Here is a 60,948-nt window from a genome sequence, read left to right as displayed (position 1 = left end):
AAATAAATAACACTGGTTTACAGCCAAAAATGCTTTGGAAATAAATATAGACAAATGTTATTAATTCTGGGTCACTGAGAATGAAAATGATGCCTAAAACTGTGGATTGGCTCTAGTTTTAAAGTTATGCTATTCAATAGCACAGCAAATGCTTAAGTCATCGGTCATTGTCAGGTGTGGAACAAATTTGGTTTTAGGCCCTGAAGTCAAGGATGATGCAATCATAATGAAGCTTATATCACTCTGCTGAACAAATGACCCTATATCAGCTCTAGAAAGCATAAAGCAGGGGTGGAAAACTCCTGGAGGACCGCAGCCGGCAGAGTTTAGTTTCAACCCGTACCTGTAGTTTTCAGAGAAGCCTGAAGGACTTGATGAGCTGGATCAGGTGTGTTTAATTAAAGGATTAGTTCACTTCCTTATAATTTACTCACCCCATGTCAACCAAGATGTTCGTGTCTTTCTTTCTTCAGTCGAAAAGAAATTCCAGGATTTTTCTCCATATATTGGACTTCAATGGGGTCCAACGGGTTGAAGATCCAAATTGTACTTTCATTGCAGCTACACGATCCCAGCCGAGGAATAAGGCTCTTATCTAGCCATTAAAAAAAACACAAATGCTCATCTTGCACTAGCTGTGATGCGCCACACATTAGATAATCACGTTGACGTAGGCGGAAATACAGACCTAGTGTTTATAAAGCGAATGTGCAAAGACTATAAGTCAAACGCCATTTACAAAAAGTAAAAATAAATACAAGATAAATCAAGAATGTCGGATGATTTTGAAGTTGGAGGAGAAAATGAGATGGCGTTTTTCGCCTACGCCAGGTTACCGCCTGGCCTTTCCAACGTGATTACATAATGCGTGAAGCTGTGGATGTCCAAGACCGACATTTGTGGTTAAAGGGATACTCCACCAGTTTTTCTTATTAAACTATGTTATTCCCTTAACTTAGCGGTATTAGCGGAATACCATAACAAGTGCTTTTGAGCACTTCGACTTGGCGCAATAATATCTTCACTCGTGAAAAGTCCTCTTACCGGCTCCCGCTTCCTCTCCCTCTGACATTTCCGTCAATTCAACGAGAGGAAGCGGGAGCCGGTAAGAGGACTTTTCACGAGTGAAGATATTATTGCGCCAAGTCGAAGTGCTCAAAAGCACTTGTTATGGTATTCCGCCATACAATATAGTCATCAATTTTAAACGCTTAGAAAAGCGCAACGGTTTATTTTGTGTCACCAGCCCAGGTCAAGTTACACTACTCGAGTAACTGTGTTTACATAGGGAAAACGTGGAAGTGTTTGGTCGCTTCTCTGCTTGGCCCATATTTAATGCATGGGCTAAGCTAAGTGCTAACATAGTTTTGCGGCAATACAGAGCGATATAGTGCACGAAATGAGACGAGAGAGGTATGTATCAACTCGTCTTAGTTAAGGGAATAACATAGTTTAATAAGAAAAACTGGTGGAGTATCCCTTTAAAAACTATATATATATATATTTTTTTTTTTTTTTAGAAAATGATCGATGGTTTGGCTCAATAAGACTCTTTTTCCTCGGCTGGGATCGTGTCAAGACTTTGAAGCTGTGCTGAAACTACACTTTGGATCTTCAAACTGTCGGACCCCATTGAAGTCACTATATGGAGAAAGTTCCTGGAATGTTTTCCTCAAAAACCCTAATTTCTTTTCGACTGAAGAAAGAAAGACATGAATATCTTGGATGAAGTCGGGGAGAGTAAATTTTCAGTAAATTTTAATTCTGAAGTGAACAAATCCTTTAAGGTTGAAGCTAAAGACTGCAGGGCTGTGACCCTCCAGGAACTGAGTTTTGCACCCCTGTCATACAGCGTTGAGCTCATTTCTGTTTAGCCAAAGTGAGCAGAGATGCCTCGTACTTGTGTGAGCAGTGCAGATAACTTCAAATGGAGCAATCAATGCTTGCAGACTATTGCTGGACAGTGACAAGAGATGCTCCATTTAATGAGACAAGCCGAGACACGCTGAGTACACTGACTGGGACTAAACTATGTACATAATAGTTTTTTGCCTTATGTTTCATAATACATTTGATTTATATAACCCTTTTCTGATTTTTGAAGTGTTGCATAAACAGGACAGGTGACAGGTACTATCTACACAATTTACACAGACATCAAATATTTGCAGCGCTCTTTCAGAAACCCTCCACCTTCCCCAGCTCCACAAGTATACAGTAGATCTGCTACGGGTAATTCATGTACGCTGTATTGTAGAGCAGCAGCACGTGTTACTTTCTCACAGCAGCGTGTCGTGTGTGTGTGTGTATTGGCATAACAGGTTCAGTACTTGCTCTGCAGCAGATATCAACATTGTCATATCCATTACCATAGATATACAGTGTGTGTGTGTGTGTGTGTGTGTGTGTGTGTGTGTGTGTGTGTCTGTGTCTGTGTGTGTGTGTGTGTGTGTGTGTGTGTGTGTGTGTGTGTGTGTGTGTGTGTGTGTGTGTGTGTGTGTGTGTTTTATTTTAAATTAACATAAAAATAGAGATAATATAAATATATTGTTATTACTTTTATTTCTAATTTTAAAAAAATATGTCACTGTATATAATATTATGATTACAATCAATTCACCTTTTTCTACAGGTTAGATAGTTGCTACTCCTGTGGGCATAAAATCCACTCCACATTTCAAGCAGTTAAAATGAAGATCCACTTGAAACTGCAAAACTTGGATGAGCAAACACAATGAGGGATTGATACACATCTGGGAAACACAAAGCTGATATTCAGCTGCGGTCTGAATGAGTTTTTGGTCAGATGAGCTGTATGTTTTCTCATCTCTAAGTAGGCTATCTCTGTCCAATAAACAAATTACCAATTATTGCATACGTAAAAATATGAGTATGTACTATTGATATATATTGTCACAGTTGTGTTCTTTTTAGTTTAGTTTCATTGGACTTAATTGGTCTGCTATCTTCATGTCACGTGTCATCATCATTATCAGTTCATCTGTATCACCTGTGTTTAGTTAATCACCATCATCATCATCATCTGTTTCACCTGTGTTCTGTCAATCAATGTTCATCTGTGTTTGTATTTAGTTCAGTCAGTTTTTCATTGTACTTCTGCCCGTCTTCTATGTACCTGTTTGAGTTATTATTGTAAGTAAAACTCCTCATCTCTTTCTGCCTGCACCACACCGTGACAAATATGTATATATGACAAGTGACATTATTTTTAAAACCCAAAACAGGTTAAAAATGTGGGGGATTTCGGTGCATTTTTGTACAGCAATACATCATTAGATGTGGGCCTTACACGTGTGCAGTGTTGTGGTGCTTGGAGACTGGTGTTGTTATGCCTGTACATCTGGAAATGGAAATGATTATCTGAACAGCAAAACGGTCCAAGTCTAGAACAACGCCCTACAGAAGAAAGAAATTAAATAAAACCAGTTTAGCACAAGAAAGATCAACCCTTCCCCACAACCCATCGCGCTTTGGACGGGGATTCTACAATAAACACAAGTGAAAAGTGTAAAAAACTAAAGACATTGAGGATGCGCGGAAGTTTAGATAAAGGGGTTTGAGTGATTAATTATCAGTATCTAACCTGACGAAAATGTATTTATTCAACGTTATATTGCATCTGCAGCAGCATTGTGAACTTTTGTGAAGATATGTTTAGCCCATTACCTTTAAATGCATCATTATATTCAAATTGCAAACACATGAGTCTCCGCATGAAAGACCCACGACTGGCAGATGAACGTGCTCTCCGAAACGGTAGGAAATCAAATTAGATTTTTAGCGGCCCCCAAGTTAATAAGATCGTTGTGACGGAAGTAAATCAAGTTTTGAAGTCAATTAAAACTAACCTTAGTTGGACAATAACTTTATTCTAGAGCTGCTGTAAAGAAACCAATCTGTTACTCTAATTTCCTAATAAGCTGCTTTGAAACAATCCATATTGTTAAAAGTGCTAAATAAATGAAGTTGACTTGACTTGACTAGATTGAATGGAGGATTTTAACTGTGACAAGATGATTGACAGGGCATGTTTACGGTGACAGGATACACGCAACAGATCTGTCCGTTAAAAATGACGCACTTAATGACTATCTGAAACATTCTAAAACTGAAGTGACTATAGACCTTATGCACCAGAGAAACGTGGGCGCCGTCATCTTTAGAATATTGTCTTTGAACTTCCGTTTTTGTGGTCGCTCTGTATATTTCTATGGCATCGCTGTCCAGGAGTAATTAGCTGCTGAAGTGGATTTACTTATTGTAGAGTTAACAAAAGTTATCATGAGCATTGTAATGTTTATCATAAGCATTGTAAAGCAGATGGCTTGACAAATGTCGACCGGGAATTTTTTTACGAGCAGTTCATTCAATGCAGAATGAGCGCAGCGCTGAAAAGGGGCGGGGCTACATAAGATTCTAAGACGCTTACAAACTGTTTCCAACGACTGCAGCAGATTTTAAACTCATGACTGAGGCCAAAACGCGTTAGAGTCAGAGACAGTTGCGTTCAGTCAAAGTAGGACTATCAAATTGCATTCATAATCGGCATTACAGTCGCTAAGTGTTTCCCGGGCTTAAGTGTGAACGTGAAAGTAGGCAGGCTGTACTGTACCAACTAACTCAGGGGGTACTAAATTGTGCTATTGAAAGAAACTGTAATTTGCACTACTGTCTGTTAATAATAAATTAAACAACCTAGAATTGGGGATTTGTTGCTTTTTCCTGTATCGTATCGAACAGTGACCCCGAAACCGGGGTAGGCTACGTGCTGAACCGCGAACTTCTGTGTACCGACAGTTAAACCCCTGATATGCAGGGTATTGAATTTTTCTTTGAATGCATGCTTGATTTTCACTAACGTTTTTACATTTTGCACGAGAAAAAAAAATACCAGTCACATTTTTATTAGAATATGTAAAAATCTAGTTCTTGAAATGTTGTAGGGCAAAATGAACAGCTTAACAATTCAGACCTTATCCTTGAAATCAAATAATCCTCTCATTTAACAGCTCAGCTATAAGGAGGGAAAGAATTTCACTGGCGTCACTTACAGTAAAGGAGATCTGGGTTTGTATAACCCTCCGCGAGGAGGTACCCACTAATATAAGGGTGAATCCTTGTCGGAGAGAGCAGAATCTGGTGCAAAGGAAATTACTTCAGTAATATGAGTACAGATGATTTTCATGGAAAACACAGGCAAGGTAATTCAAATTGTATCCCTGTTATCTCAGGCATTCCTCAAGCAGAGCTGCTATAACATGCCCTGTGACTAAAACCCAATTATTTCTCAACGCCTTAGAGACCTAGTGTTTCTTGTTGGACAGCCGGAAAGAATCACGTATTCCCAGTATAATGAATAAACCAGTCGAGTGTGTTTATTTGCATGTGAGATTTATAATGTGATCAAGGGGTGGCTTAAGTACAGGATAAAAAGGGGAAGTTTCATTCTGGGGTCCTGTCCTAACTTTCTCTCTCACTTATACACACTAACAGCTCTGAGAGATACTTTTACATGTTCTGAAGGCATTCTGGACAGCGAATGACGGGGTAAGATAGCGGAGAACAACTCAGAACAAGAGAAGAGGTTTTTGTCCAGCTGATCTAGTGTCCTCGCAGTCAGACAGGGAGCATGTATTTGGACGTGGCCCTCTGGTGCGCCGGGATCTGGTCGATTCTGAGTTTAGCCAATGGACAACTGACCAAGCAGGAGGAATCAACCATCGTGGACATGCACAACAAGCTTCGCTCTCAGGTTCAGCCCAGCGCCGCCTTCATGCAGAAAGTGGTAAGAGATGCACCTGACTGGAGAAACACATGTACACAACATATTTCGCTTTGGTTCTAGTGGTGAAAACCTGATTGGTCCAAGAGTGACTGAACAAAAAGTCCATGCAAAAATGTCTTTACCATTTAAAAGTTTCGGGTAAGTAAGATTTTTTTTTTTTTTTTAAAGTAGTGTACATGATGTATAGAAAATAACTTTCCCAACCACATGTGTGTGAAGTCTGAGTTTGATCTCAGACTGTTGATGTTTTGGTCTCTGGATGCTCTTATGAGGTCAAAGCATCTAATCCTTAACCATCAGTCACTGGAATCATATATTTAATGGTCTAATTACTGCTGTAAACAATAATTATCACATTAATATCCATTAATTGTGTCATGATGCTTATTCATTAGACTCCCTAGTGTTTTGAAGTTAATTGTGCTAAGGAATGCAGTAATCATGATTGTGGTTTACCAAATGAAAACTGATCCTAAAAGTATTAAATCACTCAGCATAAAGTCATTTAGTATCAATGTTAGTATTTAAAATGTCCCTTTAAGAAGCATTGTTGCTGTGTAAAACACACCTCAACTTGTGTCGTGTGAATTCATGACAACTTCCTTTCATATAAAGTCCCTCTTATAAAAAAGGGACTTTTCGCATAGAAACCATGAGTCCGGTTGATTTTGACTGAATGGAGTGTGTGTGGATGCATGAAATACCATTGCGCAACGTGTGTGTGTGACATGCTGAGGAATGTGAATGTTATACGAGACCGCAGGAACACTATGCTGAGTGTGAGTGTTTTAATAAAGCCCCATGTGGATGAAATCTCACTTATGTTTTAGTTAAGATCATCATAAGTTTTAGCCGAAATCATGCTTGCGGCACTCCTGTAAACCCACCCTAAACACGCGCCACACAATACAAAGGTACACCAGCAAGAGGGAGATACATTTTGACAAGAACAAATCAATTTTGGGCTAAACGTGTATTGTAACGCAAGCGTTACTGAACATGTACCGAGTAAAATATTACTGAAAATTGATTAGTAATGCCTTACACTACTGCATTACAGCAAAAAGTAATGCGTTACTGTATACGGATTATTGTAATGCGTTACTCCCAACAATGATCCTAATACTATAGACCTATACCTGAGAAGCACTGTTTATCTAATTTGTATCTTCGTTCTATTGTATTTATTTGTGCTATTGCGTGTAATTTGATAATTTGTTCTTATTTTATTACTGACTGTTTACTTATCTTTAATAATGGTTTACATATTATTAGTTAGACTAGTAGTTTTAGCTGTGGTTCCAAAACTGGAATAGACAATTGTGAATTCTGTCATTACTGCCTGTTTTTAAGAACTTTTTTTTTGCAAAGTCACCGGCCATTGGCAGGTGTGGCAAAAAGTTAGTTTCAGGCCCTGTATATGTATGTATATATTCCCCTTTCATTTTAGCATGAAATATGACCAGGCTTTGTGAGATGTTAATTGCATAAATTATAATATAACATAACTCTTAAATAAACTAATGCCGTTTACATGATTATAATTAAGTAAATTGTTCTTTTGTCACAACTAAAAAACGTCAAAGTCAAATAACATCAAACTTGTTTCTGTCGTTTAAGGTGTGGGACGAGACACTGCGTGTGGTGGCTGAAGCTTACGCAGCAAAATGCATCTGGAAACACAACCCTGACCTTGAGAAACTCATTTTGGGTGAAAATCTCTTTGTCAGCACTGGACCTTTTAATGCAACCAAAGCAATGGTTAGCTGGTAAGAAAAATATCTTAACTAAAACATAAATGAGAATGAATGACTGATGCCCAAAAGAATAAATGCCAATGATCTGTGATATCCGGAAATATTACCTATAAGCATTAAAGCAACTCATTTCTTTGCACCGCAGGTTTGAGGAAAATGTGGATTATAACTATGAAAACAAGTCCTGTCCTAAAGACAAAATGTGTGGCCATTACACTCAGGTAAGCACAGTTTCCATTCAATGTGTTTGATATTCACAGTATGACTATGCAGATGTGACAATGCGTTTCTGTTGTTTTTACAGATGGTGTGGGCAGACAGCAATAGAATCGGCTGTGCTACTCAACTCTGTGACACTCTTGAGGGTCTAGATTTCAAGAAGGCCACTCTTCTAGTCTGTGATTACTCTCCTGCGTAAGCGTTTCATTAATCCAAACTGAACATCAGCTCAGTCTCAGTGTTCTAGAAAGTGTGTTCATTCTAGAACATGGCCAGTTTTACAATATTTATAGTGGTATAATTTGCAACTTAACATCATATGAGTTCCTATACAAATATTTCTATCTAGAAGTCTATACCACCAGCTAATACTGAAACCGTTTTAAAACTATATCTTAAGTAGTGGTTCTCAAACTTTTCGAATGACTCGAGGACCATTTGTAAGTCGCTTGGATAAAAGCATCTGCTAAATGATTAAATGTAAATGTATATTTTCAAAGGCAACCAAAGATATTTCTGCTGTACTATCAAAGCAGCTTGTTTTCAAACCTTTTTGACAATAGTCATTTTATATATATGACCGTTGTTGAAGTAATGAATTAAAAAATGAAGAGAAATACATTTTTAGTGGTTTAAGCTTATATAAAGATATTTAAGCCATCTAGTAGAGAACCGCTGATATAAAATACCCTTCACATAATAAATTTTAAATATCTATTAAATCCATCCTTCCTCTTTTCCTTCATTTCAGAGGAAATTTTGAGGGATTAAATCCATACGTGTCTGGAAAGCCGTGTTCAAAGTGTCCAGAAAACCTGCCAGTGTGCGAGGAGAAAATCTGCGGTAATTTGAAAACTTTATCAGTGCAAATCAACTTAAAGCTAACATGAACTAAATCGTTATGGAAATTGCCATAACTAAACTGTCTACTTTTGTTGTACACCCTCTCAATCTCTATTTCCTCAGTGAGTGAGAATCTCTTCCAGCCATCTGAGGAGCCGGATGTCACTGAAGATCCGACTGTCTTACCTGAGCTTTCCCAGAGTACCATGGAAACGGACTTCACTGAAGATCCGACTGTCTTAACCGAGCTTTCCCAGAGTACCATGGAAACGGACTTCACTGAAGATCCGACTGTCTTAACCGAGCTTTCCCAGAGTACCATGGAAACTGACTTCACTGAAGATCCGACTGTCTTAACCGAGCTTTCCCAGAGTACCACGAAGCAGGGAGTCACTAAAGATCCGATTGTCTTACCTAAGCTTTCCCACAGTACCACGAAACCTGTCGATGTTCCCCGAGAGCCCACACAAGTGTCTGTTAAAGCAGATGAGACCGGCATGGAAAAAACAACCAAGAGTCATGGATCAAAGATGGAAAGAGTCTCAACTCATCTACTGATGCTCATTGGGATAGTGCTTGTTTTGTGAGTCTGGAGTGGATGAGATCCTTCATAACCTGATGAGAAATACACATAAAATGTGTGCACTGCAAAAAATATATTTTCTTGTTATCCAGTTCAAATATCTAAACGTTCTTAAATCAAGATACATTAATTTGAAGCAAAATGACTGAAGATATTGAGTCTTGTTTTATGAAAAATGCATCAATTTGTTTAGCTTAAAACAAGAAACAATATCTCTCATTGAAACTCCTGACTCATAATCACCAAAGGCTTTGATTAGGACAGCAGTAGCATATATATGTATGGTAGAAAACTAAGACATTAAGAGTAAATTAAGTTATTTGAGAAACAAACCAAAATCTTTGAATTTAACCTCTTTTTTCAAATCTTTTAAGATGATCTCGTGCAAGCCTGTTTTTATGGAAGCTTGTTTCCGCCATGGAATTACAAATAAGGTATTGCGACTTTTTGTCTCACAATTCGGGCTTTCCCCCTACAGAATTGTGATTTTATATAAACTCTCAACTGCAAGAAAAAGTCAGAATATTTTTAATTTCATGGCAGAAACAAGATTCTATAAGATTTAGATCATCAGCTCTTCTCAGTGTCTTTAAGGTTACTGTAAGATGTGTCAATTTAGCTGGAAAATATTATGTTTTGAATTTGGTCTTTTTATAGATTGATAGTATAGTATTAGTTTTAAAGAATGTGAGAATTATTACAATGCACAAGTACATGCATGTATTGTATGTAGAGTATATATTTTTTATATGTAGGCTAAATGTCATTTATTGTGTTAATTTAAAAGCTGGTGAAAACTGGAATGGAAAAACCTAAATGAACTTGAATAAATATTTTGTTACTCCCCATTTTTTTCTTCTAATGATTTCTCCTATTTAAAATTACCTACGGTGGTCATTTTCTTTATGTAGTCAAATGTACACTTATCCCTATTTTGGCAGTGACAACTTTTATGCAGTCACATAATAGATCATCTCCATCAATCATAATTCACTGTTGATGCTGTTCAATGTTGGACCCAACAGACATCACTACATGGCAGTATAACTCGGTGTTGACATTTTCTATTTTAAAGGATTTTAAGCAAATATTTTCTTTTGCTTCATAATACATTTGATTTATAACCCTTTAGCTGATTTTTAAAGTGTTGCATAAACAGGACAGGTACTATCAACACAATACACAGGCGTAAAATGTTTGCAGCGCTCTTTCAGAAACCCTCCACCTGTATAGATCTGCTATGGGTAATTCATGTATGCTATATTGTACAGCAACAGCAGAAATAACCAATAGCAGATCTATTCTACCAAGGCCAAACATATCAACTCCACACATTTCAAGCAAATAAAATGTAGATCCACTTGGAACTGTTAATCTTGGAAAATGGATGAGCAAACACAATGAGGGATTGATACACATCTGGGAAACACAAAGCAGATATTCAGCTGTGGTCTGAATGAGTTTTTGGTCAGATGAGCTGTGTGTTTTCTCATCTCTAAGTATCTCTGTCCAATAAACAAATTACCAATTATTGCATACACAAACATATGAGTATGTACTATTTAATCAATATATATGATGTATATATGACAAGTGACATTATTTTTAAAACACAAAACAGGTTCAAAATATGGGGGATTTTGGTGCATTTTTGTACAATGTTGCAATACATCATTAGATGTGGGCCTTACACGTGTGCAGTGTTGTGGTGCTTGGAGACTGGTGTTGTTATGCCTGTACATCTGGAAATGAAAATGAGTATCTGAACAGCAAAACGGTCCAAGTCTAGAACAACGCCCTACAGAAGAGAGAAAATAAACCAGTTTAGCACAAGAAAGATCAACTGTTCCCTTTCAAAACCATTAGTAAAAACTTTATAGTCTCTTCTCTACAACTCTTCACTGGATAGACACATGCAAGTGAATTACGATCAAATGTACTAACTGATAAACAAAGGCATCTGTTCAGTTTAGACAATCCATCAGGTCATTAACACGGGACACATCATGTAATCCTACAGCAGAGTCCGACAAGTGTTTGAAAATAAGTTCCCTAACATGCGGATGAAAATCACTCAAACAGGCACATTAACCCCCCTTATACCCTTAAAGGGATAAGAAAATTCTGGAAAATTAAATTCTGTCATCAATTACTCAACCTCATGTTGTCCAAAACTTGTATGAGTATCTTTCTTCTGTTGAACACAAAAGAAGATACACTATATTGCCAAAAGTATTGGGACACCCCTCCAAATCATTGAATTCAGGTCTTCCAATCACTTTCATGGCCACGGTTGTATAAAAATCAAGCACCTAGGGATGAAGACTGCTTTTACAAACATTGTGAAAGAGTGGGTCGCTCACAGGAGCTCAGTGAATTCAATCATGGTATCTTGATAGGTTACAAGTGCAATAAGTCCATTAATGAAATTTCCTCACTACTCAATATTCCACGGTCAACTGTTAGTGGTAACAAAGTGGAAGCAATTGGGAACAACAGCAACTCAGCTACGAAGTGGTAGGCCACGTAAAATCACAGAGCGGGGTCAGTGCATGCTAAGGCTCACAGTGCTCAGAGGTCACCAACTTTCTACAGATTCAAGACCAGACCTCCAAACTTCGTGTGGCCTTCAGATTAGCTCAAGAACAGTGCGTAGAGAGCTTCATGGAATGGGTTTCCACGGCCGAGCAGCTGCATCCAAGCCTTACATCACCAAGTGCAATGCAAAGCGTTGGATGCAGGGGTGTAAAGCAAGACGCCACTGGACTCTAGAGCAGTGAAGATGTGTTCCCTGGAGTGACGAATCACGCTTCTCTGTCTGGCGATCTGATGGACGAGTCTGGGTTTGGCGGTTGCCAGGAGAACGGTACTTGCCTGACTGCATTGTGCCAAGTGTAATGTTTGGTGCAGGGGGGATTATGGTGTGGGGTAGTTTTTCAGGGGTTGGGCATGGCCCCTTAGTTCCACTGAAAGGAACTCTTAAAGGGTTAGTTCACCCAAAAATGAAAATGATGACATTAATATCTCACCCTCATGTCGCTCCAAGCCCATAAGACCTCCGTTCATCTTCAGAACACAGTTTAAGATATTTTAGATTTAGTCCGAAAGCTTTCTGTCCCTCCATTGAAAATGTATGAACGATATACTGTCCTTGTCCAGAAGGAAATAAAGACATCATCAAAGTAGTCCATGTGACGATCAGTGGGTTAGTTATAATGTTTTGAAGCATCGGAAATACATTTTGGTCCAAAAATAACAAAAACTACGACTTTATTTAGCATTGTATTGTCTTCCGGTTCTGTTGGGGATCCGCGTTCAGTGACGCTGCTGACGTAAGACGCTGCTGTGTGTGGCTGGTGCTGAGGGAGACGCATGCTGGAAACAAAACAATCTTCACAAACATGTCTAAGGATTTCCACACAGAGGAAGACTTGCATTTTTTTGCCCAGCCATATTTATTTGAACCCGAATACACAGACGCACCAGATACCCGTCAGCAGCGTCTTACGTCATCAGCGTCATTGCGAACTCGTGAACGCGGATCCCCAACAGAACCGGAAGACAATACAATGCTGAATAAAGTCGTAGTTTTTGATATTTTTGGACCAAAATGTATTTCCGATGCTTCAAAACATTATAACTAACCCACTGATGTCACATGGACTACTTTGATGATGTCTTTATTTCCTTTCTGGACAAGGACAGTATACCGTTCATACATTTTAAATGGAGGGACAGAAAGCTCTCGGACTAAATCTAAAATATCTTAAACTGTGTTCTGAAGATGAACGGAGGTCTTACGGGCTTGGAGCAACATGAGGGTGAGTCATTAATGACATCATTTTCATTTTTGGGTGAACTAACCCTTTAATGCTTCAGCATGCCAAGACATTTTGGACAATTTCATGCTCCCAACTTTGTGGGGACAGTTTCAGGATGGCCCCTTCCTGTTCCAACATGACTGCACACCAGTGCACAATGCAAGGTTCCGATAAAACACCTTTGGGATGAATTAGAGCGGAGACTGTGAACCAGGCCTTCTCATCCAACATCAGTGCCTGACCTCACAAATGTGTAAAAATCATCATAAACACACTCTAAACCTTGGGTGCCGTCTACTTTTTTTTTTGAGTATTTTAAGTTGTTTCCGCTGTTATATTGATATAAAATAATTTGGCATTGTGCCAATTTGTTTCCAGGGTATCGAAATCTCTTTTGAATGCACTCTGACTTTTCACTTTGACTTTTTGCATTTTGTACAAGAAATTAAAAAACACTCACATTTTCATCAGAATATGTAAAAACCTAACAATTTTCATTTGCACTATATTAACCCTATTTTATTGCTCTGTGGCTATTATTGATTGCAATGTATTGTTAACTCTGACTTCCAAAGTACATACTTTATTATCCAGTGTTGGTTTGTGTATGTAGTTTTCATGTAATATGAGCCCCGGTGTTTGTTTGTTTGTATTTTTGCTTTGTTTTTGTACATTATGTTTGTTGTTATAAACATGTAATTTACATTTCTGTGTAAGTGTTCATGAAAATGCAATAAAAAACAGCATTTTTTAAAAAAAAACTCTAGAATATGAAAAAATAGGGTTCTTGAAATGTTGTTACTTGAAAGGAACAGCTCAACTGTGTTGTCAATTTTGACAATTCAGACCTTATCCATGAAATCAAATAATCCTCTCAGTTAACAGCTTAGCTATAAGGAGGGAAAGAATTTCACTGGCATCAGTTACAGTAAAGGAGATCTGGGTTTGTATAACCCTCCGCGAGGAGGTACCCACTAATATAAGGGTGAATCCTCGTCGGAGAGAGCAGAACCTGGTACAAAGGAAATTACTTCAGTAATATGAGTACAGAAGTTTTTCATGGAAAACACAGGCAAGATAAATCAGATCATATCCCTGTTATCTCAGGCATTCCTCAAGTAGAGCTGCTATAACATGCCCTGTGACTAAAACCCAATTATTTCTCAACACCTTGGAGACATAGTGCCTCTTGTTGGACAGCCGGACAGAGTCACGTATTCCCAGTATAATGAGTAAACCGGTGGAGTGTGTTTATGTGCATGTGAGATGTGTAATATGACCAAGGGGCGGCTCGAGTACAGGATAAGAAGGAAGGGAGTTTCATTCTGGGGTCCTGTCCTAACTTTCTCTCTCACTTACACACACTAACAGCTCTGAGAGAGATACTTTTACATGTTCTGAAGGCATTCTGGACAGCGAATGACGGGGTAAGACAGCGAAGAACAACTCAGAACAAGAGAAGAGGTTTTTGTTCAGCTGATCTAGTGTCCTCGGAGTCAGACAGGGAGCATGTATTGGGACGTGGCCCTCTGGTGCGCCGGGATCTGGGCGATTCTGAGTTTAGCCAATGGACAACTAACCGAGCAGGAGGAATCAACCATCGTGGACATGCACAACAAGCTTCGCTCTCAGGTTCAGCCCAGCGCCGCCTTCATGCAGAAAGTGGTAAGGGATGCACCTGACTGGAGAAACACATGTACACAACATATTTCGCTTTGGTTCTAGTGGTGAAAACCTGATTGGTCCAAGAGTGACTGAACAAAAAGTCCATGCAAAAATGTCTTTACTTTAAAAAAAAATCTTACTTACCCCAAACTTTTAAATGGTAGTGTACATGATCTATAGAAAATAACTTTCCCAACCACATGTGTGTGAAGTCTGAGTTTGATCTCAGACTGTTGATGTTTTGGTCTCTGGATGCTCTTATGAGGTCAAAGCATCTAATCCTTAGCCATCAGTCACTTGAATCATATATTTAATGGTCTAATTACTGCTGTAAACAATTATCACATTAATATCCATTAATTGTGTCATGATGCTTATTCATTAACACAATTAACTTCAAAACACTAGGGAGTCTAAGGAATGCAGTAATCATGATTGTGGTTTACCAAATGAAAACGGATCCTAAAAGTATTAAATAAATCACTCAGCATAAAGTCATTTAGTATCAATGTTAGTATTTAAAATGTCCCTTTAAGAAGCATTGTTGCTGTGTAAAAAACACCTCAACTTGTGTGTCATGTGAATGCATGAGACCATCCTTGATTTATAAAGAGGGACTTTTTGCAAAGAAACCATGATTCCGGTTTATTTAGACTGAATGGAGTGTGTGTGGGTATGTGGATGCATGAAATACCGTTGCACAACATGCGCGTGTGTGTGACACATGCTGAGGAATGTGAATGTTATACGAGACCGCAGGAACACTATGCTGAGTGTAAGTGTTTTATTAAAGCCCCATGTGGTCATCCTGTCTTACTCTCTTGTATTTGTATTATGGGTGAAATTCAGAGCAGGAATATGGGGAGATTCAGTGGAAAAGGCTCTGGGTGTCGTGTGAAACATGTTATGTTCACTTAAATTTACACAACAATAGAGTGGATTGTACCAACAACAACATGCTGGGTCATATTTCACTGCAAAATGAAATGGAAAAAATTAGGAAAGAAAATAAAGCTTATTTTGCATTACAGGTTTGAGAATTTGAAGGTGCTCAATTCTCATATAAATCAATGATACAAATTAATTGAAAATAAATGGAATGAATTGAGTTCCCCTTCACCTCTTCTTGTGCCTGAATTGCCTATTTAAATATTCAAGCGCAAAAATATGCGAAAGGGAATTCAATTCATTACTCGCACGCTGTGTGGGAAGTTTAAGCATCAGAAGCACGTCCAGAAAGACCTCAGACAGTGGAACAAATTGTGTTTTTTTCCCCTTCAATGTAGGAACCCGTCTATAGGTCTGGCGTTGGGTTTGGTAGTAAGTGCGCTCTTAAGAGCTCTTATGGTAATAGGCCTCCATTTGTGAATGTAGTTTAGGCCATCGCTCTATGGCAGTGCTTCTCAATTATTTTCTGTTACGCCCCCACTAGGAAGAAGTAAACATTTCGTGCCCCCCAACTCTCCGCCACGACTGTAAATAATATAATTTGTCTATAAAATTGTTATAAGTACACCTCTGCATAACATTGTATCCTTATTAACATGAAAAAGAAATATAGATCAACTTACAACAAAGAATAACTTTATTAACATTTTTTTTAGTCTGTAACAGAAAAGACTTAAAGTGCATCAATTTGCCTGAAAAAAAAAAATTCAATCCTTATTTAAACTGTAAACATTTTTTAACCATTTGATACTAAATTTGTTTTTTATATAATCAATAAATAATAATAAATTCAAATTGATCAGCAACATTAACTCAGGAGCACAATATATAAAACACTTTGACCTATAAAAAAAATGAATAAAACAATTTGTGCTGTTTTTTTCTTTTTATCAAAATGAGGAAGCCAGGATTAATGGCTACTATGAGCACGTTTTGCAATGCACAGCTTTTCGAAGCGGGGTTTGAGGCATGATACTGCAACTCTCAGCTCCTGCTCAATGTTTAGCTGGGACCTGTACTTGGTCTTCAGTGCAGCAACAGCAGAGAAGCCAATCTCACAAAGATAAGATGTTGCAAAAGGAAGAAGAATGTCCATGGCCCTCTGCCCTAAGAGTGGATACTGCCTCTCTACAGTCAGCCAGAATTCACTCAGTGTCTGTGATGTGAACCTCAGTCTCAATGTGGAGTCAGACGTCATATCAATGAACTGGTCCTCCTCTGCAGAGCTGAAACCAGTTGGAGCTGGTGCATTGAAAGGATCTCTCACCCAGTCATATTGGGAACTGTTTTCAGGAAAGTACTTTTTAAAGAATTTCATCAGTGATGAAATATGCTCCTTAATATATGGAATCACTGAGGTGGCATCATAGTCAGTAGTGTCAACAAATCCATGCAGGTTCTCAAATGAATCAGTATTTCCTTCATCGAGTCGCCTGCCCCACATTGCAAGCTTTCGAGTGAAAGAGCTGATCTTGTCTGTGACCTGAGGGAGGTGTTTATCTTTCCCTTCAAGCTGTAAATTTAGTTCATTTAGCTTTACAAATATGTCACTCAGGTAGGCCAGTTTTGCCAGGAAGTTCTCAGCACTACATTTTTCTGCGAGGTCACACTTGTTCTCCTGCTCCAAAAATATTCGTATCTGCTCTCTGAGCTCAAAAACTCGGGACAAGACTTTTCCTCGTGACAGCCACCTTGCTTCACTGTGAAACAGCAGAGCTTGATGTTCAGCTCCAATCTCCTCACAGATAGCAGAGAAGACTCTTGTTTTTAGTGGTCTGGTCTTCATAAATTCACTACACCTACAATGTCAGTCATGACCTCACTTAATTCAGAGGAAAGGTGCCTTGATGCTAGTGCTTCTCTGTGTATAACACAGTGTGTCCACTCAGCATTAGGTGATTCCTTCTTGATAAGTGCTCGAAGTCCTTTTCTGACCCCTGCCATGGTCTGTGCACCATCACTGCAAACACCAATGCAGTTCCCTTTCGAAGGGAACTCAACAATACGTCAACGACGTTATGGGGAACGCCTCAGGCGTGACAGGTGTCTGAAATCACTATCAAATCACGTCAATCACATTGACCGGCGACAGCCCGTGAATCATTAGAGTAAAGATTAACGTGCGACCTGGAAGTATATAAGGGCGCCTTGCAACATGACAAATCATCTCATCGTCTTCAGGGACTGTTTGTTTGAAACGCTATTCAAGTATACGGGAAGGTAAGAGAAAGATGAAACGCACAGCTAAGGCAGATTGTTTTCGTAAGTGTGCCGACCCGTGTCCGAGGTTTCTGACACCGGCCGACACACACGAGCTGTTCGTTTTTTGCTTGGGTGAAGAGCACGCATGGGAGGTTCTCGAGGGAGCCCTCTGTGCGAACTGCGAGCGTTTTTCTCTTAAAACGCTCCGCTCTCGTCTGGCCCTCTTCTCGAGTGAAGGGGGTTCAGTGTCTGGACCTCATGGTGCGGGTCCCGCTCGTGCCGAGGCCGAGCGGCGACTTACATCATGGGGCTCCCAGATGGAGCTCGTCGATCGCCTCGAGAGGGTTGTTAACCTCTCAGATGATTCGACGGCTGACGAGGGCGAACTGCAGGTCGATGGGGAAGATTACTCACCGACTGTACCTGCAGGTGATGCTCTTCAGGACGCGCAGGAGATGGCTGAGGAGGTTAATGATCAGGTAGATCCTGAACCTCCTCAGCCATCCTGCCCCGTGTATGCAGAGCTGGTGGATGTGATGGAGCGCGCTGCCAACAGGCTGCAGCTGCCTTGGCAGCGCGCTAGAGGAGAGATCGCTCGCGGTAGGCTCGACGATCGGTTTCTCCCCGGCCATACACCACCAGCTCAGGTGAGCCTTCCATTCCTTCCTGATCTTCACACGGAGATCGAGAGGGCATGGAAGAGCCCATACTCTGCCCGTATTCACCGACATCAGTGGGCCAGTTTCGCTGATGTCGAGGGGATCGGAGAGCATGGGTACGTGTCAATGCCCCCCATTGACGAGACGTTCGCGAACTATCTCGTGTCTGGGCGGGCAGCGACACTGAAAGCTCCAACCCTGCCATCCAAACCGCTGAGAACAACGGCTCGTTTGAATGGCAGAGCATACACGGCAGCAGGTCAGGCCGGTGCTGCACTGCACACCATGGCAGTATTACAGGCGTACCAGGCCGACCTGCTGGGGGATCTCGACCAGGGGGCAGGGATGTCCCCTGAGGCGGTGGCTGAGCTGCGCCGCACCACAGATCTGGCACTCCGGGCTACCAAGCAAACCGCTGCCGCGATCGGACGGTCGATGGCGGCGATGGTGGCCACGGAGAGGCATCTGTGGTTAAATCTAGCCGACATCGGGGAGAAAGAAAAAGCCTTTCTCCTCGATTCGGCACCTCCGTAGAGGCGGTGGTGGGGAAGTTCAGGGAGGCGAAGGCGCGCTCAGCAGCATTTAAAACTTGTATACCGCTGAGATCCGCGTCCGTACCCCGGCAAGCGGGAGGGCCTGGCCCTTCACGGTCTGAGGACCGTAGGCAGGGCCAGCGAGCCAGTGTCGCCTCTCGTGCGCCCCCTCCCTTGAGGAGCAGGTCGCAGAGAAGGCGTGACTCCCGCAACAGAAGAGATTTGAGGGAGGTTATCCAGCGCAAACGCACACAGCGTTGGTAATGGATAACCTCCCCGGAGGGTCACAAAATCTCCCCTCTTTTCTGACCCCCAGGCGTTCATAACATCAGGCCTGGGGATGGGCCTATGATGAGAACTATGTTCTGATGGCCCACCTAGGCTTGGTTAGTGGAAACGCCCCTTTCAGGCATGTAAAGTGGCGGATCCCAGGTTTGTAAAGAACTATCTGGCGAGTCTTCAGTTTGCACGCCGCAGACCTCGTTCCCTGTATAGAGTCATGGGGTCATGTCAAGGTAATAAGGTAAGAGAACTTTATTGGATTATCAGGGCCCTGAAGTTCCCTGTTAGGTGGCCAGAACGGTAACTGTGTTAGCCTTCGGGCTGCTAGCCACCTCAGGGTAGAGTGGTTGGTCTCTCTCTTAAAATTGTTTTACTTAGAGTGTTGACTGACGCTAGAGCTTCAGATAGATCTTATGTCCGGCCCACGGGTCCGTTTGACTTCTTCCTGAGTATGTCGCCCCTTGAGCTCTGTTTGGGTTTTCATTAGGCTGAGCGATTCTGCAGCCCTTTGTATGGAATAATACAGACTATATTCTTTAGTAAGGCTGTGGCTCCTCCGAGCCCTCAGATAGATCTATGCTTGCAGGCTGGCCCTCACCAGGGGCGCCTCTGTAGCTGGCCTAGGCTGTGCCAGGGATAATAGAGGCGCTCTGCTAAAAAATTTAGCATTTCTTCCTCTGACCCTTCACTTTGTGAATATAGGTTTCTAGCATCCCTGTATAAACATCCTCCTCCCATGGGAGTCGTTTGGCCAAGGCCCGCCCCCTTCTCTGCATTCTGGGGTGACTAGAGTAATGCAGCGTGGTGCAGAGGATGGTTTATAAGGACATGGTAGGCCTCAAATAGGCCTCCGTGGTATATATGTCTTTACTGAGCAGGGTTAGGCCATCTTTCGCTTCACGAAGAAGACTGGGTTTCCGGCCCGACCCTGCCGTGCAGAACTGGCCTACGGATTTAGGCCGCCAGTTTAGGCTTCACTCACCTCGCTGAGCTACTGCTCGAGTGCTAGGTTGTAGGTGGTTGGCTTTCATTCAAGCCCCACTCCCCTAGGTTGGGCACAGATACATTTCTGTCACCCCTAGAGCCGCTGGCAGGCCCGCACCCTGGTTACCTCAGGGTGAGGTGTGAGTATTCCCCTGGGATACAGGTAGGTCTGAGCACTTCACTCCCAGTTCTGTTTTATCCTACCTCGCACCACTATGGCTCGGGTCGAGTATGAAGTAAGCTTCACTTCTTCTTTGGTCGAAGTACGCTCCCCTGAAGCCAGAGCATTGCCCTGAGCTGACGCCAATGCATAGATGGTAGGCCCCTGACTAACTGGGGCCTCCGTTGAGGCAGAGTGGCGTATGTTGTACTCCCCTTGTTTAAGGGTGCTAGCTTTCTTGCGGAGTACACTGCCATGGGCAATGTGATTAGGCACCAGGATGCTGTAGGCGCTGTGTAAACAGTTTTTCTGCCAACGAAGGCCATTAGGTAGTAGGCCTCAGCAGGCCTCCTTGATTGGACAGCCCCCTAGAGGGCACTGTAGGCCAGCTCACTTTACGTGGTTGGCCTTGGTGGTTCGGGCAGTTGACTCACTGATGGGTAGTAGGCCTTAAACAGGCCTCCTCGGAGGTGAGTCCCAACATTGTGGGACATACCTTATAGCGCTACTGGAAGCCCATTAGTAAATTATGCTTGTGTAGTATGGTTCCCAACAGTGTACTTTATGGCAGAATATGACTTGCTATTAGCTAGTAGGCCCGACCAGGCCTCCCTGATAGGCGAGTCCCCAGCTGACTGGCCTTAGCAGGCCACCTTATATTATCACCCGGACTCAGGGCTCAAAGCTACCAGTGGTTATCAGGTAGTAGGCCACTCAGGCCTCCCTGAAGGTGAATTCCCACTTAAGATGGTTATCAGGTAGTAGGCCTCACCCGGCCGCCCTGAAGGCGAATTCCCCCTTACGTTGGCTATCAGGTAGTAGGCCTCTCTGGGCCTCCCTGAATGTGAGCTTCCAAATATTGTGGCTGTCAGGTAGTAGGCCGCTCTGGGCCTCCCTAGGATGTGGGCTCCCAAATATTTTGGCTGTCAAAGGTAGTAGGCCTCACCAGGCCTCCCTGAAGGTGAGTTCCCACATACTGTGATTATCAGGTAGTAGGCTCCTCCAGGCCTCCATGAATGAGAACGGTCAGGTAGTAGGCCTCACCAGGCCTCCCTGAAGGTGAGTTCCCACAGTTTGTGGTTACCAGGTAGTAGGCCTCTCCAGGCCTCCCTGAAGGTGAGCTCCCCACATACTGTGGTTGTAGGGTAGCAGGCCTCACCGGGCCTCCCTGAAGGTGAGTTCCCACGTACTGTGGTTATCAGGTAGTAGGCCTCTCTTGGCCTCTCTGAAGGTGAGCACCCCGCATACTGTGGTTATCAGGTAGTAGGCCTCTCTGGGCCTCCCTGAAGGTGAGCAGCCCACATACTGTGGTTATCAGGTAGTAGGCCTCACGTGCCTCCCTGAAGGTGAATTCCCACTTACGTTGGCTATCAGGTAGTAGGCCTCTCCGGGCCTCCCTGTAACGTTCCCTAGTGGTGCTGGGTTTATGAAGCTAGTGGTCTCTTGCTATCAGTTTCAGCTAGCCTTAATAGGCAGCTGCTGAAGGCGAGCTTGCGCCCTGGCTCGCTAAAGTGTTCATTCTCTGCTATTGGTTCCCTCCCGGAACCTTTTCTGCCTACAGCCTGGTTTGCCTACCAGGCAGACCTTGTGCTCCCCTCACCGAGGGTCTCTATGAGCATGCGGCTTCCTGAGTCTGGTCAGACGGTCGTAGGCCTCTTGTGAGGCCTCCCAGTTAGATCAGCCCTTAGGCCTTCACAGGCCTCCTCGGTGTTTTGAAACACAGACACTGGGTTGATCCGTGGATCGAGTAGAGAAACTCCCCTCGCTAGCAAGGGTTGAAAAGCACTATGCTGAGTCATACTCTCCGGGATATCCCGTCTCTGAGATCCGGGCCGAGTGGTTCTCTGCAAGCTTCGCAGTCCCTCGGGTTGGATGCCTTACTTGAGGCATTTGTCCAGAGGCTCTGTCTTCAGACAGACAGGATTTGGCCAGACTAAGTGTCTATGTACTGACGCCAGGTCAGGCCGTCCTGGTGGCATTTCGGGGTGAGTACGTTCCCCTGAATAGTGACTGGCTGGGGTTCCTTCGGGTTCCCTAGACACATTCCCTAGAAGGGACCCCTTCTAATTGGAAGCTATGGTTCCAGGCCCGGAGCCGGCCCAGGTAGGCCTTTCATTTAACCATGTTTATGAAGGGTTTTCTTGTGAGGCTGTAGCTTGTGCTATGACCGTAGGGAATGCTGTCACTGACAGCCAAGTGTGACCTGAGGGTGAGTGGTTCTAGCGTTTCATTTGAAGTTGCTGGTTCTGACCGTTGTCACTGCCACTTGGCATTCACTCCCCTTAGCATGGCGGCGTTGGTATATCGTTCCCCATAACGTCGTTGACGTATTGTTGAGTTCCCTTCGAAAGGGAACGTCTCAGGTTACGACTGTAACCTATGTTCCCTGAGAACAGGGAACGAGACAATACGTGCCTCGGGGCTTGCCTACCGTACAGTCCCTTCAGACGATAAGGTGATTTGTCATGTTGCAAGGCGCCCTTATATACTTCCAGGTCGCACGTTAATCATTACTCTAATGATTCACGGGCTGTCGCCGGTCAATGTGATTGACGTGATTTGATAGTGATTTCAGACACATGTCACGCCTGAGGCGTTCCCCATAACGTCGTTGACGTATTGTCTCGTTCCCTGTTCTCAGGGAACATAGGTTACAGTCGTAACCTGAGACGTTCTCCCACTTTAGCCCATTCTCAGTCAGGAAGCAGTCCAGCATTTTGAATAGCTCTTCAGCTGTGGCTCTGTCTCTGACATATTTACAAAAAAGTAGATCCTCACACAGGGAGTTTGTCATGTCAAAACGCACATAAGCAATAAATAAACAGTCTTTGTTGCTGTCAGTTGCTTCATCGAACTGTAAGGCAAAACGTTTGTCTTTGAGTTTATCTACCAGCTGTTCTTTAAGATCGTTAGCAATATCATTTATACGTCTGGCGACAGATTTTGTCCCCAGAGCATGTCCCCTGCAAGCGAAAAAGGCTTTGCCCTGCCTCCACGGATGACGAGGAGCAACCAGGGGACACGCTAATGAACTTCTCAGATAAGTCCCTCTCAAATTCTTGTGTGACTGCTCTGAGTAAGGGTCTTTCCTTTATTCCCACCACTGAAACTAATGACTTTGATACCATGATTGACTTTCAAAAATTTTTTAGAACCCTGAGACTGCGGGAGTTCTTCAGTACAAATGAACAGTCGTTTCCATCTAATGATGTTACTTTTGAACCATCCACTACTCGTTCTCCTTTTAAAAGAAAATCTACCTTCATTCCATTTAAGAATAGAAACTCCTCTTTAGATACTTACTGTAGACTTGTGGAATTTGATGTAAAAAATTCACTTAAGAATAAAAAGCAATATAAAGTCTACAGTAACTTGTCGAAAATGGAGAGGGATGCTTTACTTGATCTAAGCAAAGATAACTCGGTGATAGTGCGACCTGCAGATAAGGGTGGAGCGATTGTACTTCAACGAGCTTCAGACTATGAAAAAGAAATCCGCAGACAATTGAATGATCATGTCTTTTATGAACCCTTACTTGCTGATCCTACTAACAAATTAAAAGTGTGCATTGACTCAAAGTTATTGTCACATTTTGAAAATGGTGAGTTCAGTAAAAATGAATATGAATTTCTAAAGGTAGATTTTCCAATTACATCTATTTTATATACTTTGCCTAAGGTCCACAAAGGACTAGAAACTCCTTTGAAAGGTCGTCCTATTGTGAGCGGTATAGGTAGTCTTACTGAAAACATTTCCTCTTATGTGGATTTTTATATCAAACCTTTTGTACCCACGTTGTCGTCATATGTAAGAGACTCTATGGATTTTATTGAATCATTATATAATTTTGACCTTGCTGTTGATGCTGTCCTTCTTGCCACTTTTGATGTTCAGAGTTTATATACCAACATCCCTCATACTGAGGGTTTATCTGCTTTAGAACAATTTTTAACACAAAGATCTGTGGACGAAAAACCTAGTACAGCATGTCTATTGGACTTAGCAAGTATTGTCCTAACTAACAATTTTTTTCGTTTTCAAGACGACTTTTACTTACAAGTGAAAGGTACTGCAATGGGTAGTAAGATGGCACCTAATTATGCTTGCTTGTATATGGGAGTTTTTGAAAATGACTTTATTTTAAATGAGTCAAATTCCTTTTTTCCTAAGATTTTGCTTTACAAGTGGTACATTGATGATATTTTTATGATCACTAAGGCTACACCTGCAGAGATGTTGATGTTTTTGAATTATCTTAACTCAAGGACTGAGCATGTGAATTTCACTATGGAATGCGATCCAGTAAGCATTAGTTTCCTTGATGTTCGAGTATATATAAATGACGGGAAACTCCATACCGATCTATACCGAAAATCAACGGATCGCAACACTATTTTAAGAGGCGATAGTTTCCATCCTAGACCTTTAATTAAGAGTTTACCTATCAGTCAATTTAAGCGTGTGCGTAGAATCTGTAGCACGGATGAATCATATACTCACCAATCCAATGTTTTAACTAAAAGATTCTTGAATCGTGGTTACCGTACAGAATGGATCGAAAATGCCAAAAAGAAAATCAATGAGACCTCTCAAATGCAGTGTTTGCGAAAAAAACGCGATAAGAATACGCAAGTTCTCAATGCTCCCATTTGTACGATAAAGTACTCAGCATTGGGTGCGGAGTTTCGTAGCATTTTAAATAAACATTGGCATATCATTTCAAGTGATCCTAAATTATCAGGTGTCTTTAAAAATGGTCCAAAACTAGTCTTTAAACGCCAAAATAATCTTCGTGATTTGCTTGTGAAATCTGAATATCCTTCACGCACGAAACATGGTATTCCAACTCTTCCCCCAGGGAATTACAGGTGTGGTAATTGCGCCCAGTGTGCTTTTACACACAAATGTAAGAATTTTAGTCATCCACGTACTGGTCATGATATTCCGATACGTGGTACTATTACTTGTTCTTCCACTCATGTGATTTATCTAATTCGGTGTCCTTGCGGTCTTGCATACGTGGGAAAAACATTTAGACAATTGCGTACCCGTATTAGTGAACATCGCAGTACCATTAGGACTGGTGATATGCGCAGCCCTATAGCGGCTCATTTTAGAAAAGTAGGTCATAATGTCAGCGCCTTGCAGTATATTGGCATAGAAAAAGTAACAAAACCCTCAAGAGGAGGAGATTATGAGAAAAAATTATTACAGAGCTAAGGCTTTTGGATTTATACCTTAAGCACTCTGTCACCATTAGGGTTGAATGAGGAGTTTGATATCAAGCCTTTTTTATAGTATTATTATTATTATGTATATGTGTTTATATGTGTATGCATGTATATGTATTTGTATATGTATATATGTATGGGTATGGTCACGTGCTTTGTATTTGTCACGTATCTGTCATTTGATCCCTTATGTGTGCATAATCAAGGTGATTTTAATTAATGATGATCACCTGTGTCTATTTAAAGCTAAACTTACTCTACAGTAATTATTGTGCCTGATGAAGACCTGATGGTCGAAACGTTGCCTTGCTAATAAATTCTTTGGAGCAGCTTTTTCAGTGTGCGGACTTCACACTTCTTTTTTTTAAATTCTCTAGTGAGGCCACCATTCATCTGAGCATCAAACAGACATTCTCTGTAAGATGGCTTCCTCCCTAGCGGGAGCTTTTCTACCGAGGCCACCGCTCTGTCAAGCTCCAGATAGAAGAGTCAAACATTTGGCCCTCGTCAGGCCACCTTGATAGCCACCTTATACTAGAGCAGCAGGTCTCCTCTCACTTTGAGAGTCGCTTTAAGATTATAGCTCTGAACTTCAGTCAAATAGTGACTTAGTGGCTTAGTAACTAGGTGGTGGCTTAGTAACTAGGCTTAGTAACTAGGTAACTAAATGGGTCATGGGCATTGTCAGGCCTCTCTCTCAAGAAAGTAAGAAGCAGTATGCTCAGGCCTTTAGAGTGGAGTATTGTACCTAGTTTATCCAGGTAGGCCTTAAAATTGAAAAAGGATTTTCCAATGAGCCCCTTGAATAAAATAATTCATAAGTCATAAGGTTGAATGTTGTTGGCCACTTACTGTGGCCTCCATTTCCTTGGGTTTAGTAGAGAATGTAAAATCTGTCTTGTAAAAACAAGTATTTAGAATACTTTGCTACCCATAGCTCGTATTATATCACCCTTCACCACCCAGGCTCAGGTAGAGACATATTAGTTACTCCTTCCCATTTGGGATGGTTGAGTATGCTCCCGTAGAGCTGAGGCACTGCCCGGGCTGCCGCTGTAGGTTTTACAGTAGGTCTCCTCGATAGTCCGGTGGCGTAAGACTGTACTCCCCTTACTTTAAAGGGCCAATAGCACTTCTGTTGAGTGCACTGCCTGTTTGCAATGTAAATCCTAGAGCTGGATGCACTCCCCTTATTAGGGTCCCTCTTAGAGTCCCCAGCCTCCACAGGGCTTTGAAGCACTGTGTAGATCCAGGATCGAGTAGAGTTACTCCCCTCGTTTGCAAGGGTTAGAAAGCGATATGCTGAGTTCTACTCTCCAGGATGCCCGTCTCTATGGTCCGGTCTATGAGTGATCACTGCCACTATCTGCAGTCCTCTCTATCGGATGCCTCCACTAGTGAGGCAAATGATGTTAGAGACTGTTTAAAGTGTGTAGCATGCTCTGATAGGAAAGGCCTGATCCTCCTAATGTTGTATAATGTGGTCTGTAAAGTTCAATTGATCATCAATCACAACTCCAAGGTTCCTGGCTGACCTTGATGGAGTTATGGATGACGTACCTAGCTGAAAGGAGAAGTTGTGGTGTAGGTTGGGTTGGCCGGGACCACAAGCAACTCTTCTTCTTGTCTTCATAAGGTTTAGTTGAAGGTGGTGGTCCTTCATCCAGCCAGAAATGTATGTCAGGCAGGCTGAGATGTGAACAGCAACCATCAGATCATAAGGCTGGAATGAGAGGTAGAGTTGTGTGTCATCAGCGTAGCAGTGATAGGAAAAGCCATGTTTCTGAATCACAGATCCTAGTGATTGCATGAAGATGGAGAAGAGAAGTGGTCCAGTAGCTAGATGTTGGGTCTTGGACACCTCACCCTTCCACAACAGCCTGAAGGCCCTACCTGAGAGGTAAGACTTGAACCATTGTAGTGCGCTTCCCGAGATGCCCTTCATCTTTAAAATTGACAGGAGGATCTGCTGGTTAACTGTGTCAAAGGAAGCAGACAGATCCAGCAGGATGAGAACTGAGGATTTGGAAGCTGCTCTTGCCAGTCTCAGAGCTTCAATTACCGAGAGCAGGGCAGTCTCAGTCAAGGTTGTTATAGTTTTGCTTTTTTAAATTAGTTTTTATTTTAATATCGTTTTCAAATTTGCTTTAAATTTCAGTTTAGTTTTAGTTAGTTTTATTAATGGTTTTGTTAGTTTTAGTTTAGTTTTTATTTTGCACATTTCTATTTCTATTTAGTTTTTATTTTATTTAGTTTCAGTTTTAGTTCTAGTAATTATAGTTCAGCTGAGAAAACAGAACACTTCCAATGTAGACCAAAGCGAGACGCTTAATTTCAGCAAAGTTTAATGTTTTCCCAGATTACAGTTAACTCTTGTGCAGACATCTTAATAATAAAATAAAATAATGGTTTGAGATTGAACACAGCACCAAATAAATGGAACTTAAAAGTATACAAGAAAAAAATATGAAAAATTCAGAAAAACTAATTCATATTAAAGATGAAATCTTGTTAAACATGCCTAGTTTACTTTATTTCAGCTGTAAATGTGGCAGAGTGGCCACTGGTACTTAAAAAAAAAAACCCAGCTCAATTCATCTGACTACAGCCAACACAACCTGCTGTGTAGCCAGTGTGACTAAATAATGAAACATCTATGCAATGTTTGAGTGTGTACATGTTTTTCTATCCTGGTGGAGACTTAAACCTGAATGCACACAGACTCATGGGGACTTGTTTCACTGTGGAGACCTAAATTTAGGTACACAAGGTTATAAATCATTCATAATTAGTTTTTTTGTAAATGTAAAAATGCAGAAAGTTGTGTGATGGGTAGGTTTAGGGGTAAGGTTAGTGTAAGAAGACGAAGAAGAAGGTAGTGTAAAAACCATTACGTCTATGAAGAGTCCCCACAAAGATAGTGCACCAGAGTGTGTGTGTGTGTGTGTGTGTGCGTGTGTGTGTGTGTGTGTCGTGTCCTGGTATACATTGCGGGGAAATGTCTCCACGTGGATATTATTAGCAGTAAATGTTTTATAAAAACAATGATAATAACAGCAGCTTTCAGCCTGTCAATCTTCATGAAAACATGACATCTCAAACATAGTAGCCTAGTAGGCTACATTAAAGTTTTTTGTGCTTGACGAACTTGTTTTGCTGTCGCACCCGCATCTCGCAAATGAAACGGCATTCTAAAAATGCTGCGCTCAAGTTAAAAGAAGTCCAACTTGCCTCTTATTACCTTGTGTTATTTCCCATTCCACTGCAACAGACGCATCCTTTATGAACAGCTGCTGAGCACTAGCCATGTGTTCTACGTTACGGTCCTTCATTGAGCGCGTCACAGGACAGCGGTTAATCGCCTCAGCAACTTCACGCGTAGTTGAAGCGCCATATCAGGCATTTCCTTAAACAGCCACAGGTCAGATTTATCGCCAAAGTAAAGAGCTTAATAACGAAAACTATAATTTATTTTTGCTAATTATTATTTTATTTCAGTTAGTTTTTCAGTAACTGTTGTTAGTTTCGTTTAGTTTTAGTTTTTCATTTATTATGAATTTTAAATTTTATTTCAGTTTACGAAAATGTTTTTTGACCAATAGTTTTAGTCTTAGTTTCAGTTTTCGTTTACGAAAATAACCTTGGTCTCAGTTGAGTGTCCGCTTTTGAAACCAGACTGGTTGTTTTCCAGGAGTTTGTTCTGTGTAAGAAAGGAAGATATCTGGTTGAAAACAACTCGCTCAAGTGTGTGTGTTAGCTGGTAAGTTGGTAAGCTGGTATCAGTTTGTGGTTTGGTAAATTGGTCGCTGATGGTGGTTGTTTTATTTATGAAGAATGTGGCAAAATCGTCAGCTGTTAGGGTTGATGAAGGAGGAGGAGGGTTGAGAAGAGAGGAGAAGGTTTTGGAAAGCATGCGAAAGTCAGAAGAATTGTTAATTTTGTTGTGATAGTTACTCATTTTAGCAGTAGAGATATTAGCAGAGAAGAAAGAGAGGAGGGATTAATAAAGACCAAGGTCAGAAGGATCTTTCAATTTGCGCCACTTCCTCTCTGCACCTGAGTTTTTGAAATATGTTTGCAGAGAACATCAGATAACCAGGGCACAGAGGGGGTGGAGGAAGTGATCTGAGCTGTGCAGCAGAGTGACCAGTGTATGGTCAGTGGAGAAGTAGCACATGTAAATAAGGTAATAAGGTCTAATTGGTTACCTGATTTGTAAGTAGCCGCAGTAGATACTCGTTTGAGGTCAAAGGAGGCAAGCAGAGTGTGGAAATCAGCAGTATTAGGCTTTTCTAGTTGGATTTGAAGTCTCCAAGAACTACGAGAGGAGTACCATCCTCAGGGAAGGATGAGAGTAGCACATCAAGCTCCTCCAAGAAACTGCCAAGTTGACCTGGTGGACGATAGACAACTACAAATTGGATTTTAATAGGCCTAGTGATGGTAATTTAATGCGATTCAAATGAGCTGTTGTCACACAGAGGTGGTAAAAATTTCCAATCGTTTGTGATGAGAAGACCAGTACTGCCCTACAAAGGTAAAAGACCTTAACTCGCTAGAGTGTGGAACTGAGAAAAATGACTTTAAAGATTTTTAGTTGTCCCCCCAAATTAATTATAGGTAGGACACTGAAAATCGGGCAATTAGATGTTTAAGTAATGAAAATTATCTACATAAAAAAATCTTGAGCTCAAACTTGACTTTTGACCACTATTTTAAAGTTACTGTACTCTGCCTTTGTATTGTCAGCAAAAAGTGAGAAGTCATGCCAAGGCAAAAGGCAGTAACTTCCACATTATCAATATCTAGTTGCTGATCACCATTAACAAACTCATTATAGCAACACCTGTATAAAATCTAGTGATCATGGCATATATTTTGTATGATTTACAATTTCTACTTATTGCTATCCTGTGCTTTGGTTGCATTCTGGTGGCCCTATATTAATAGCCTACATTAGACATGACAAAATAGGTGTAAGAGTATTTTCAAGTGGTACCGAGTGGCATAAGACTTGCTTAACATGCGTTCAAAATGATCACGATAAAACAGATCCTCGGAGACTGATTTATAGGGGTGGATCTGAAAGATGCATACTTTCACAGGCACCTACCGAGATTCTTGTTCGAAGGTGTCACGTTCCTCGTCCTTTCACGAAAAGTAGCCTACGCAGTGCTTTCCCCCTTGAGACTCAGTAGGGAGCACGCTCTGGACTACCTAGACGACTAATGCATTTATAGCACAACCTTCTGTGTTCCGCGTCTTTTCAGTGTGTGGTGGTTTCACCTGTCTGGCCTATTATTGTGCTTGTGCACTTCGCTCGTCCCGCGGATTTATTCCGGACGCTGTGATTCTATAACCTGCTTGTAACAGCTGGTCTGATGTTGTATGCACCAGCACTTATTGCTTCCTTATGTTGTATGCACCAATATACCCTTGTTGCTTCATTATTATTTTCCCCTGTGATTAGTCCCGCGTCGGCTCGACCGAACTGGGTGAGGCGGGGCTTTAGTTCTTTGTTGTATTCACCTGGTATGGCATGTGTAACATTTTTCTGTCATCTCTGCATATCCTTCGCGATCATTATCGCACGTTTGTCGATGGAGCGGGTTTAGACCATACTAAATGTTCTGACCACATTAGTGCAGGACAAAGCTCTGAGGACATCAGAAGACAGGGATTGATGGCAGATGTACACAGTAGCTACACAGGCTACATCGTAATTTAAATTTTAATGGAGAGTAAAACAAAAGCAGAACACCGTATAATCTGGTAGGTAGCATTATTTGATAGAACGCCGGCACCGTAACTTCATATTGACGCGCAGCTAAACAAAGGCAGAGAACCGTAACTCAAGCGTGAGCGTTCCAAAACAAAGCCAAAGAGCCTAAACTGGTGTACGGTGTTATGCCTTGGTTTCTCATGGGTTTTTTGGAAGGTACGGATAAGTCAACCCATTATTTTCTCGAAAAAACAACGGATTTGACTCAAGCTACTTATCCACATGATAAAGGAGGTCTTGAATGTGCCAAACATATAAATAACTGATTTTCGACAAAAAACGAAGTTACGGTTTTTTGCCTTTGCACGGAAGAGTACCTCCACCTCTTCCGGTCAGACGAGGAGTATGTGAGAAAGTGAAGTTAGTTGAGAGGGCAGCAGGTGTGGCCGTAGTGTCCTCTTGTTTGAACCATGTCTCAGAGTCAGGGCCAATAGGCTGAGACCTGAATGGCTAGAAATAGATGTAATGAAATCAGCTTTGTTTACAATTCCAGAGGCCGATGGGAAAAGAGAATAAAGTACTAGAAGACACCGGTACACAGATTGCTAGGATTGTGCTGCCTCCTACGTGTGACATTTGATTTACGCGTGTTAGTAATAGTAGGGATTTGAAAACACATAGTGAAAGAAAGGTCACAAACAGAAATTTGAGAAGAAAAGTTGTATAGAAGAGAGAGTAAACAAAAATAAAATAATACTCAAGTGCCTTGTCGGTGTCCTTGCTTCGTGGAGTCGCACAGGCAGAGTCGCTGGTCTTTACACTATTAGGTCTTCACACGATGAGGGCTTCACACGAGGGCTGCCGCGTCCGATGCTACGGGATACTACTTGCTTTATACTCACCTGAAATGTCGTTATTGAATACAGCTGGACACGCCTCACTAGCAAAACAGTTTACCTTGTGACTAAACGCGAACAAACAAGACCTCTCCAACGAGATTTCAGCTCGTGAGCACAGTAAACAAACACTGTTTCCTAGTAACTACAACTGCACTTTAAATCAAATGAGAAAAAGATACAAAACACTTACAGTTACCGTCACCTATTGCTTGACTGCTTCTTTCTAATAACTGCTACAAAACACACTGTATAAATAGCGCGAGCTGGTAGCAATTTATTAAGTAGCTGTTCCTAGACCAGAGCATGGTCAATACTTATGAGGTTTGAGCAGTGTTCCAGAATCTGAGGATCGCTCTGAATGAATACTTAGCTCCCTAAGTCTGGTCGGAAGGTCGAAGGACTCTCATGAGGCCTCCTGTTAGATCCGCCCTAGAGCTGGAGGCACTCCCCTTATTAGGGTCCCTTTTAAGAGTTCCCAGCCTCCACAGGACTTTGAAGCACTGTGTAGATCCAGGATTGAGTAAAGTTACTCCCCTCGTTCGCAAGGGTTAGAAAGCGCTATGCTGAGTTCTTTCCAGGGTGCCTGTCTCTATGGTCCGGTCTGTGAGTGATTACTGCCACTATCTGCAGTCCTCCCTATCGGATGCCTCCACAAGTGAGGCAAAATATGTCTTTAGGAAACAGACAGGTTTTTGGCAAGACTAGGTCAGTAAATAAGACCGGGTCAGCCTCCCTGGTGGCATGTGGGGTTTACTTTATGTCCCCCTCAGAAAGTGACTGGATGGGACTCCTATGGAACCCCTGGCCATATTCCCTTAAAGGAACCCCTTCCACAGAAGCTGTTGGTTCCAAGCCTTTGACCAGCCTTGGTAGGCTTGGTAGGCCTTCATTGTATTGGAGGCCTCTTTGAGGCTTATAGCTCATAGGGAATAATGTCACTGACAGCCTGTATGTGACCCGAAGGGGGAGTGTTTTTTGGCATTTCAGTGAAACTGGCATTTTGTTACATTTTTTGTCACAGGCATAATTTGGCATGCACTCCCCTTAGCATGGTGGGGTTGGTATTAGCTCCCTAAAAAGGGACTTTCGAAAGGGAACCTCTAGGTTACGACCCTGAGAACAGGGAACGAGACACTGCGTCTTTTCGCCATGCCTCGAGGATGCCTGTTGCAAAGTCCATTCAGACGATAAGTTGTTGACATGTTCTCCAGGCTCCCATTATATACTTCTGGCTCGCACTTTAGTGATGTCATAGGCTGTCACTGGCCAATATGATTGCCGTGATTAGATAAGCGTTTCAGACACTGGTTCACGCGGAGGCGTTCCCCATAGCGTCAACGATGCAGCATCTCGTTCCCTCTTCTCATGCAACAGAGGTATCAATCGTAACCTAGATGTTTTCTTAAGTCGCCAGCCATTGGCAGGTGTGGCAAAAAGTTAGTTTTAGGCCCTGAATGTTCATATAATGTCCTTATTTTGGATCTTAGCATGAAATATGACCAGGCTTTGCAAGATTGCACTCACTGTTAATTACGTAAATTCTCATTTTACCTAATTAAAATAATGTAAAACAACATTGGTTAAGTAAATAAATTGTTCTGCTGTCACAAAACTAACAAACGTCAAAGTCAAATAACATCATCAAACTTGTTTCTGTCGTTTAAGGTGTGGGACGAGACACTGCGTGTGGTGGCTGAAGCTTACGCAGCAAAATGCATCTTGGAACACAACCCTGACCTTGAGAACCTCACTTTGGGTGAAAATCTCTTTGTCAGCACTGGACCTTTTAATGCAACAGAAGCAATGGTTAGCTGGTATGAAAAATATCTTAACTAAAACATAAATGAGAATGAATGAATGACTGATACCAAAAATAATAAATACCAGTGATCTGTGATATGCGGAAATATTACCTATAAGCATTGAAGCAACTCATTTCTTTTGCACCGCAGGTTTGGGGAAAATGTGGATTATAACTATGAAAACAAGCTCTGTCCTGAAGAAAAATTGTGTGGCCATTACACTCAGGTAAGAACCATTTTCATTCAGTGTTTTTAATTGGTTTTTACAGTATGACTATGCAGTAGAGCCCGACCGATAAATCAGTCTGCCGATATTATCGGCCGATATGAGACTGTTGCAGATATATCGGTATCTGGTATCTGCGTATATGACGCAGATATGCTGCCGATATGAACTCTTTTTTACAGAACATATAATGCGGATAAAATGCTTGTAAATTGCTTGTGCATGCTCCATTATTTGCTACTGGCAACCCAGGTCACTGTGGTGACACCAGCCAACCCTTTCACTTCAGTAATGAGGTCTCTTCAGAGTCACAGTGTAAGATGCGCGCGCACATTAGCTTTCACTTCACTGACAAGGTATGAAACATGACTAGCTAGCTAATGTAGCAAACAAGTATGATAAGCTTGTGAGAGTAAAAGGACATTGTTTATTTACTTTACATTGTGTCATCTGGTGACAATCTAGCGTTAAATCACCATTCAACAGACTTCACCACACTGCTAACTAGTTAGCAACTTACCTTTAAGACTGCTTGTCTGCTGCTGCCTGAACAAGACGACGGACGCGAGCAGCACGATGTGACAAAATACAGTTGAATCCATTATAATCAGTGATGTTGTTCACACTGGTTGCGGCACGACACAAGCGATGCCTCGTTCTGCTTTGTAACGGGCGCTTTGCCGCGTCCAGGGTAAACAGCTGTTACGACGCGAGCAACAACGTCCACTTCCGGTGTAGAGACTGTGTTAAAGCCCATTAACCTATAGGCCTTTAACGCTACATTACAACATCTTCTTCTTCTTTGGCTGCTTAACGGCGGATGCGGACTAACTTAGCGCACTACCGCCACCCTCCAGATAAATTGTGCTTGATCATCACTATGGCTTACAAAAAAAAAAGAACAAAAAAAAAGAAAAACTACACTCTGTCAATGAGTCCAGTGTTCTTTAAAAATTCAAACATATATTTTATTACTCTATGATCGGAAGCCTTAGACAAAATATCTCTTAAGATAAACCTTTCCCCACTGTCATCTATTTTCCTTTTAATTAAAACCCTTTCTCTATTAAATTTCTTACATATCATAAAGACATGTTCCACTGTTTCTGGCACATTAGATATCTCACAATTTCCTGACTTATGTTTTCCTATTATCTGTAATGTTTTGTTTAGTCCAGTGTGCCCTATTCTCATTCTTGTAAAAATTTTCTCTTCTCTTCGACACCTTATTACCGGACGCCCCTGGCCAACCTCAAGATTTATAATATAAAAACCCCTCCCTTTATCTCCCCTATCCCATTTAGGCAAGGCAAGGCAAGGCAAATTTATTTATACAGCACATTTCATACACAATGGTAATTCAAAGTGCTTTACATAGAAGAAATTAAAATAATCACAAGAAATCAGAATAATTAAAACAGTTTAGAATAAAAGATAAAATACAGAAATAATCACATGAAATCAGAGTAATTAAAACATAAAATAAAATACAGTGCAAACAGTTGGACGAACAGTGGCACAGTGCTCATTCAGTAAATGCACAGCTAAACAGATGTGTTTTGAGTCTGGATTTGAATGTGACTACTGTAGGAGCACATCTAATCTCTTCTGGAAGCTGGTTCCAGCTGCGGCTGGCATAATAGCTAAAAGCAGACTCGCCATGCTTAGAGTGAACCCTTGGTATTTCTAGCCGATTTGATCCTAATGATCTGAGTGATCTGTTGGGTTTATATTCAGTGAGCATATCTGCAATGTATTGAGGTCCTAGGCCATTGAATGATTTATATACCAGTAATAATACTTTAAAATCAATCCTAAATGTAACTGGCAGCCAGTGTAAAGACCTGAGGACTGGTGTGATGTGTTCATATTTTCTGGTTCTGCTCAGAATCCTAGCAGCAGCGTTCTGTATGAGCTGCAACTGTCTTATGGTCTTTTTGGGAAGGCCAGTGAGAAGTCCATTACAATAATCCACCCTACTGGTGATGAAAGCATGCACAAGTTTTTCTAAGTCTTGACTGGAAACAAAGCATCTAATTCTTGCAATATTTTTCAGGTGATAGTATGCTGATTTAGTTATTGCTTTGACATGACTACTGAAACTAAGGTCTGACTCTAGAGACACACCCAGATTCCTGACTTGATTTTTAGTTGTTTGACCCCTAGACTGAAGGTATGCGTTCACCTTGAGAACTTCATCTTTGTTTCCAAACGCAATGACTTCAGTTTTGTCTTTGTTTAACTGAAGAAAGTTTTGGCACATCCAATTGTTTACTTCATCAATGCATTGGCAAAGGGAGTCAATGGGGCTGTAATCGTTAGGCGATAGGGATAAGTAGAGCTGTGTGTCGTCTGCATAGCTATGGTAAGCGATTTGGTTCCTTCTCATTATTTGGCTCATTGGGAGCATGTACAGGTTGAATAGGAGTGGCGCAAGAATTGAGCCTTGAGGGACTCCGCATGTCATGGATGTCCACTCAGACTGATGGTCTCCTATACTCACATAATAACCTTTGCCTCCTAAGTATGACCTGAACCATTTTAGGACTTTCTCAGAAAGCCCGACCCAGTTTTCCAGCCTGTCAAGAAGTATTTTGTGATCGACAGTGTCAAATACAGCACTGAGGTCGAGTAGTACCAGCACTGATAATTTGCCTGTATCAGTATTTAAGCGAATATCATTTATTATCTTTATGAGCGCAGTCTCTGTACTGTGGTGCAGTCGGAAACCAGATTGAAAATGGTCAAAGTATCCATTCGAGCTTAAGAATTTGTTCAGCTGATTGAAGACAACTTTTTCAATGATCTTGCCTATGAAAGGAAGATTTGAGATCGGTCTATAGTTGTTTAATATGGTCTTATCCAGATTGCTCTTTTTAAGGAGGGGCTTGACAACAGCAGTTTTCAGGGAGGTCGGAAAACTCCCAGAGAGAAGTGAGGCATTTACCACTTCCAGGAGATCTGCTTCTAAGCTGTGTAACACATTTTTGAAAAAAGATGTGGGAAGTGCGTCAAGGGCGCAGGTTGATGTTTTTAGGTGCTGTACGGTTTCTTCCAAAATTTTGCCATCAATTTCTTCGAAATCAGACATAGTGGCTACTTTCTCAGGCTGTTGTCTGATCTGCCTGACCCCAGCGCAACTCAAGGATGAGCTGATCACCTTTCTGATATTATTGATTTTCTCAGAGAAGAAAGAAGCAAACTCACTGCACTTTCTCACTGAGAGCATTTCACTGGAAATCTGGCTTGGGGGGTTTGTCAGTCTCTCTACAGTAGCAAAAAGAGTGCGCGTGTTGTTTAAATTGCTGTTTATAATATTCGAGAAGAAAGTCTGTCTAGCTTTGCCTAGTTCCTTATTGAAAGCATGGATGCTGTCTTTGTAGATGTTATAATGGACTACAAGTTTTGTCTTCCGCCACATGCGCTCTGCTTTTCTGCATTGTCTTTTCATATTTTGCACTGCTGTTGAGTTTCTCCAAGGTGCTTTTTGTCTGCCACTCTTCTTCCTGACTTTCACAGGAGCAATATCATCAATTACACTCTTAACTTTTGAGTTAAAAGAATCAAGGAGAAAATCAACAGAGTCAGCAGATAAGCTTGGTGTTAAAGATATAGCCTTCATAAATAGTACACTAGTGTTCTCATTTAAGCATCTCTTCTTGACAGACACAGATCTAGCTTCAATGGCAGGAGAGATCAATATATCAAAGAAAATACAAAAATGATCAGACAGTGCTACATCCTTAATAACAATTGATGAAATGTTTAGACCCTTACTGATAAGTAAATCTAGAGTGTGTCCAAGATTATGTGTGGGTCCATGTACATGCTGAGTCAGATCAAAAGTTTTTAAAACAGTTTTGATTTCTTTTGCCATATTGTTTTCTGCATTATCTATGTGAATGTTAAAATCTCCAGCAATGGCAAAGCAGTCAAACTCTGAGGAAATTGTTGATAGCAGTTCTGTTAAGTTCTCAGCAAAAGCTGGAGAGTATTTTGGAGGCCTGTAAACAATGATAAGTAAAATGCGTGGAGCACCTTTTAACACAATACCCAGATATTCGAAAGACGGGTATTTCCCAAATGATATTTGCTTACATTGATAGACATATTTCACTTTTCCCATTTATCTTGCCACAACTTTTTAACATGTTTTTTAATCATTGACTTCGCTTCTGATTTTGATATTTTACACAGAATAGACACATTTGTCGCTTTCAAAGCCTGTTTAGCAAACTTGTCTGCCAACTCATTACCAACCATACCTACATGGGCCGGAACCCAAACAACATTTACATGCGTCCCCCCATTTTGAATACTATGAAGCAAAGTCAATATCTCACACATAATATCATGCTTTTCACTCGAATTACCTAATTTAAAAATTTCTAAGGATGACAACGAATCTGAACATACAACCACTCTCAATGGTTTAATTTGTTCTACCCACTGCAACGCCATCACAATTGCTATCAGCCCTGCTGAACACACTGACAATTGATCCGAAACTCTTGCAGAAAACTTAATATCAAACTCAGGTATCACATATGCAATTGACACTTTCCCTGTTTCTGGTTGCTTTGACTCATCAGTAAAAATTTGCACATACCAATAATAGTTATCCACATATCTCATAGCCATTTGTCCACCATCCCCCTTATAATTTTTAATCTTTTCATGCAAAGTTATATCAACGTCTGGAACCATCATCATCCACGGTGGATAGACTACAGATACAAAAATTTTCTACAGCTGCTTCCTTTACCTTTTCATGTATACTTGCACTAAACAACACTCTTTTACTTTTTGCCTGCTCCCATGTTGAAATGAGGACTCTTTTAGTTGGATGGTCTTCCATATGCCCCTTTAAATGAACATATGACAATGACATTTGCAGTCGTCTCAACTCAAATGGCATTTCACCAGGGGCGGATCTTGACAAAAATATTTATGGGGTGGCGAGAGGGAGGTAGGAATTTTTGAGGGGTGGCAACATATGGCAGACGTATATACTGAATTTAATCACAGTTATCACTGTTTGATGAGAAATGGTACGTACACACTACAAAAGGGCACAGACTGCCATTTACAAACTCATACAGACAAACTCAGTCTCATGGAATCAATGTCTTGCACTTAGGGTTGGGTATCGTTTGAATGTGAACGATTCCGATTCCTTGTTTCGATTCCGGTTCCTAACGATTCTCGATTCCAATTCTTTTAAGAGGCAGGGTCAAAAAAGTTTAGCTAACCTTGCTAACCAACGGTCTTTCTGAAGGAAATACTCTGACCTTCTCCATTAATTTTAATTCTATGAACTTTTTACTTTTTATTAACTTTATATGTATTGTTTTACTTACCGGATTCGGACTGCAGTGCAGTCACTGCGGTGCCAGGCTGGGGGTCAGAGCCAGAGGAAGAGACAGCGGAGGAAGGTCGGCGCAGCGCGTCAAAGACGGGGCTAACATTTATTGGTACTCCATGGATTCGGAGGTGCTTTATCATGTTCAACGTGCACCCTCCGATGCACGAAACATTTTTGTCACAAATGTTACATTTTGCCGAGATTTCGTTCTTTTTAGAAAAGTGAAGCCACATTTTGGACCGCCGACGCAAGCTATTCATGTTCGACTCGCGCGGTTATGCCAACACTTCCAGTGGACGCTTCTTCGTTGGTGTTCAGCGGTTTCTTCTTCCGGTCGGCGGACTGTGAATATCGAAACTAGGAATCGAAATTTTAACTTTTGAACGATTCTGGGAAAATCGAAAAGTTAGTCCCGGTTCCAATCGATACTCGATACCCAACCCTACTTGCACTTGAGGTTTCATGTGAAACAGTTCATATTAGGAATAAGCAGGCGTTAAATTGGGATTTATTATGTGGGGGCCGATGCTCTCCCTAGGGGGGTCCGGGGGGTATGTCCACCCACCCCCCATATGATAAAAAAAAAAAAACATTAACTGGTATTTTCTGGAGAGTTTTGTGCAAAGAAATGGAGAAATTGAGTATTACATGATATGTGAAAAACTGCAATGTTAAAAGCATATACTTTTCATTGTTGTAGTATCAACAGGTATTAGGACATTTAGCATTTACATTACTGTTAATCAGTCATCACTTGATTACACATTGCATTACCTTGTTATGATATAGTGACCCATACAATGTGCCAAACATAATGTGCCACATGAAGAGACAGTGCAGCATATGACAGTAGCAACAGCTGAGAAGATTTGGGTCTGTGGTGACCAGGTCCACCTCACACACACTTCCTTCTCCCATTCTCTCTCTTTACTACTACAACACACACACACACACACAAACACACACACAGCCTACTCTGCATCATTTCACATCCAGGTATGTACAAGTCACAAAAATGTTAATCAATCTATCCTTGTGGAAAGGTTGCTTGGTAGCTAAAATTAGGTCTAGCAAGTCTTATATTTCTGTAATTCATACAGATCTAATACAAATATGCTGACTGAATAGATTGCTAGTTTATTTTGAGTAGCCAGCTAGCAGTTCTCTTGGCAGTTTGCTGATAATCCGGTGTCTGAAGTAAAATGCTCAAAACATCTCCTGAGAAAAATCACATGGTCAACCTAGTCTTGGTTATTTAATTTTTATTTAATTTAATCTTATTTTCCTTACCTTGTCATTCAAGGCCCAGGGCACTTTTTGTACATTTCTGGAACGTTTGCGCGCTTCCACATCCCGCGCAACTACGGATCTCCCAGGAACATTCTTTACATACACTGTATTGCTGCGTACATTTATCCGTGTCACCTAGATGCGCGTGCGCGATCATGATCGGCTGACAACCAGATTAAGCGCCTGCCCAATTTAAGCACTGGGAATAAGTGACCATACAATGCCATCTCACGTAATAGGAGATAGAAGTATGATAGAAATAAGGGGCATTATCACAGGAAAAACATTAAGGTAAGACACGGGTGATGAGTGGCAGATGTGTGAGAGTTTTCTAATCAAATCAGTCTCTTGCCGCTCTGACGTAATCTCATGCTGCATTCACTGCAGTCGGACATTGGAGATTTGCGCTCGTAAATTGTCAAATTGGCCACAACTTTTAATTTGTTCCTGCCAACTGGGGTGGCAGCAGGGGTGGCAAGGCTTTCTTTTAGGGTGGCATTTGCCACCCCGGTAAATCCGCCCCTGCATTTCACCTATTTCAACCTGAAACGCTGATATAGGGGAGGTTCTCATTGCTCCTGAACATATCTGTAGGGCCGAACCCTGTATAACATCAAGCTTCTTTAATTCAGACTTTGTGGCAGACCCATAAGCCATGCACCCGTAGTCAACAATAGACCTAATTCATCCAACATATAATCTTTTCATTGAAGTCATATCTGCTCCCCACTCCTTATTGCACAAGCACCTAATTATGTTAATGACTTTTTTACATTTGTCAACTACCTTTTCAATATGATTATGCCAGGTAAGTTTAGAATCAAAATGCACACCTAAAAATCTCATACAATTTACTCTTTCTAAATCTCTACCAAACAATTGAAATTTAAACCTTTCTTCATTTTTTTTCAATTTCTTGGTTTTCTCAACAGAGAACCTGAATCCCCATTTTCCAGCCCATTCTTCGATAGCTTTTTGCAAATTTTTAACTATGAATTGAACATTTTTACCCCTTTTCCAGAGAGCACCGTCGTCTGCAAACAATGACTTGCCTATACTATAATCAAGTGTATCATATATATATATATATATATATATCATTTATCATAATAGAGAAAAGAATTGGTGAAATAACACTTCCTTGGGGTACACCATTTTCCACAAATACGCAATCAGAGAAGCTACTGTTTATCCTCACCTGAATTTGTCTATTGCTTAAAAAGTCATTAATCCAGTAATACATTTTCCCATCTATTCCAAGCCTTCGGATTTTAATTAACACACCATCCTTCCAAAGCATATCATATGCTTTTTCCACATCAAAAAATATAGCAGCAACTACTTCTTTACATACTTGGCCTTCCTTATATCACTCTCCAATTTAATAACTGGGTCCATAATTGACCTTCCTTTCCTGAAGCCGCTTTGGAACATTACAACATCAAGCAATATTCCAATAATTTATAACACTTTATATAGAGCCATTTTGCATAATGAGTAGTTTCAAGTTTAGTACATTTTGCTGACTACTTATTTAAAATATGATTTAAGTAAAAGTACTGTACTTACGTAATTAAACATGTTTTCATTATGGTATTATTACTTTTACTTTAGTAAACGATCGGAGTACTTCCTTCACTGGTAATAGAAAATAAGGTTTTGCCAGACACACTTTGGATATATTTATTGATATATTATTATATTGAGTAATTTTTTATATATATAATGTGACTAAATAAAAAGACAAAGTCATCAGTGAAGATGTGCAACAGTATTTAGAATATAATTAAGAATAGAACATGCAATGCAAACTAGTTTGGTTACAGCTCAAATGTATTTCTCATTCTATCATTCACCCTGCCTCCATTATACATCTTTGTCACACAAGTGTTTGATCACAACATTTGAGTGATCATTGCAAAAAATTTGTTATATATATATTTTATATATTCTGTTAATGTATACTGTATTCTATATACAGTACCAGTCAAAAGTTTGTACACACAAATGGGAAAGTGTGTCCAAACTTTTGACTGATTCTGTACTATAATATACACATAAATAATATTGCTTCTGTATTATAATATACACATACATAATATCAGCCGATATATCGTTATCTGGCTTTTTTTAACTTCATAATATCGGTATCGGCATCGGCGCCCAAATATCCATATCAGTCGGGCTCTACTATACAGGTGTGACAATGCGTTTCTGTTGTTTTTACAGATGGTGTGGGCAGACAGCAATAGAATCGGCTGTGCTACTCAACTCTGTGCCTCTCTAGAGGGTCTAGATGTCAAGGCCACTCTTCTCGTCTGTGACTACTATCCTCAGTAAGTGTTTCATTAATCCAAACTGAACATCAGCTCAGTCTCAGTGTTCTAGAAAGTGTGTTCATTCTGGAACATGGCCAGTTTTACAATATTTATAGTGGTATAAGCTGCAACTTAACATCATATGAGTTCATATACAAATATTTCTATCTAGAAGTCTATACCACCAGCTAATACTGAAACCGTTCAGGTAACCAAAGATATTTCTGCTGTACTATCAAAGCAGCTTGTTTTCAAACCTTTTTTATTTTCAGAAACTAGAATTGACAGTATAGTGAAATATACAATTTTATAAATCAATTTGAGGAGATTATAGAACTGTACGTTCTTTACCGTTAGCCAGCAACCCCACTTTTGAAAAATCCCCAGAAATGGCAGACCCAATCTAAAACAGACACAGTTCATGAACCCTTTGCATTAAAAGCACAAGGACTGTATGGTCTCATTTGAAAGCTGACACTTGGCAGTTTATTGTAAATTTAGAATTAATTGTCAAAATGAAAAAAAAAAGTTATAAATAGCATCAAATCATTTTGTGAAGTTATTAGACATTTATTTTTATGAAATATCTTCATGAAAATAAAATTGAAGTTGGCATTGTATCAATCTAAAATTGCACTGCAGCTAAAGCCACATGTCTGATATTATATTTAAAATCTGAAGATGATAAGTCCTAAACTCTGTATTTAGTTAAATGTTTTTCAAGATCATATCATATGAATATATTTTGAGAAGACTCTAAAATGCAAATTGATGTTTTTTTTTGCCATTTTCTAAGCATCTATTCAGTCTATTGCACAATCTCAATCTCCCCTGCACACATTCACACCTCTCCGGCCTGGTTATGGCTCTAAATATTATTTTCTTTTGATTTCATTATAATTACTAACGACTGGCTATTCGCGCTGTTTCAATCCCTAATTTCTTTTATCAAAGTTCTCACTTCAAATTTGAAACTGTATCAAATACCCTTTCACATAATAAAATGAAATATCTATGAAAATCCATCTTCCCTTTTTCCTTAATTTCAGGGGAAATGTTCCAGGACAAAATCCATACGAGTCTGGAGAGCCGTGCTCAAAGTGTCCAGAAAACCTGCCAGTGTGTGAGGAGAAAATCTGCGGTAATGTGAAAACTTTATCAGTGCAAATCAACTTAAAGGGATAGTTCACCCAAAAATGAAAATTCTGTGAGTATTTACTCACCCTCATGTTGTTCCAACCCCGTAAGACCTTCGTTCATCTTCGGAACACAAATTAAGATTTTTTGATTAAATCTGAGAGTTGGATCACTCCTAGGTTTCTAAGGGATTGAAACTTCTTCCCCGAAAAGTTATTAAAGACATCGTTAAAATAGTCCAAGTGACCACAGTGGCTCGATTCTAAGCGACGAGAATACTTCTTGTGTGCAAAAAACAAACAAAAGTAACGACTTTATTTCAACTATTCATTTCCTTCTCTATGGGCCTCGAGTCAGTTCACTAGTATAATAGCGTAGTGCTTCTGTTGTTGTACATCACACGCATCACACACATGACCAGCGTCGGCAAATATTGAGCCTGCGTGTGACGTACAACACAGAAGGACTACGCTGTTACACTACATGAACTGACTCGAGGCCCACAGAAAAGGAAATTAATCGTTGAAATAAAGTCGTTATTTTGGGGGTTTTTGTGAAGATGAACGGGTTGAACAACATGAGGGTGAGTAATTACTTACAGAATTTTAATTTTTGGATGAACTATCCCTTTAAAGCTAACATGAACTAAATCGTTGTGGAAATCGCCATGAATAACTAAACTATGTCTAGTTTTGTTGTACACCCTCCTCTCAATCTCTCTTTTCCTCACAGTGCGTGAGAATCTTTTCCATCCATCTGAGGAGCCGGATGTCACTGAAGATCCGACTGTCTTACCTGAGCTTTCCCACTGGACCACAGAGCCGGAAGTCACTGAAGAGGCGACTGTCTTACCTGAGCTTTCCCACTGGACAGAGCCCGTCGATGTTCCCCGAGAGCCCACAGACGTGCCTGTTAAAGTCGATGAGACCGGCATGGAAAAAAACACCAAGAGTCATGGATCCAAGATGGAAAGAGTCTCATCTCATTTACTGATGCTCATCGGGATAGTGCTTGTTTTGTGAGAGTCTGGAGTGGATGCGATCCTTCATAACCTGATGAGAAATACACAAAACACATAAGATGTGTGTGTGCACTGCAAAAATGATTGTCTTCCTCTGGATTTTTGTCTTGTTGTACACATTTCTAAACGTTCTTAAATCAAGATATATTTATTTGAGAAGCAAAATGACTGAAGATATTGAGTCTTGTTTTATGAAAAATGCATCAATTTGTTTAGCTTAAAACAAGAAAAAATATCTCTCAGTGAAACTCCTGACTCATAATCACCAATCATCGGCAGTAGCATATATATATGGTAGAAAACAGAAAACTAAGACATAAAGAGTAAATTAAGGTATTTGAGAAACACCTCTTTGAATTTAATCTCTTGTTTTATTGCAGCATTTTATATAGTGAAATGAAAACTTTTTCAAATCTTTTAAGATAATCTCATGCAAGCCGGTTTTTATGGAAGCTTGTTTCCGCCATGGAATAACACATAAATAAGGTATTGCGAGTTTTTGTCTCACAATTCGGACTTTTTCCCCACTCAGAATTGCGAGATATAAATTTGCAACTGCAAGAAGAAAAAAAAGGTCAGAATATTTTTAATTGCATGGCAGAAACAAGATTCTATAAGATTTGATCATCAGCTCATCTCAGTGTCTTTAAGGTTACTGTAAGATGTGTCACTTTAGCAGAAAATTATTTTCTGGTTTGAATTTGTGCAGCCTTTTTATAGATTGACTATTAGTATAGTATTAGTTTTAATGTTGAATTGAGAATTATTACAATGCACAAATACATGCATACACTGTATAGTATATATATTTTTTATATGTAGGCTAAACGTCATTTATATTTTTGTTAAAATTCAAAGGCTGGTAAATACTGGAATGGAAAAACCTAATTGAACTTGAATAAATTTTGAATTTTGTTGACTGATTTTGTTTACATCTGTTTTAATGATTTATCCTATTTAAAATGACCTATGGTGGTCATTTTCTTTAATATGTGGTCAAATGTCCACTTTTTTGGCTGTGACAACTTCTATGGAGTCACATGATGGATCACTGACCACTAACAGTTATTGATCATCTCCATCAATCATAATTCACAGATGATGATGATGTTGATGCTGTTCCATGTTGGACTCAACAGACATCACTAGATGGCAGTGTAACTCAAAGGTCTTGACATCTTTCTGTTTTAAAACAGAACAGGCAAAATATTCGATTAAAATCCATTAAAACTTTTAATGGATTTTAATCGAATATTTTGCATTTGCAAAGACCAATGAAATTAAAAAGGGAGTTCAGTCGCATTTAGTCCTTGTCTTTAGGCTATTAGCTTTGGGGTAATTTATGATAGTATACTTTTAGTAGCCTAGACGAACCCATTTTATATGCACAACTATTTGTCCAATGCTTATACTAGAATGATGAGCATCAGTAAGCAATGTGCCTCATTATGCCAGTCACTGTAGGATACATACCCCAAAAACAAACACAGGTTCACTTTTTTCCTCATCATCCTCCGGTTCTTGAAGGTCTGCAGTCCTCGTTGAAACTGGTGGTGGCAAATCCTTTGTTTTTGTCTATGACACAAGTTGTCAAGCCGAGTTCGACTGTTGTAAAGTAAACTTAAGGCCTTTGGCATTTTCATTTTTTATATCTTACATCAATCTCCTGTTTCAATGACAAATACAACACAACATATTTAATAGGGGTTTAAACCGTTTCACATTTCTCAGATGCGAAAGTCGTCGACGTCGTTGTTGGGTAAACTTCTACAGCGCGAATGAGAGACTACTAGCCCACATTAAATATGTATTTTTTATGTTCCAATTTTCTAAAATAATAAAAGAAAAACTTGACAATATGTTTTTAAAACTTTCAAAAAGAGAAAAAATGGAGAGAGTTTGATAATGGCAGTCAGAGTGAAAGATGTCAATTTTACCGTCACTTCATCCTCACCACAGCAGCGAAACTAGTTTATTGTAATTTTATGCAACGGAAATATAATCCTAAGTACAATGTTATAAATGTGAATACATTTTAAAAAAATGAAAATATAAAAAACCTTATTCGTTCGGTTCACATGACGTTACTGTAGCTTTGCGCCGCCATCTTGACGACCGGCGGTCTCAGTAATGCCTGCAATATGTTGTGCAGTTGGCTGCAACAACAGCTGAAAGAGCTAGGAACCCCGAACTGATTTTATTCTATACCAAAAGAAAAGGATAGAAATGTCTCATATTGTATAAATGTCTAATATTCAGTGCTCGAAGTGGGGCGGTACTCACCGGTACGCAGTACCGGCACTTCTACATTTTACTCTTAAGCGTACCTGCACTTTTTCTTGCGTACCTACTTCTCGCATGTAGCCGGTACTCGACCACTGACAGAAAAGGCGCCAGTGTCACGCTCGTTGATATACTTCGTTTGCAGTGCGTATGAAGTGCGTATTTTTCCGCACCCATGTTAACAGGTTCGAGCTTTCACACTGCACGCGCATGCGGTCCGTCAATGCACTCCTGGTGCTGTGCGTATAAAGCAGTACAGAGATGTTCCGAGTCTATTTTTGCTGTGCTGCACGCGGTGAATTAAAGTGATAGCTCATGGTTCGTGGTCAAAACACAGATTGACTGAAAATATAATAATCTCACCATAAATGCATTTAATTAAATAAAATGTAGTAATCTAAATGTATTTTTGGACTTGCAGGCTTGAAGGAGTTCCGTTTTTCGCACGCACGTGCACACACGCATATGACTTGTTTTAATAAATGTATGTTGTTAATAAATAACAATAAGTTTTGTTATAAGTTTTGTTTTTCACTTTAGAAATCTCAAATGTCATGATTTGCCAATGCAAGAGAGTACCGGCACCTTTCTTCTCCCACTTCAAGCACTGCTAATATTGTATCATGTCTCATCTTTCTGTGCGCACACACCCGGCCGAAACCTGCAGAGAGAGAGAGAGAGAGAGAGAGACGAGGAAAATAAAACATGCAAATGGAAATTATCGCGGCCGGAAAAATTATCGAGCTCATTTTTTTATCGTGCGATTAATTTATTTATTGACTATCGCGACAGGCCTAATCCAGATTAATGACAGCTAGCCATGAGCCGTGGCTAACAGCTGGCAAGCTACCAACTGAGCAACTTAGCTAGCTAACAACTCGCTACCTAGTCAGAGCAAACTACCACCAAAATCACACTTTTGATTTTTTTAGATAATACCAACATTTCCCATGATTAAATATAAATCCTTGGTGGCCAGGTGCCGCACTTTTACGTTTGTAACCCATCCAGCCACAGCATATTGATACCCTTACTCTTTGAACGCCTTCAAGCGATCCCCACTGTATGGGGAGGCGTTATGCACAAGGTAAATCTATAGGCCCTATATCATGGAAGGCAAATCTAGGGCAGATGAAAAAAAGACAAAAGAAAACTGGGGGTAACAAATAAGGATCGGAGCCTAAAATTAAAATTTTATCCATCTATCTCTGTCTTCGTCTCTCATTCAAATGGGCAGTTTGGGCGGCGCCGGGCGAGATCGGTCGTCAATATGGCGGCCTTCTATTTCTAGTGACGTAGGTGGCATCTATGAATAGGATTTACGATCATGATTGATAAAACACGTCATCGAGTCTATGAAAAGGGTCAACCGTCGACTCGACCAAGTGTGGTCTAGTGTCCCCCTGCTGGTAGATATTGTAACTACACCATATTGATTGTACAGCGTTGGTTAATATGACAATTGTAATATATGATAATAATATATAAAATAACACATATAGCCTACTGTGTACAGACAAGATCAGCTTTAGAGATAGAGAATATCAAATAAGTAAAAAAATAGATTTAAAAAAATGCAAATTTGAAGACGTGCGTCTGCTTTGACGTGTATCAGATTAAATCAAGTGCCTTATTTATTTCTATTCATTCAACGTAATAGGATCAAAACACTAGGACAAACACTCAAAGTGAAATCCAGCACTAGACATCGTTCCTCATATCAAGCTGATTAACATTTGTAAAGAACAAAGCAAATGTCAAGATCTCACTGTCAGGTCGTCTGTGCAGCAAATAAACGACGGGATTAGATCCATCTGATGGGATATTCAGCAAACATCACTTGAACTTTTTGATCGTTATGTCGTGTGTTTATCCGTCCCGAGTGTGATTCTGTCGACGGGTCACTCGAGTGAGTCAAAGCCACCTTGAGTTTCTGACTAAACAAACCCGCTTAAAGCAAACAGAGTTAATGTTTTGCCTTCAGGGCTCTCAAGTTTTATCAAAAGTTTAGAGTGAGATTTAGGGGAAGAGCCACCCAAATATTTGCAGCAGCGGTCCCTCGACCCAACCAAATTCGCTTCAAATGTTGCTAGCAGTTCAATTTTGCCTATTGTTCATAATTGACCAGAATTTCCAAATGGAAATTATAACAATTGTTAAATCTGATAAAAAGACAAATTCATCCAAATAAAGTAAATAGTTATATTTAAAAAATACAAATTTATTGAAAAATAAAAATAAATTTGACCCCAAACAAGCCAGCTGAACATCAGTGCTCAATGTACATAACATTGTGTCATAACAACTTGCCCTGAGCATGTATGTCAAGACCCAAACCGGTCACCTTTACATGGGGTCATCGGATGCCCATTTTCCACAAGTTGGTATGATTCTTTTGGGTCTTCATGTAAAGTTTGTAACATACTTTGGTTAAAATTTCTCAATGGTTGTGTAAAACAACACCCTTTTTACCTCTTCAAAAACAGCTCGGTTCACAGTGACCCGTTTCGGTGCATGTCTCTTTAAATGATAATGAGCAACAACTTTTTGGCTTTTTGAGGATTAAAAAAAAGTGAATGGATTTTTTTCATTGCATGGTGGTTGTGTCCACAGACTGCAAAGACACATTTATTTGCAAATACCATATAAAAGTGTATTTTGCATCCGATGACCCCTTTAAAAGCAGTTGGAGAGTTTTTGAATGCTTCAAAAATAATTTAGCACGAATTTGGCTATACTCCTCAACATCAGCTCTCACTGCCTTTGATCACAGGCAAGAGATATCGTCCAGGAATCGTAAAATAAAAATGCTAAAAAAAAAAATAAAAAAAAATTTAAATGAAGATGTCCGCAAACCGCATTCATCAAGATCGTGCTCTTTCAACTTCCACTCCGTGTGTGCGCGTGTTGTCTAGTAACGAACGTGCTTGCAGCGGGAACACATACTTTACCCGGAAACAACTAATTCTAATTTCTGATTGGCTGGTAGCTAGCATTTAACTCTGTATAACTCGAGACAGATGCTATGAACTCGGCAGAGAACTTCGATCCTCCGTTTGCCTGCGTCTCGTCCATTAATTGTATAGCGGGACAAGTTCCCTTACTCCTCAGCGTGAGAAATACAAGGTGTGGCGTGTGAGCGTGTGAACGGGTTGAAATGCGTGTGTCTCACGCCCAATGCGTGAGACTTGAGAGCCCTGTGCCTTACACACACAGCAAATGAATATAAAAATAGGATTCAAATATCTATCTATCTATAATTTTAATTTTAATCGTTCAATTAATTTTTTATTTCACAAATTATTTAGAAATTATTTAAATGTTTATTTTTTGTTATTATCTATTTACTAATTTAAAATTATTTATCTAAAACAATTTGTTTGTTTTTGTTTACATTTATTTATGTAAAACTGTTTGTTTGTTTAAATTGATTTAATTTATTAATTTATTTAAACTATTTATATGTGTGTATGTGTGTGTGTTTATTAACTTATTTAAATGATTTTATTTATTTATTATTTAAAATGGTAAATCTAATATGATTTATTTTGTTTATTTATTTAAATATGTAAAAAAATGTTTGTATACCTAATTTATTTAAATTGATTAATTTAAATTATTCATTTTTTATTTATTAATTAAATTTTTTCTTTTAAATTATATATATATTTTTTTTTTTAATTTAATTTTGTTTGTTTGTAAAAATATTTTTGTCTACAATTTACTAAACTTTTAGTTTCAAATCAGAGTTTGGATGAATTTATCTCAGAGCTGCATTGTTTGGCACTTGGCTTTCAATTCTTTATTGATGAACTCATAAGTTTAAGAAAACTCACACACTCATACTTGGACTTTCTCAGTCTCACACACTCACTTTGTTGGAGTGTATGATCCAGTGGCGTCTCCACGGGTCTTCAGGCCTGATGTTCAGGTTAATGGACCTCATCAAGATGAAGTCTCGGCCTAAAGCTGCTGCATTATTGCCCTCCACTGCGCCAGAGAGCTTTAGCTCGTCCACATCTGTCATGACTAGCGTAAGCCAGACGCAAACACCCACATATCTGAGCAACATTACATCGCTTTGATGCAGGATTGTACGCTAGCAAATGAAGACAGAGAACTCTTTAAACCTGGAAATCAACCAGGACAAAGTCAAAGCAAGCAGAAAGTGAAATATTCAGTTGAATGCTCCTTGTGTCCAATGCTGTGATGATCCCTTGACATTTAAAGAAAAGATGATAAAAAGGTTACTCTGTTTTCAGAGGTGAAATCTGTTCAACACAGAACAAAAATATCATATATATTATAATATTATGATATCATGATATCAGTCGTTCTCACAAAACACAAATGATTCCTGCATATTCCCATACTGTAATTAACAAAATACTGAAGCTTTTAGATCAATACAACTATGGTTAGAGTATAATACATATAATCTTAATACACACATTATTTTACTGTAAATAAAACATTTATTTAATTTTTGCACATTATTCATCACATTACATTTTGATGAGCTATGGGCTTTTAAAAAAAATAAACAATGTTAATTATAATATTTTTATCTTGGTCTCTAAAAATGACCATAAAGTGACAAATAAAATGTGTTCAACAGAGCAAATAAAGCAACTCCTTACAATCTCAAGAACGTTTCACATTGAACGACACCATTGCAAATCTGAGACAAAGACCATCAGTTTTAAAGCTAATCTTTGAGAGCTTCAGTTCAGACTGTTGTAAAGGTCCACAAAGCTAATAGCTTTCATTGAAGACATTGTGACAGTATTATTCAAAACCTCGTTCAGCTCAAACCACGTGTCTTGAGTGACATTGGGAAGAGTTTTAAGGGTTTTGTGTCCTCTGGTGACGCACGGCAGACCCTGCGATGTCTTAATTAATGTTATTTTTTTATGAATCGCTCAACTCATTATCACCAAAGACAGGAAATAAACTTCAGTGGCATCAGTAACAAAAACACGTCAACCAGAGAACAAAGACATGAAGAGCATATGAAGGACATGTGGTTTCAGAGTCTCCATTTAGCCGCTTTGTCTGTAAATCATCTATTATGTTAATCTGTGTGTGTGTGTGTGTGTGTGTGTGTGTGTGCGCGCGCACCTGCATGCGCGTGCCTGCCTGCGTGTGTGTGTGTGTGTGTGTATGTGTGCGCGCGTGCCTGCATGCGTGTGTATGTGTGTGTGTGTGTGTGTGCGCGCGCGCCTTTATGCGCGTGCCTGCCTGCGTGTGTGTGTGTGTGTAAATAACTTGGTATTTGCAGTAAATACTCCATATTTACATGCTGTGTGTGATTTTGTTTTAAAATATGATAGTCATATATCTTTAAAGTAGTACGGTGGCTGAGAGAGGTCAATGTGCTGCAACTGAAGAAAACATGCAAATAGAAAAAAACACTAGCAGATTATGAAAATATATACTATATACAATACTCACAATGCAACTAAATACTACAAATTCTCACACCGCAACCAAATACAGATACACACTACAAATACTCACAAGGCAACCAAATACAGAAACACACTACAAATACTCACACCACAACCAAATACAGAAACACACTACAAATACTCACACCACAACCAAATACAGAAACACACTACAAATACTCACTCTGCAACCAAATACAAAAACACACTACAAATACTCACACCACAACCAAATACATAAACACACTACAAATACTCACACCACAACCAAATACAGAAACACACTACAAATACTCACACCACAACCGAATACAAAAACACACTACAAATACTCACACCACAACCAAATACAGAAACACACTACAAATACTCACACCGCAACCAAATACAGAAACACACTACAAATACTCACACCACAACCAAATACAGAAACACACTACAAATACTCACACCGCAACCAAATACAGAAACACACTACAAATACTCACACCGCAACCAAATACAGAAACACACTACAAATACTCACTCTGCAACCAAATACAAAAACACACTACAAATACTCACACCACAACCAAATACATAAACACACTACAAATACTCACACCACAACCAAATACAGAAACACACTACAAATACTCACACCACAACCATATACAAAAACACACTACAAATACTCACACTGCATCCAAATACAGAAACACATTACAAATACTCACACCACAACCAAATACAGAAACACACTACAAATACTCACACCACAACCAAATACAGAAACACACTACAAATACTCACACCACAACCATATACAAAAACACACTACAAATACTCACACCACAACCAAATACAGAAACACACTACAAATACTCACACCACAACCAAATACAGAAACACACTACAAATACTCACACCACAACCAAATACAGAAACACACTACAAATACTCACACTACAACCAAATACAGAAACACACTACAAATACTCACACCACAACCAAATACAGAAACACACTACAAATACTCACACCACAACCAAATACAGAAACACACTACAAATACTCACACTGCAACCAAATACAAAAACACACTACAAATACTCACACCACAACCAAATACAGAAACACACTACAACTACTCACACTGCAACCAAATACAGAAACACACTACAAATACTCACACCACAACCAAATACAGAAACACACTACAAATACTCACACCACAACCAAATACAGAAACACACTACAAATACACCACAACCAAATACAGAAACACACTACAAATACTCACACCACAACCAAATACAGAAACACACTACAAATACTCACACCACAACCAAATACAGAAACACACTACAAATACTCACACCACAACCAAATACAGAAACACACTACAAATACACCACAACCAAATACAGAAACACACTACAAATATTCACACTGCAACCAAATACAGAAACACACTACAAATACTCACACTGCAACCAAATACAAAAACACACTACAAATACTCACACCACAACCAAATACAGAAACACACTACAAATACTCACACCACAACCAAATACAGAAACACACTACAAATACACCACAACCAAATACAGAAACACACTACAAATACTCACACCACAACCAAATACAGAAACACACTACAAATACTCACACTGCAACCAAATACAGAAACACACTACAAATACTCACACCACAACCAAATACAGAAACACACTACAAATACTCACACTGCAACCAAATACAGAAACACACTACAAATACTCACACTGCAACCAAATACAGAAACACACTACAAATACTCACACTAGACCCGTCGCTATGGGCGGGCCATAGGGGGCCGGGCCCGCCCCAAAAAATGCTTGTGCCCCCCCCACTTGAGGCACAGATAATTTAATTTTAATATTATCATAGTTGCTAATTTTTTGTTGCATTCTTTATCATTAAAACGTTAAAAATATAAAGTAACAATGGTGTGATTTTATTTGATTGATGGGAATCTACACTGCAACAGCCTATCACGGCCTTACTAAAAATAACGTTAGGCTACGTAGGCTACGTGACGTACAACTAAGCCGCTCAACAGTTACCGCGCATTTTTGAAAGCTGTTTCAAAACGAGGTTTCCCCGGCATACTCGCTTCAGTTCCTTCCGAGTGGAAGAATACTTCGATGAGGAGGTTCTGCTCGGAGAAACGCCGCCTCCAACTGTACTGACAGGAGGGACTGTAGACATAGACAGTAAAAGAAATGGACAGAGCGACCCCGTTGATTTCAACGGAGAGAGTTGAAGCCAAACATGGGTACTCACTTCCTGATAGCCAAGCGTTCTGCGCAGGCTCAAACTGAGCTTGATGACGTAGATGTCACGTGAGCAACCTGACTGGGAGTTGTAAATCTTCTAGTAGCTGTGCAAATCGTATAGTAATAATATAATACAATGTTTATTAATATATTACAATAATATTAATATAACTACTTACGCTATATAATTACAATATGACATCTTACATTAAAACATTATAGGCCTGGCAAAAGAAGTGGCTAAAATCGACTTTAAAATAGCCTACTTTTGGATTGTAATCGTTTGAGTAGCCTGCAGTTCTAGTAATTTTAGTTAGTTAGTTTATTTAGCTTATTTTGAACATGTTTATATATATATATATATACACACACACACACACACACACACACACACACATATATATAATACAATCAAAAATAACAGATAAATAAGTACATGTACATCTCAGCAAAATCTTCCAATATTATTAAAAGTGATTCAAATAGGCACATACATACATAAACGCACACATTTACAATTGTTCTTTTTCGTTTCCTTCTACATAAAACAGAATAATAACCCATCCAAAAAAGACTTATTAGTATATAAGCCCAGGAACCATACTATAAAATACTATCCCCTCGCGTCATTTTCGTATATTCAATGTGACCATATAATATTCCAAAATATAAATCATGTAGTTTTGGCTAATAATTCATGATCAAAAACACTTGAACAAAAACGTTTTTCTTTATTTCACGTTATGTAGGCTAGGACATTTGTACATGGCTTCCGAACGGGATCACATTCATCTTCAAGCGTAGATCTATAAATAAATAAAGGAACAACGTTAACCGCGATAGACATTGAGATGGGTTTTTTCTTCTTCCATTGCATGTATAATTTCCTGATAATTTCCCCATCCCCCGTTAATATATATAGGTGAAGTAGATAAATAATTGGATAAATGTTACTTCATATGTATTCACTTGCCACATATCAAATTATTTCGAATTATTTCAAATTCATCAAAAACGTTGTTGAAATATTTTGTCGCATTGCTTTTATGGACTCTATCTATGCCATGGCCTGACTTTAGACAGTAAAAGATTGCCTGCGAGCTTCTCCTCCTGTCTATACGGTAATGTCTCTATTGTGCGACATAAAGTCGCGTGGTTATGACGCAATTTTTAGCCTATTTTTACAAGAATGGCTTCTACGGGGCCATAACGTAAGATACAAAGTAATGGAGCCTTTTATACATTGTCGTGTTTCTTTATAAATAAATAATGGACAAATGGAGTCTTTGGGCGCCTCAGATGTAAAGTTATTCGCTGTCAAAGTGACGCAAAAAAGAATGGGAGTCAATGGGATGCTAACAGCAGGTGATAGCCAGCTACAATGGCGGCCCCCGGAGGCAGCTTCAACTTCCGGCTGATGGATTACCCCCTTGACTGTAGAGAGGACAGCGCTGCCTCCACTCAAAGTACCGGTAGATTCAAAGTCTCTGTGCGAGTGTATGTGCGTGCGTGTGTCTCATGGCAATGCACATCTCTCTGTTGTCTGCTTTAAAATTCAATCTTTGAGAGATGCTTCTGGTGTTACATCTAATATGTTGTATAGTCAAGTGTTTTATGGATATTCATAACATTGCTTCTATGTAATGTGGTGTAGGCTATAGGCGACCTGGTCATATTGCGAATGGTTATATGTTTAAAAGTGGTGATTACGTGCTGCGCGACTAGAGTTGATTATTATAAATATACGTAGGCTGTAGGCTAATAATAATTGTGCCCCCCCATGCATTTCACATGCCCCCCTTAAGACTGAGGTCTGGCGACGGGTCTGACTGACACTGCAACCAAATACAAAAACACACTACAAATACTCACACCACAACCAAATACAGAAACACACCACACCACAACCAAATACAGATACACACTACAAATACTCACGCTGCAACCAAATACAGAAACACACTAAAAATACTCACACCACAACCAAATACAGAAACACACCACACCACAACCAAATACAGATACACACTACAAATACTCACGCTGCAACCAAATACAGATACACACTACAAATACTCACACCACAACCAAATACAAAAACACACTACAAATACTCACACCACAACCAAATACAAAAACACACTACAAATACTCACACCACAACCAAATACAGAAACACATTAAAAATACTCACACCGCAACCAAATACAGAAACACATTAAAAATACTCACACCGCAACCAAATACAGAAACGCCAGTGCGTGTGTTGTCAAATTGGTGAAGTTTTTCCTATTGGCATGTGTTTTCTTCAGTTGCAGTGCATTGAGCTCTCTCGGCCACGTTTTACTGCCATAAAATGATAATAAAAAATCTCCAGGCCTCACATCTTATTTGATAAATAAACAACAATAAATATAGAATCCCCCACAGAGAGAGTCTTTGTCAGACTACGAATGCTGAAGATCTTGAGGGGTGAAATATCCACACAGATATTAAATTAAGAGCTCTCGCGGCACTCAAGACAAATGCTAACAGCACTTTAGCACAAAGCCATTCCACTGCACGGTGTCAACAGAGGCAAACAATTTACACAGTCGTAAAAACCACATGCTATTTTATCCTCTGGTCATTTCTGCATAGAATTAACTTTAATCCAGCATCATAAATATTCCTTCAGACTCCAGTAATGTGGCCGTTTCTTTACAAAGATCTTGTTGAGACAAGACTGTGTGCATCAGATATATTTATTGATTGTATTTGTATGCAAGTATGATTTAATTAAGAATTTTATGTTAAAACATTTCAAGCACACTGACATATTCAGATGAGCATCTATATATTGATAAGCATATGACAAAAACATTCAATAATAAAGGTAGTGACGTGGTAAATTACATTATATGTTGTAAATTTATTTTGAAATGTTAGTCATGCCAAGAAACTGACTTTAAATTCTGACATTCCCATCTTAAGAAATATGTGAAAACTGAGTGAAAACTGTGCATATTTAGTTAATCTTTTATAGTTTGCAACACATCATGTCATGTGTGCAGCAGCTTTGAGGTTGGTTCTTTCGTCCTTGACCACTGAGACACATGTTTATGGTGCTGTGAGCAAAGTGCGGAGGAAATGAGACACTACACAGGCCTTAAAAATAGCCGACTACTCCCTTGCTGGCCTGAAGATGTTTTACTGCTCGTTTACAGTCGTTCATCTGCAGATTCGACGCCTCTTCACCGCGTGCACCGCTGGAGGGCGCGCGTGCGTCTGTTCTCGGTTGCTCAGGTCAAATCGTGCTCATGTTCTGTAACCAGCTCAAAAAAGAACGAAAGTTTGACTAGTTTCATCTTATTCTTTCAAAATATTGTCAAGTTGATCGTTTTTGATCCAATATATTATATTATATAGGTTACTTACAATACGTATAAATGTTTCATTTGATAAAATAATATAAATATTCTAAATATTAGATAAATATAAATGTATATATACTATTTTTACAAAAAAAGATATACTAAATACATGAATTATAATATCAACATATAAAACAAAAAATTTAACCAAATTATTGTAATACAACAATATCACTTAATAGCCTATATGTATATTGTTGTATAAGTGATATTGTTGTATTACAATTTTATATGCACACACACATATACATACATGCATACATACATATATATATATATATATATATATATATATATATATATATATATATATATATATATATATATAACTTGTGATATTTGTTTCTGAAAATATTTATAATAAATATATATATAAATTACTTTACACATATATATTAAAATATAAAATAAACGCATTGAGTAATATATTACAATATCAACACTATGTGTATGTGTGTGTGTTTGTGTGTGTGTGTGTGTGTGTGTGTGTGTGTGTGTGTTTGATTAAATTATATTTTATAAATGATATTTAAATATAAATTAAATTATATATATAAATTATATTATATAGGCTACTTACAATAAGTATTAATGTTTCATTTGATAAAATAATATAAACATTCTAAATATTATATAAATAAAAATGTATGTATAATAATTTTTCAAAACAATTATAATACATAAATTATAATATCAACATATAAAACAAAAATGTAACCAAATTATTGTAATACAACAATATCACTATACGTATATATATATAATTTGTGATATTTGTTTCTGAAAATATATATAATAAATATATATAAATTACACGTATATATTAAAATATCAAATAAACGCATTGAGTAATATATTACAATATCAACACTGTGTATATATATTTGTGTGTGTGTCTGTGTTTTTTTGTGTTTGATTAAATTATATTTTATAAATGATATTTAAATATAAATTAAATTACATTTTAGTAAAATATGAATATATTTTAATTTTTTAGAATAAATGTATAACATATAAAATAACTTTAAATGCAAAATATTAACATAATAATATATTAACAATATATTAACATAATAAATAAAATGTTTTATGTAATATATTACAAAATTATATAAGCATATATATATGGGGTCATGAACTGAGAATTCAAAATTTTCTTGATCTTTTGACTGGTAAGAGTACAGTTCGTTATACTATAAAAAAATCCCTATAAATTTAAAAACTCAAAACTTCCTTGTTATTCCAAAAACTGCTTTTATAGAGTGCCAAAGTTATGACGTCACTGTCACGATGCACACACGGGAAACAGAGAGATCCAATTTGCAGTTATTTATTAGGGTAATCCGAAAACATAAATCCAGTCTAGGCAGGGGTCAAAACCAACGTAGCAATCCAAAAACATAAAACAATAAACAAACTAGCACAAAGCAGAACAGACCTCAAAAGTGACGTGATGAATAACAAGGACTCCGTAACAAACAATAAAAAGGCAAGGTATATATACATAACACAGAACTAACAATGAAAATGGGGAACAGCTGAGTGCAATGAAGATGGGGAACAGCTGAGTGCAATGATGCAGTGATAGGTACAGACAAGGATTGTGGGGAATGCAGTTCATAAAGTGGATGACTCTGTGGGGAAGGAGGACATCTAGTGGACACCTGGGGAACACAAACCCAACACTGTGACATAACCCGTCCTCTACGGAGCGCCTACCAGACGCTCCAAGACAACAAAGACCACAAAAAAAAACAAGAGTCCAGGATGGGAGGCAGAACAGTAAAGGCTCAGGGGGAGGGATGGGGGGCCAGGTCCGTGGAGGGGAACAAGAACAGGGGGTGATGGTTTAGCTGGCGGCCAGGGCGAAGCGGACAGTCCATCGGGCGGCCAGGGCGGAGAAGACAGTCCATCGGGCGGCCAGGGCGGAGAAGACAGTCCATCGGGCGGCCAGGGCGGAGAAGACAGTCCATCGGGCGGCCAGGGCGGAGAAGACAGTCCATCGGGCGGCCAGGGCGGAGAAGAC

At 39.6% G+C, this 60,948-nt stretch overlaps 2 protein-coding genes across 2 annotated transcripts; both read left to right on the top strand.

The window, feature by feature from the left end:
- Positions 1 to 3,114: 3,114 nt before the first annotated feature.
- On the top strand, positions 3,115 to 46,396 carry LOC143725824 (GLIPR1-like protein 1). Its single transcript, XM_077218616.1, has 8 exons — positions 3,115 to 3,153; positions 14,401 to 14,456; positions 14,526 to 14,694; positions 33,980 to 34,128; positions 34,267 to 34,342; positions 43,227 to 43,333; positions 44,365 to 44,456; positions 45,185 to 46,396. The coding sequence occupies exons 2-8, from the start codon at positions 14,449 to 14,451 to the stop codon at positions 45,472 to 45,474; spliced, it is 891 nt and encodes a 296-aa protein (XP_077074731.1). The 5' UTR covers positions 3,115 to 3,153; positions 14,401 to 14,448; the 3' UTR covers positions 45,475 to 46,396.
- On the top strand, positions 5,342 to 10,056 carry LOC143725823 (peptidase inhibitor R3HDML-like). The gene is made up of 6 exons (XM_077218615.1): positions 5,342 to 5,806; positions 7,427 to 7,575; positions 7,709 to 7,784; positions 7,868 to 7,977; positions 8,534 to 8,625; positions 8,749 to 10,056. Exons 1-6 carry the CDS (start codon positions 5,651 to 5,653, stop codon positions 9,210 to 9,212), a joined length of 1,047 nt encoding a protein of 348 aa, XP_077074730.1. The 5' UTR covers positions 5,342 to 5,650; the 3' UTR covers positions 9,213 to 10,056.
- Positions 46,397 to 60,948: the final 14,552 nt, after the last annotated feature.

The sequence above is a fragment of the Siphateles boraxobius genome, unplaced genomic scaffold (genome assembly GCF_051911475.1).
Source record: "Siphateles boraxobius isolate OS27281-9 unplaced genomic scaffold, OSU_SipBor_1 77, whole genome shotgun sequence".
NCBI classification, from domain to species: Eukaryota; Metazoa; Chordata; class Actinopteri; order Cypriniformes; family Leuciscidae; genus Siphateles; species Siphateles boraxobius.
The sequence above is the reverse complement of the archived record's forward strand: the minus strand, read 5'-3'. Positions and strand labels throughout refer to the sequence as shown.

Coding starts and splice junctions, on each gene's coding strand:
- LOC143725823 (XM_077218615.1), top strand. CDS start 5,651: ATGTATTTGGACGTGGCCCTCTGGTGCGCCGGGATCTGGTCGATTCTG. Junction 5,807..7,426: donor CCGCCTTCATGCAGAAAGTG/GTAAGAGATGCA, acceptor CTGTCGTTTAAG/GTGTGGGACGAGACACTGCG. Junction 7,978..8,533: donor GTCTGTGATTACTCTCCTGC/GTAAGCGTTTCA, acceptor CCTTCATTTCAG/AGGAAATTTTGAGGGATTAA.
- LOC143725824 (XM_077218616.1), top strand. Junction 43,334..44,364: donor GTCTGTGACTACTATCCTCA/GTAAGTGTTTCA, acceptor CCTTAATTTCAG/GGGAAATGTTCCAGGACAAA. Junction 44,457..45,184: donor GTGTGAGGAGAAAATCTGCG/GTAATGTGAAAA, acceptor TTTTCCTCACAG/TGCGTGAGAATCTTTTCCAT.